The sequence below is a fragment of the Dama dama genome, chromosome 23 (genome assembly GCF_033118175.1).
Source record: "Dama dama isolate Ldn47 chromosome 23, ASM3311817v1, whole genome shotgun sequence".
NCBI lineage: Eukaryota > Metazoa > Chordata > Mammalia > Artiodactyla > Cervidae > Dama > Dama dama.
In genome coordinates this window covers 13,280,799-13,352,887 of record NC_083703.1, presented here as the reverse complement: position 1 = coordinate 13,352,887, position 72,089 = coordinate 13,280,799, and the positions used below count along the sequence as shown (strand labels likewise).

The following is a 72,089-nucleotide window of genomic DNA, read 5'->3' as shown; positions in this document are numbered from 1 at the left end:
AAAGAGTACAGGCAAGCCCAGGGACGGGCTACAGGGGATGGGGGTAGGGGGCAGCACAGAGACGAGAAGAACAGCTTGTGAAAGCCCAAGAAAAAGGCAAACACAGGATTATCCAATGCACAGACTTGCCAGAAGGAAAACGACTGCCCAGAACAAGCAGATCTCCTCTGTACCCACACATAAATATGGAAAATGGAATCCACTGGCATAGAGTTTGGTACCAAAGAGACCTTATCATTTAAAGTTTATGCAGGAATTTGAGTAAGTCCTCCATCTGTTACCTGCCTCCGTTTCCCTACAAGGTCACGCTCTTGCTCCCTAGCAACAGCAAAGATTTTGCCTTTAACTAACGTTGACAAGGACTTCCCTGGTGGCTTAGCGATAAAGAGTCCACCTGCCAATGCAGGAAACACAAGAGACCCGGGTTTGATCCCTGGGTCAGAAAGATCCCCTGGAGGAGGGCATGGCAACCTTGGAGAATCCCCGTGGACAGAGGAGCCTGGCGGGCTGCAGTCCATGGGACATGACTGAAGTGAGTGAGCAGACATGCATGCAACCTTGGCAAAAAAAAAAAGAGTAAAATTCTGTATTTTTTATTCTTACTACTAACACTGTGACCATAATGGCTGAAAACTGTCTCTAGGCTATCAGATCTATGGGTACTTTTTATCAGAAAGTTTGTCTTTTGGTTTTTTTCCTTGTGTCTGTAACCTAGTATCTTCTGTCTTTTCTTCATATGTACCTTTATGTCTGATTTCTCACCATAAAGAAAAGAAAATCATGAAGACTTTCCTCAAAACCCTTCATACCACACGCATCTGTTGGCCTAGAAACTGTACTCAGAAAAAAATTAATATATGTGCCTTTTTTTCCAACACCCTTTCCAGCTTTTGTTATTTGTAGACTTTTTAATGATGGCCATTCTGACGAGTATGAGGTGATAACCTCATTGTAGTTTTCATTTGCATTTATCTAATAATTAATGATGTTGAGTATCTTTCCATGTGCCTACCAGCTATCTGTATATCGTCTTCAAAGAGATGTCTATTTAGATCTTCTGCCCATTTTTTGATTAGGCTGTTTGATACTGAAATGTATGAGTTGTTTGGAGATTTTGGAAATTAAGCCTCTATTGGTTTTATCGTTTGAAAATATTTTCTCCCAGTTCATAGGCTGTGTTTTCAGTTTGTTTATGGTTTCCTTTGCTGTGCAAAAGCTTTTAAGTTTAATTAGGGCCCATTTGTTTATTTTTCCTTTATTTTCCATTACTCTAGGAGATGAGACAGATCCCAAAAATATTGCTGCAATTTATGTCAAAGTTCTCCCTGTTTTCCTCCTGGAGTTTTATAGTACGTCCATTCATTCTTGATATAAGCAATTATTGAGCACGAACCATGCCCCAGGCATAGGGGACACAAAAATAAATTCACATAATTCAGCCGTGGTTATAGAGAGAAACACTAATGGCAGTCCAGTGCCCTTGGGTACAATCCTAAGAGGTACACAGATAAAAATCACCCTGCATTCTATATGAAACATTCATATGGTAGCTTCCCCAAGTTCCCTCAAGTCCCTGGCATGGGGAGCAGCACTGTTTCTCTAGCTCTCAAACACCTCGTCTGAAATCCACCAGTGTCAGCCGTAAGCTGGGAGAGACCCAGGAACTCTTGGTCCAGTGACACTGAGTGGCTCTGGGCAACAACACAGCAGTGATGGAAACCTGGATGCTAAGCTAGACTCTGGGTAGAAGATCGTAGGTCGAGCTACTTCCATCTTGGTGTAAAATGAACATGCTAGAACCCCTGCCCTCCTTTCCTGATTTCTGAGTGGCAGGCATCACCAAGACTGAGTCTGAGCATGTTTGGCTGGTAGCAAATTCCTCAGTGTTTATTTGATGACAGTATCATTGAGACGTCTGACTGCCGCCCTACCCTGCCTCTGAGTGTTTACCATCTGCAAATTGCTGGAAACAAAATGTTCTAGCCCAGAGGTGAGTGATCTCTGTAGGCGAGAGCGCAACCCTCAGGGGTGAGCCGGCTTGATGGCGTCCCTGGCTGGGCAGATAAAACAAGAAATACAAAAGCAGTAGTGAGAGATTAGAGAGAGGAGGGGAAGGAGCTGGAGGGAGGAGGAAGGGAAGGGTGAATGTGGTCAGGATATAATGCTGTTGTTGTTGTTCCCTTGCTCAGTCGTGTCCAATTCTTTGTGACCCCATGAACTGCAGCACGCCAGGCTTCCCTGTGCTTCACCATCTCCCGGAGTTTGCTCAAACTCATGTCCACTGAATCAGTCATGCTATCTATATACAGATAGATACAGACAATGTGCAGAAACCCAGCAAAAAGTTGCTCAGCTCCTTTATGGAGTCTCAAGTGCAAAATCACTCATAACTCTATATGAGAAAGATCAGAAATGGAGAGTGATTACTTCCACTCTGCCTTTGATTTTTTTTTTTCTTTTTTGCCACACCACAAGGCATGCGACATCTTAATTCCCCTGCCACTGCAGGGCGTGAGGGTTCAATCCTCGCCCCCTGCAGTGAACGCGCAGAGTCCTATTCACTGGACCACCAGGGAATTCCAATTCCTTTGAAATTTTACTTTCACTCTTCCTTTGAAATTCTAAATCCTCTTTTTGTTGTTGCTGCTGTTGTTTTGGTTTGGGGTTTGATTTTTGCTTTTTTTTCTTCCCTTTGGTACAAAGGGGTTACCTGAGTGTCCTAAGTGGGAAAAAAGAACACAGAGGTAGAAACCTGAGGCAGGCTATTATCTTTGTGTCCTTGGAGGTTACTATAGTGTTTCACTTTATTAGGCATGAATGAGAAAAGGAGGGAAGGAGACAAGACTTGGCTTTTTTTTTTTGTAGTTTGTGTTCTTGCAATAACTTCCTACTGCAAAAAGTGTGTGTGTGTGAATGCGTGTGTGTACATATATTTACTTTACTGTTTTATTTATATATGTACAATATATAGTACATATTACTAATTTAGTCACTAAGTCATGTCTGACTCTTTGCAACTCCATGAATTCTAGCCCACCAGACTCCTCTGTCCATAGGATTCTCTAGGCAAGAATACTAGAGTGGGTTACCATTTCTTCCTCCAGGGGATCTTCCCAACCCAGGGGTCAAACCCACATTTCCTGCATTGGCAGGTGGGTTCTTTACCACTGAGCCACCAGGGAAGCCCTTACCACTGACACTGGTATATAGAATATAATACGTTTAGAATATAATGACACTGATATAAAGAATAACATAGATCGTAATTCTGGACTTGAATCTCTAGAGGGAGGCAGAGAAACACAAGAAAAGCTGCAGTTACTGCCATCACACACAGCGCTGTCAGACTTAATCAGGGAATGGATTTATTTCACAGACCAGGCAAGATTAGAAGTCAGAAGCGTCAGTTCTGCCTTCCCCTTAATTTGAAACGTGAATCCCACCTTTAGTCAGCACATGAGTGTTAGTTGCTCAGTCATGTCCGACTCTTTGCAACCCCATAGACTGTAGCCCACCAGGCTCCTGTCTATGGAATTTTCCAGACAAGAATACTGCAATGGGTAGTCATTTCCTTGTTCAGGGGATCTTTCTGACCCAGGGGTTGAAGTATAATCTATACATTTTTAAAGAATCAGTAAGAGAAAAGCTGCATACCACAGGGCAATACAGAATTACTGCATTCATGCCATGAAAGGGCTGTCAGGTCATCTGGTCAACCCTCTCAGCGGCTGCTGTGCAGGGACAGAACATATACAAACCAGAGTCTGGGGCCAGCTCTCTCTAGTTATGCAACCCTCACTGAGTTACTTGTCTTCTTAGAAATCCAATTTCTCATCATCAAAAGGGTAAGAGGCCTTGTTTCTGTCTTGGTTTTTTTTTTTTTTTGCTGTAAAACTGATAAAAGGAAAACTTCATTCATAAAACAACAAAGAACTACCTGGATATAGATCCAATTATTACTATGACCCATGTGTTCAAGCCATGAGTTGTCTACTTAATCCTGTTCTTAAAGGGCCCCGGTGAGAGTCCACAAACCCTAAGTTCTACAATAGTAGGGAAGGAACTAGGGCTGCTCCTCTTAACATCTAACATGGTACTTGGTAAACAGTACATAATTTTAATTTCTTATTTGAAAAAGCAAATACACTTATAGGCAGGTAAACTATACAATTTAACATCTAAGTCTTTTCTTCCTCTTCTTCTTATGAAAGGGAGCACTATTAGTAACTACTCCAGGAAACAGAACCAAGGCAGGTCTGTCCTGGGCTAAGTGGACATGGGACACATGGTCACTCTACTTATGTGACACTTACTACGAGGTGGGCACTGCCCTGAACATAATACAGTATGAACTCACTTAACTTAATAGTAATCCAGTTGAGGTTGGTACAATAATCAACCATATTCAACAAATATTTAATGAGTAGCTTCTACATGTCCCAAGTCTTCTAGAGTCTGAGAATACATCAAAAGACAACAACCACAAAAACAGTGATGTGTCCTTTATGTGTGCTCAATCACTCCAGTCGTGTCTGACTCTTTGCAACCCTAAGGACTGTAGCCCTCAAATCTCCTCTGCCCATGGAATCTTCCAGGCAAGAATACTGGAGTGGGTTGCCATTTCCTTCTTCAGGGGATCTTCCAGAGCCAGGGATCGAACCCGCGTCTCCTGTGGCTCCTGCATTGCAGCTGGATTCTTTCCCACTGAGCCCCTGGGGAAGCCCCCTGTCCTTTGTGGGTGAGAGTAAGCAATAAGTGTAATCAATAAATATATGACATGCATACCAAGAGGTGACAGTGCTGTAGATAAAAGAGAGAGATTTGGGGAGTGTTGAATGAGGACATTTGAGCACAGAAATACCATGCATGTGGCTGCAATTCCACCTAAGGTGATCTGTCTCCAGTTGTTGATTTTAACTTTGTCTCTGTTTTTGCTTCAGTCCTGATGTGCCCCTAACCTTGTACTACATTCAAATTCATTTCTTCCGTAAGTAGCAGAGAGGAGCACACAAAATCCAGCCACCCTTTCTGGACATCAACTCTGCAGCCTCCACCCACACCAGACATTGGCCACCTCTGATGACTTGCTTTGGGTCACAGCTGAGTTCACACTGCACATGGAAGTGAAAGTGAAGTCTCTCAGCCGTGTCCAACTCTCCACGACCCCGTGGACTGTAGCCCACCAGGCTCTTCCGTCCATGAGATTCTCCAGGCAAGGATACTGGAGTAGGTTGCCATTTCCCAGTGACCAGAATGTAAAAGTGAAAGTCACTCAGTCCTGTCCGACTCTTTGTGACCCCATGGACTGACCATGGAATTCTCCAGGCTAGAATACTGGAGTGGGTAGCCTTTCCCTTCTCCAGGGGATCTTCCCAACCCAGGAATGGAACCAGGGTCTCCTGCATTGCAGGTGGATTCTTTACCAACTGAGCTATGAGGGAAGCCCTCACACTGCACATGGGGCCCCTGTAATTGCCTGCTTGCCCTGTAGGAATGAAGGCTCTGCCTCAAGAGCTCTCTGTTTATAGGTTTGAGGAAATGGCCAGATAAACCCACCAGATAGGAGGAAACACATAACCCTGAGGAGAAGGGCTAGGCTTTTGGACCTCTCAACTGCTTAAACTAATTCTGGCCTCTGAGTAGCGCTGAGCCATGGAAACCACATGATGCTCAACTTCCTCTGCATGCCCTGCACCTCCCCACCCTGCTGTCTGTCTCCTGTTGAGTCCTTGCCCTTCCTCATCTTGTGACTCTGGCAGAACTCCAGGGTGCTTATTCAACCTGTCTCCAGACGCCCTGGGCCAAGAAAGAAAGAAAGGGTAAGGACAGGCTCCAGGGAAAAGCTAGCTGCCAAGAGTCCTGTCAATAGCCCTACCGAGGCCAGGCAGTGAGCACAAAGGAATCTTTAAAAGTGAGAGTCACCCCCAGAAGGAGCTTGAGCACTTTCTCAGCCTTCCATGGTGAGCTGTCCCCCCCACCAGGCTTCACACCATCTAGTAAGCAAATCAGAGCAAATGTTTTGAGGGCCTATGTGCAAGACACTGTGTTCACAGTTATTTACTTTTGTGGACCATAGCTTTCATGCAAATTTCTTCCTCTAGGCTTTTTCTTCACACCTACAAAGTGAAGGAGTTTAAGTTGACAGTCTCCAGAAAGGCAGCAATGATAGTCTAGCCACTTCTTTGCCAGACTGTGAGCAAAATGAATTCAGGTACTAAACCCCATTCCATTTATTTTTCTCTCCCCAGCTTCTAGCACATGCCATGATGTGTGGGAGATGCCAGGTAAATGTCTGTGGAACAAAGCAACCTCTGAAATAAGGTTCTTCAAGAAGATCTCCAAGACCAGCTAAAAGTTGACTCATGTGCTGTTGCAGATGCAGGAGAGAGCACATCCCTACTGTTGGACAGCTGGGCATGTAAAGCTGTGAACCTCTACTAAAGAACATCAACTGATATCTCCAAACCCTTCAAAATCTAAAGTACCTATGAATTCACAAACTATAAGGCATACAACCCTTCTTTAAAAAGAGGCCTCATTTTTTGAAGAATTACTAAGCTAGAGGAGTCATATTCCCTTATCTCAAAACTTACTACATAGCTACAATCATAAATCTGTGTGGTACTAGCATCCAGATAGATATAGAGATCAATAAAGCAGAATGGAGAATTCAGACATAAGCCTTTCATTAGTGGCCACTTATTTTCAACAAAGGAGTGAAGGTAATTCAATGAAGAAAGAACAGAGCTTTTCAATAATTGGAGTTGGGAACCACTGGATATCCCAACATGGAAAAGAATTAATCAGAACTCCCTACCTCACACCATACACAAAAATTAACTCAAAATGGATCAAGGATCTAAATGAAAGAAATTAAACTAGAAAATTTAAAAAGAAATATGGGAGTAAATCATCATGACCTTGAGTTAGGTAATTATTTCTTAAACACCAAAAACACACTGGCCTAAGACTAGGGATTAGGGAAATGTGGGGGGGGGGGGGGGGGGCAGGTGGTGACAGCAAGTGGATTTAGAGACTCTTTTCAGGGTTATGAAAATGCCCTAAAATTATATTACGGTGATGGTTGCACAACTCTGTAAATATACCCCCAAGTTTGAATTTTGCAATGTAGAAGAGTACATGGTGTGATTATATGAATTATAGCTCAATAAAGGTTGTTTAAAAAGTAACTTTTAGGGAGACTTCCCTGGTGGTCCCATGGCTAAGACTCCTCCCTCCCAATGCAGGAGGCCTGGGGTTTGATCCCTGGTCAGAGAACTAGATCCCACATGCTGCAACTATGACCCAGCACAGCCAAATAAACAATAAAATAAATATTTTTAAAAATAACTTTTAGGGGTAGAAAACTTGTTTTTAGCTAAGAAGTGGAACTGATTTGGGAGTTCTAGGGGTGACTTTTTAAAGGAACTATTCATTCAAGTGTGATATTAGCATTTAGATTCAAGAGCAGAAATAATATCACTATCAATAGCTATTTGATATGAGGCAGTTCTAATATCTGCTAAAAGTTTTGTCCCTTGATCTGGAAGGTCTTACTACATGGGGATTCCATTAACTCTGCATGTATCTTACTGATAGAGAGAATTAAGGAAACATCATGGTGGTTTATTTAAACCTGACATGATAGCTAAAAAAAAAAAGTGGGAATTGGGGAATCAAAAGGACAACTTCTGAAAACTATATTCAGCATAATGCACTGACAGCCAGCACCTCAAGGCTGCTGACAGCACTGACGTGGCACAGGGAAGATCTTAGGAGATATTCACAAGAAGAAATGAAAGCAGTAAAGACATGGAAGCAACCGATGCCCATCGACAGAGGAACGGATAAAGAAGATGTAGTACATATACACAGTGGAATATTACTCAGCCGTTAAAAAGAATGAAATAATGCCATTTGCAACAACACGGATGGATGGACCTAGAGATTATCATACTGAGCAGAGTAAGTCAGACGAGAAGGAGAAATATCATATGACATCCCTTATATGTGGAATCTAAAAAAGAAATGATACTAATGAACTTACATATAAAACACAAAGAGGCTCACAGGCTTAGAGAATGAATTTATTCATTACTAGGAGGGTAGGATGAGGGGAAGGGATGGTTAGGGAAGTTTGGGATCAACATGTACACACTGCTGTATTTAAAATGGATAGCTGACAAGGACCTACTGTATAGCACAGGAAACCGCTCAACATTGATGCATGTATATGTATGGCCAAGTCCCTTTGCTGGTCATCTGAAACTGTCACATTGTCAATTGACTATGTCCCAATACAAAATTAAAAGTTTTTTGAAAATGAAATGAAAGAGGTATTCCTGGAGAACAAGATTCAAGTATTTGTCCCATCCTATCATGATTTGTGTTTGAGAAAATAGATCATAATATTACCCATGTTCTTGAAAGCAACATAGATTCTCTTTCTCCTGTTAGGTTCTCAGCTGTAATTACCTCTTATCTGAATCAGCTATTGAGTGAAAGTCATTTAAGTCACTAATTCAACAGACTCTCCAGTGTGTATGCCTGTTGCATAATCTGGCACATGTATTTATAACACTGGTGTGAGGAAGCAGTTCCCCAGGTACAAACCACCACTGTCGCCAAGCCGTGTCCACAGTCAAAAAGAGGAACCACGCGGCTCATTGGAGCTGACAACCAGCAAGCAGATCTGAGGTAGGTTCCTCCTGCGTTTTTAGATCCGTGTGTCATCTTTCTTCCCCCTCTACTCCAGGAGACAAGCAGCAAGTTAGAAAAAATGACTAGTCTAGGTCAAGGCCCCAAGGCATCCAGGGCATTCTGTTTGCCCGAGGAATCAGCAATCGCGGTGTGGAGACACCGTGCGTCTAATCTGTATCAGGCCTCCAAACCTAAGACAAAGAGGCAGGCTTCCCTGGTGGCTCAGTGCTCAAGAGTTCGCCTGCCAATGCAGGAGACATGGGTTCGATTCCTGCTCCAGGAAGATTCCACATACCAAGGAGCAACTAAGCCTGTGTATCACGACGACTGAGCTTGGGCTCTAGAGCTTGTGAGCCAGGACTACGGAGCCCACGTGCTACCACTACTGAAGCCCAAGAGCCCATGCTCTGTAGCAAGAGAAGCCACTGGAGTGAGAAGCCCGTGTACCGCAATTGGGGAGTAGCCCCCGCTCTCTGTGACTAGAGAAAAACCCACCCAGCAGGAAACACCCAGCACAACCAAAAATAAACAGATAAATAAGACAAGGAGGCAGATGGGGAAAGGACTATTGTCAAAGTAAAGTTCACTCAGGTCTGTGCTAACCCCTACCTACCACCAAAGCTAAGGACCAGAGGGGAAAGAGCCTTCACAGATGAGCTAATCTGACTTAACAATCCTACGTAATAACTATTCTCTGTCATTATGTGTTCTAAGGCATGTATTCTAAGGTATCACTTCTAAGTATGCCTGTATTCTAAGGCATCACTTAGAATGTACTCTAATGTATTCTAAGGCATCACTTCTCCCTGCGCCTTAGTATGCAGGGGACCCCAGAGGTGTGAGTGAATGGGGATTCAGTGGATATAAATGCATGCTGGGAACCCCATGCCCACCCCAGTCCACATTTGGCTCTCAGAACTCATAGTCAAGCCTTAACCTCCACCTGCCCAGGCAAGAGATCTGCTGAGTTTTCTGTGGGCTCTGCTCCAGCTGAGGAGGCAGGATAGCAGGATGGCTGAGGGAGCCCCCCAAACTCAACAGCTCAGCCAGACCACCCTCCTCCAAAGCTCACTTAATACACTCCATCTACATGCACTCATCTCTCCCTATGGCACAGATGCCAACTCTAAGATACTAGGAAACAGTCACAGATTACCAGACAGCTGGGAAAAAACCTCTCATGAGACAAAGGCCAGATCAAATAAACAGGGAAAAGAAAGCAATTTTGAGGGCGGAAAAAAAAAGAGTCTATATATGAAGGGAAGATAAACTTCCAGAAGAGAAGCTATCCCTAGGGTCTTTAGAGAGCTAAAAGAAGAAACAGGAAAATGAACCGTGGAAAACACATTTAAATAATGACCCCCCAAAAATCCTTGAAAATTAAAAACATGAGTACAGAAATGAAAAAAAAGAGAAGAATTAGAATATAAAATTAAGGAAACATGCTACAAAGTAGAGCAAATAAAGAGATGGATAATAAGAAGCAAAACAAAATAATTAGAGGATCAGTTCAGGCGTCCCACACCTCAGTAGCAGGAATTCAGAAAGCAACCAAAGTAGATGAGGGAATCATCAGTGAAGTAACTCTAAGACAATTATCAGAACTGAAGAAGGCAATTTGAAGATTAAAAGGTATCACTGATTATCCAGAAAGATGAGGGAACATAGACTCAGACCAAGATATATTATCCCATCACTGCAAAACACCAGGAACAAGAGAAGTCATTAAAGCAGGGGTCCCCAACCCCTGGGCCACGGACGGTAACCTGTCCATGGTCTGTTAGGAACCGGGCCACACAGCAGGAGATGAAAGAAACAAAAGCCATCCCCACCCTCCCCAACCCTTGGAAAATTTGTCTTCCATGAAACCAGTCCCTGGTGCCAAAAAAGTTGGGGACCGCCTCCCTACAGGCTTCAAAACATGTTGTTTTCAAAGGTTTGGAAATCATGATGGCATCAGAGCTCTCAAGAACATCAGGGACGCTAGAAAGGCACAGAGCAGTATCTTCAAACTTCTGACGGGAAAGAATTCCCAACCAGACTAATCCATCCAGATAAAACATCATTCAAAATATTGGGATAGAATACAGACATTTTGGGACCCTCACAGTTACAAAAAGAAAAAAAAAAAACCCCATACCTCCCAATGCACCATTCTCAAGAAGGTATCTGAAGACACTCCACCAAACTGAAAGGAAAATCTGAGAAAGTGGAAATGAGGGAAAATAAGGAACAGATTATCCTACATCTGAGCAAGTAAGAGCATCCCCGGGTGATGGTGGAGCGAGATCTCAAGATGCCAGCTGGCCCCCGGGCATAGGGTTCAGCTGGGCAAGGGGGTGGAGCAGCTCATCAGAGGCCCCAGAAGAGACCTTATGAGGATGGAATAGATGGAACACCTGAAATCTCTCAACGTCCTAAGCGGAGATGTCAATAAAAGAACTTGGAGTTTCATTAGTGACAGGTGCCTAGAAAAACCAAGGAAATAACAAGCTTGATTTCCCTTTGAAGAAAACAAAAATTTGCATCAAAAAGAAGAAATAGCTAAGGTTGAATAGTAGGGGATGCGTATATGGAAGCTCTGTACTATTATCACAACTTTTCTACATGCCTAAAATCAATTTAGGAGAAAAAGGAATTATAGTGCATGCAGCAAACCGACTCCTCACTGAGGGCAGGCAACTATGGGCCGTGAGCTGCCCTGTAGAAAGGCCTGGCAGGGCAGGGAGTTGGTGTCTCCAGCCAACAGCCCTGTGAGTGAGCTTGGGAAGGAAATCCCCCACACCCTGAGTTGATCCTCAAGATGATCACAACGGCCTTCATGAGAGACATTGAGTCAAAGGACCCAGCTAAGCCGCACCTGGCCTCCTGACCATTGAAACGGTGAGATGTTTATCTTCTCAGCTGCTAAGTTAGCGGTGCTTGGTTAAGCAGAAATCAATAACTGATACAGTACACTACCTGGCCCTGTATGCACAGTTGCCCCTGAACAACTTGGATGTTGGGCACCGACAGTCCACGCAGCCGAAGATCCAAGGATGAGTTTACAGCCAGCCCTCCGCATCCGCGTTCCACGCCCTCGGATTCAACCAATCACAGGCCGTGTAGCACTGTCATGCGCCTTCAGTGAAAGAGATCTGAGCATAACTGGGTGCAGTTCAGACCTGTGTTATTTGAAGCCACCTGTATCAAACCTAGGGAAGACTAAAAATTAATCTGTCCAGCGCCTGAGAGGATACAGGATGAGAAGGTCGTGGGCAGGACAGCTAAAGGCTCAGCTTTAACGAAGTCAAAACAAAGAAGTAGAAATAAGCAGTAAAATCAATGAAAGTGACTGCCTCTTCAAAGAAGAGAAGGGTGGGATAGAGAAATGCTGGGTGTTTTATCAAGAATCTTGTGTAACTATTTGACTTTTTAACCTTGGTGCATGTATAACTTTGATAAAAATGTAAGCTTAACAATTTCCTCACCACACAATTCAGATGTGGTTCTTTTTTTTTTCTTTTTGTCTCATCTAAAACTCCTTTTTTTTTTTTTTTTTTTAATTTCACAGAGTGGAAAGGCTCAGGCAGTTTTCCTCCAATAATTAGTCCTTTAGACTATGTTCTGACCCTTGAGTTTTCTTTCAGTCTTTCCTAGTTTGTAGAGCCTCAAAGCTTTTCACTCTGTATCAAAGCTTCTTTTTCCCTAAATCACTAATCTTTTCCGTTTTCTTTTTCTTTTCTTTGACTGTGTGTATGTATGTGTATATATGTGTGTGCACATGTGTATGTACGTGTTGTGTGTATGTGTATATGTAGGCATGGTGTATGTATGCATGTGTGTAGGTGTGTATGTGTATATGTAGGCATGTGTGTAGGTATGTGTGTGTCTATGTGTATGTGTATATATGTGTATGTGTGTATGTACATGTGTGTGGGGAGGGATCCTTTCCATTTCTCCCTTCCATCCAATGAAACAGAAAGCCCCATAGATGGATTAGTAGTGCCCCAGGATCTGGCTAGTGCCTGGCACATAGAAGGCACCCGGGACCTGTTATGTAAATAAATGAGCCTCCAAACTGAGTTACAATCCACCAAAGAGGCTGGAAATGCAAGAACTGGTGAAGCTGAAAGAGAAGGGGTGAGGGAAGGCCCTCGGCTCACAAACTCACACCCGTGCAGGGCTGTGCCCGTGCGGGCGTGGCTCCAGGCCGGCTCCAGGCCGAGCAAGGTGACAGCAAGCTGATAGCCACAACGAGCAGGGGGGGCCGAGGCTGCCCCAGAGAGATGCAGTGTCTGTGCAGACCAGTAACCAGCTCCCAGTCTCACGGAGGGAGCAGAGCTCGTCCCTGGAGGTGGAATCCACTCCCCCGAGACAAACAGCTCACACCTGGACGAGCGAGGGCGGCCCAGGAGTGGAGGAAGGAGCCACCGTCAGGACCTGACTTCTGCCTGGGGCGGTGCTGTTGACCAAATGGGGTCAAGGAAAGCGCCCCAGTGAGCCAGGCGAATTCCGGTTAACTCAGGCCACCAGGAACCCGTGACTCTCTTCCTTATGAGTTACAAGGTGTGGAGACTGAAGAGAACTATTCAATTTTAGAAACCAGATTACTTGATTTATGTCTGCCTGTCCCTCTGAGCCCCCAGACCCAGGGGGATAGGCGCCTGTCTACTGTTGCTTCCCAATCAAATCCTGAACGTCCTGCTCCATGCCTGGAACATAGCAGGTGATCAGTAAATATTGGATGGATGGATGAGTGAATGAGTGAGTGAAGAAGAGAGTGAGTGAACAAGTGAGTGAATAAATGAGTAAGAGAATGAGTAAATAAATAAGTGAGTGAACAAACGACTGAGTGAATAAGCGAACAAATGAATGATATCTCTGAGAGCTTGTGATGGAGAGTTCATTTTTTAAATTTATTTATTTTTAATTGAAGGATAATTGCTTTACAGAATTTTGCTGTTTTCTGTCAAACCTCAACACGAATCGGCCATAGGTATACATATATCCCCTCCCCTCTGAGCCTCCCTCCCAGCTCCCTCCCCGTCCCACCCCTCTAGGTTGACACAGAGCCCCTGTTTGAGTTTCCTGAGCCTACAGCAAATTTCCATTGACTATCTATTTTACATATGGTAATGTAAGTTTCCGTGTTACTCTTTCCCTACATCTCACCCTCTCCTCCCCTCTCCCCATGTCCATAAGTCTATTCTCTATGTCTCTTTCTCCATTGCTTCCCTGGAAATAAATGCTTCAGTGAGAGTTCATGTTCAATGGGGACAGAGTTTCAGCTGAAGAAGGTGAAAAATTCAGGAGGTGATGATGGTGAGAGCTGCACGACAATGTGAACGTACTTAGTGTCACTGAGCCGCACGGCGAATATGGTTAAAATAGTACATTGCATGCCTTTTACCACAATAAAAACAAAAATAAAAAAGAATAAATCTCATCGCATGCAAGGTTTCCCCTTCGTTTTATAAAGGATGAAACAGGTTCACTGGAGTTGAGTGAGTGACTCAAGTCTCAGTCCGAAGGTGGCAGGGCTGGAATTCAAACCGGGGGAAGACGTGACACTCCAGACAGATGCTCTGGGTTTGATTCCTGGATGCTACGTCCTGGTGATGTGCCTAAAGCTGGCACTCACCCTTCCTGACTCCTACTCCCCTGCCTGGAAGGAGGTGATCAGGACACCTCTGCAGACAGTCAATCCTGGGAGGAGGCGATCTGGTACAGGAGAAGCAGGTAGATGAATAGCTCAGGTACAAAGTAATTGCTCCTTGAATGTTCACTCTCTTAAAACAGTGCTACCTGAGTGGGAAGGGAGTTTGGAGGAGAGTGGATACATGTGTATGTATGGCTGAGTACCTTTGCGGCTCAACTGAAGCTATCACAACATTGCTAATCGGCTATACCCCAAAACAAAATAAAAAGTTTAAAAAATAAAGTAAAAACACATACAAATTTTAAAGGAAATTAACTGTAAAAGCCCTTTGGTATTTAATGCTTGGTAAAATTTGTTACTTTGGACTCAACTGGAAAACACTCTGATGCTGGGAAGGACTGAAGGCAAGAGGAGGAGAGAGTGGCCCAGGATGAGATGGTTGGAACACCAGTTCAGTGGACATGAACTTGGGCAACCTCCTGGGGACAGCAAGGAACAGGGAGGCCTGGTGTGCTGCGGTCCATGGGGTCGCGAAGAGTCGAACACGACTTAGCAATTGAATAACAATAACAACAAAATTTGTTAACTGATAAAATTAGGTAAATTTTTGATAATGGTTGCATGCTCTATAAAAATGTCTATAGATAAATAAAATAAAATAGTGCTGCCTCTTTCTGCATACACACTTAACACCATCCTTGGCTCACCCTCAAAACACAGTCAGGCCTCAATGAACGCAAAGGCTGAGCTAACCTAATCATTACCCATGACCAAGCTCGGCGGGTAAACAAATGAACGCTTTCTACCTTCCATAAGATGCACAATCAAGACTGCCACTCTTAGAAATGACACTGAAAATAACGAAACCCACCATTTATTGGAGACACAGAGTCTTTCCCACACACCCTTCCTTGACTTTCTAGAGTTGACGATTCTGTGCTGGTGCCTCCTGCCCCAGAAATATGTCTTGCTTCCCCTGAGCAGGGTTCTGGTTATTTGCCCAGGACTTGCTTTCTCTCCAGAGCAGTGCTGTTCAATAGAAACACTGGGTTGCCCAATAAGTTCATTCCATTACATCTTACAGAAAAACCCCAATGAAATGAACTTTTGGGTCGACACAATATAACGCAAGCCACATTTATAATCCTAAATTCTCTAGTAGCCACATTTTAAAAAGTAAAAAGAGCAAATAAGGTCCATTTCCATAATATATTCTGTGTAGCTCATTATGTCCACTCTATGACTGGTCCAACATGTAGTCAAGATAAAAACGATTGGTGAGCTATTTACCTTTTATTTTAGTACCAAGTCTGAAATTGGTGTATAATTTATGCGCGGGTACATCTCAATAGGGACTCACCACACATCAAGCCCTACTAGCCGTGAGTGGCCTGTGGCCCCCAGGGCACATCTCTAAGGACTCCTAAGGGTAGGAGTCTTGTCTGTCCTGTCCACCCTTGTAACCTCAGGGCCCAGCACAAGGCTGTCATAGAAGCCAGTATACAGAAGGAGCTCAATAAGCACACTCTAGATGATTGGACGGATGAATGAAGGGGATTCCAAATGCGTCATTAATTAAAAAAAAAAAAAAAAGAAAAAAAACAATACTTAACCTTGGTCCTACCTGTGAAATGGGCTGCATGGCCCAGCAGGTCCACAGAGATCTGGGAAGTGGGTTGTGGTCATGACTGTGACCCACGTTCCTAGACAGAAAGATAACAGGCTTCAGCAGAGAGGAAACGATAAAAGTGCCAGAAAGATATTCAAGCCTGACCTGGGTTCTTTTCAACAGCAGTCGAATTTTCCCATCTCTGGCGGTTTGGGAAGGGAGAGTGGGGGTGCGCCTGAGAACGTTTGAACCCTAACCCTGCCTTCCTCCAGCTGTGGGGCCTTAGGCAAATGACCTCACCTTTTTATAGGCCAGTGTCCTCACCTGTAAAACCTCATTCGGTTGCTCTGATATCACCTATATGTGGAGTCTAAAATATGGCACACATAGGGACCTCCCTGGTGGTCTAGTGGCTAAGGCTCTGGGCTCCCAAGGCTGGGGGTCCAGGTTCAATCTCTGGCCAGGGAATTAGACCTCACAGGCCCCAGCTAAGGGTTCACAACTGCAACTAAAGAACCTGATCCAGTGTGGCCAAATAGATATTTAAAAAAATAAAATAAAATACACAAATGAACTTATTCAAAAACAGAAAGAGACTCACAGACACAGAGAACAAATGTATGGTTACCAAATGGGAAAGGGGGTGAAGGAAGGATAAATGAGCAGTTTGGGATTAACAGATACACACTATTATATGCAGAATAGATCACCAATAAGGTCCTAGTGTATAGTACAGGGAACTATATCAGGCAGTAAACTATAGTGTAAAATAACCTGAAAAAGGTTATTTTACACACACACACACACACACACACACATACATATATATATACACGTCTGCATAACTGAGGGCTTCCCAGGTGGTACTAGGGGTAAAGAACCCACCTACCAATGCAGGAGACATAAGAGACACAGGCTCGATCCCTGGGTCAGAAGATCCCCTGGGGCAAGGCATGGCAACCCAGTCCAGTATTCTTGCCTGGAGAATCCCATGTTCAGGGGAGCCTGGCGGATTATGGTCCATAAGGCCACACAGAGTCGGACACGACTGAGCAGCTTAGCATGCATGCACACACATGCATAACTGAATCACTGTGCTATACACCTGAAACTAACACAGCATTGTAAATTAACTATACTTCAATTTAAAAAGAAAGAATCCAAATGAAGTGCTTAGGGCAAGGTCTGATGAAGAGAAGCACTAAGTGGGAGCAGCTTTTGTTCTTCTTTCACGTCCTCCAAGCCCCCTATCAGCTCTCCCCTTCCTGATGTTGCCAATTAGAACCCCTGTGACACAGCCATGGGGCTCTTGCTAAACCAGTTTCCTCGGCATTCGCTTCCTCTTTTCTTCACCTCCTTTGTTGCTCAACCTGCCACTATCTGATCTGTTCCACTTTGCTTTTCCACTTTGCTTCTTAGCTCTGGGACATCTTCTCCTCCATGAGCCAGGTAACCGCCCTCCAAACTGCCTCCATATCATCATCTTCCTTAAGACATCCTGGTTCAGAGTCTGGAGAGTATAAGTTCACTGGAGATGTTCTATGGGATTCTTGAAGAAGAGCACAGATGACATCATCACCTGCATCCTCATTCTCCTCTGCACAACAGCACACCTTAGCTATCACCGGTGCATCACCCACCACAGCCCAAGAGCCTAAATGGCCCCTGGGTATGGAGGCGTGGACCACACACACAGGATAATAGCATTCAGGAGTTAAGTGAGAGGCCAGGTAGCTAAGGACACACACCACCATCTTATGAAAGGCACCCAGAGAGTCCATCCGCAACAACTGAGGTCGTGCCTTTGTCCTCAGTGGAATTTCTACTGAACAAGCCAGGCCAACCTCTCCTTCCCTCTGACTCTGTTCTTCCAATGGACTCTAGTTATTTTTAATGCATTTTTAATTGACATAGTTGAGGGCTTCCCTGGTGGCTCAAATGGTAGAGAGTCTGCCCGCAATATAGGAGATCCAGGTTCAATCCCTGGGTCAGGAAGATTCCCTTGGAGAAGGGAATGGCAACCCACTCCAGTATTCTTGCCTGGAGAATTCCATGGACAGAGGAGCCTGGTAGGCTACAGTCTATGAAGTTGCAAAGAGCTGGACACAACTGAGCTACTAACACACACATAGTTGCCGTACATGAGTATATAAGTTACAGGTGTACTATACAGTGATTCACAATTTTTAAAGGTTATACTCTATAGTCATTATGAAACATGGGCTCTATTCCCTATGTTGTCCAATATATCCTTGTACCTTGCATGATGCATGCTCAGTTGCTCAGTTGTGTCTGACTACTTGTGACCCCATGGACTGTAGCCCACCAGACTCCTGTGTCCATGGAATTTCCCAGGTAAGCATACCGGAGTGGGTTGTCATTTCCTCCTCCAAGGAATCTTCCCAACCCAGGAATCAAACCCGCATCTCCTGCATTGATAGGTGGATTCTTTATCACTGAGCCACCTAGGAAGCCCTATCCTTGTAGCTCATTCCATACATAATAGTTTGCACCTCCATTAACAGTTTGTACCTCTTACTCTATTACCCCTCTATTGCTCCTCTGCCCGAGTAACCACTAGTTTTTCTCTAAACCTGTGAGTCTAGTTTAAGGAGCAGGACCAGCTGTCATCTTGCCCGAGAGAGCTGCAAACCCAAGGATCATCCTGCTGTCCCCTGGCCAGCAACCAGGGAAGTGACTTGACTCCATACAAAATATTTATCCAAGAAGAGTGATAGCCATTGGCTAAACCCATTAGCCTGGCTCTTTAGGAGATCCAGAATGAAGAACATGGGAATAATTGACTAGTCGGGGAAGAAGATATAGCCAAACCAAACACAGATGGAGAAGCAGAGACACCCGTTAAGGAAACACAGAGTGTTCACCCTCTAGGTCGCTTCAGATGTTCATGAGCAAACTGAGTTAGACAGAGAAATCGGGTGTGATGTGAGCATCGCTTCCTGGTTACACTTACAAACTGGAGCAACTTTACAGTCAACGCCCATCTGGCCTGTGCTGCCTCAAAAACAACCAGCTGAGTCAGATCTTACCTGGGACACTTGATGGACAGGTAGGTGCCATCCCAGGGCAGCAAGAGGGAGGGGAAGGGCAGTGACAGGGCGGGAGAAGCAGATCCACACAAGCGGTGTGCTATTCAGCGTCAGCGCCTCCAAAGAAAACACAGCTGGTGGTTCCTTCACGTGGGACCTATCAGGAAGGTCAGAGGGCATCACCGCCCCCAGGACACCTCAAGGGCAGGGAAGGAGGGGGCAGGGGAGGGAGGGAGAGGAATTCATGCTGCAGCTGTGGCACGTCCCCCGTCTCAAGGGTCAGGGCTCATTACACGGGGCATCAAGCCTCCCCCTCTCCGCCCCACACCTTGGGCTGTCTTCACCCCCTGGAGCATGAACTCACCTGCACTTCTGGTTGATCCACCCCTCCCCCCCCCTCCACCGTTAGCACCTGGGAACCCACACCACACACTGCAGCCCTTCATCTGAGCTGGATGTGGTGGGAGCAGCCAGGGCCATCATGAGCCCCATGAACTGGGGAGGGGGATTAGGAGCCAGAGAGGCTGCAGCGCCCACCAGCTGAGAGCCCGGGGAAGGCAGGTGGGACCCGCGAGACTGGGGGGTGCATGCCTGCATTCAGCCCAGGGCAGTCCTTTGGAGTCACGAGTTTCCCTTTTTACAGTTCAAACAGCAGAACTCAAAATGCACACTGTGTCATTATCACCCTGCTTGAGCTTTAGCGTCACTATAATCCCTTCCCAGATCAGCTCAAGCAGAATCTGTTCCAGCTTTGCACCTTCTGGACGCAAATCACCTTACTACAACCCCACCTCCCCGATAAACCCTCCATACTTCCCTTAATCCAACATGTGTAGATTCAAAGACTGAATATTCCATCCAGAGGCAAAGCACCCATGATCAGACTATGGGCCCTGATAATCTTATATGGAAACTAGAATGGTGAGCATCATCTCTCTCCCCAAGCCCAGAACCTCTACATTCCTGTTGGGGTTGTTTACAAAAGCCATATGATGCTTTTTTTAAAATAAGTACTTCAAAGGACATGGCTTAGGCAATGAGAACCTCTATATTCCTGTTGGGGGTATTTACAAAAGCCATTTGATGCTTTTTTTTTTTTTTTTTAATAAATAATTCAAAGGACATGGCTTAGGCAATGACATGTAAAATTCAAAACACTTCATTATATCAAGTGGCCTGAGAATGTGGATATGGGGTGGGGGCTGTGCAGAGTAGTGGGGAAATTCACACGTGAAGGCAGAGTGGTGGGTTTCTAGTCCTGCTCAGGCACTGACAGCTGTGTGCCGTGGGTGGTACCCGGCAGCATCCTCCTCCGTAAAGAAGGGAGTGAGAACAGATTCCCACAGCGCTGGCATCCTGTGATTCTATTTTACCGTGACTGAGCCAAAGAAAGCACTTCGTTTCATTTCAAAGTCCGTTACTCCAATTTTCAAAAATTAAGAACTCCTCGGGTTCAAAATTGAGAGGCATAGAGCTTACCACTGCTCTTCTTTCAGATAGAGTAAAACGCTTTCTAACCAGGGTCCGTATAGTTTGGCAATCACAATGCAGAGTTTCCTTTGATTCTAATGACTCTCATGACTGTATGGCTAGAGTCTGAAAGTCTGGTTACCTGGGCTGGCTTCTCCCACAGAAAGGTGGAGAGCTGCCTCCCTTCTAGACGACAGGTTGTCTGTCTATCAACAGACTGAACGGTGCTGTGGAAACCCTCCAGGGGGACTCTGGTGCTTTAACTGGGCTACCCCTCAAATGTGTATCCATGAAGGCTTCATCTTAAAATAACTGGGATTCTGCTAGTTCTGGCCACCAGCTCACTATGAGGAAAATACCACAACCAAAATGAATGAACTGAAGATCAAAGAAAACAGGAAGGAGACGTTTGGGCTGCCTGGACCAAGCTTGTAAACCATGTGGGAGGGACAGGGCAGGATGTGATACACAGTGCAGAGAGTGTGGAGAGGAGCCCACCCTGCTCTGAGGTTCAGGAGTAGTCAGAGAGGGTCAGAACGCTAAAGTCCAGGAGGCGCAAGTCCATCCCATCTGGGAAATGTAGACTCAGGGTGCTGGCCACCAAAATGTCATTTGCTTCCATGTAAGGTATGTCCCATTTTTCAGGTATTAAATATAGTACCAGCTATAAATGGCATAGCCAAACTGGAAGGAAAGTGACCCTCACCCTGGATAAAACTTAAGATTTCCTTACAGGTGAACAAGGAAAACTTTTGCATCATTCTCAGTAGATCTCCAGATCAAAAGAACACTCAACAGTCTCTGTAGATATCATAAGAGTTAAGAATTTCTGTTATAGGGGGCTTCCCTGGTGGTCCAGTGGATAAGACTCTCCACTCCCAATGGGGAGGGGTCCGGATTCAATCCCTGGTCAGGGAACAAGATCCCCCATGCTGCAACTAAAGATTCCTCATGTTGCAACTAAGACCCTGCACAGCCAAACAGAAAATTTTGTTAAAAAGAGTTTGTTATAAATTAATATGAGACACGGGTCTCATTAAACAATGCTAGGTTCTTAGTGATGTCGCTGCAGAAGTACCTATGCACTGTTTTGTGTTAAACAATATTTTTTTAAAGGTGCTCTCTATTTGCAGAGCTGACACGCTGGCAATGAACCATCTAAATGTTTAATGAATGACAACACATGGCACGCATGACCCGGAGCAGAGCCTGAGGCCACAGGAGAAGGAAGAGGCAAGGACTGACCAGGGCAGTAGGTGGGGCTGGTGGAGGCAGTCTGGCTGGCAGGGGTGTGGGCCACAGACCCTGAAAGGGGGCAGGAGGCCCTGGGAGCAGGCCTTGAGGGCCACAGGAAAAATCCTTGTAACTGTCCAGAGCGGTGCCTGGGGGCTCCATCCCCTAGTGGCAGTCCAGCTCCCCCAACAGTCACCCTGCAGAATGAATGGGTTTTGTTTGGCTTCTCTGACATGCATCTCAATACAAGAGCTTTTGCCTGGAGTGAGTCAGAAGCAGGAAAGTCTCCAGCCTCACCCCAGCTGGTACTTTTCCATCCCTTCCCCTGGATTACATAACATGCCACATTTTTAGAAACTTAGTTCTAGCTTCAGAGATGCCTGTGCAAAAATTCCAGCTCTCCAGTCCTCAGACTCTCAAAGGTTTAAGAGAGGAGATGCTGGTGTTTATTGAGCTCCGAAGAATAGGGAGTGGAGAATAACGTATCTTCTTATAGGGTCTAACCTGGTCACCTGTAAATAGCTCCTTCCTACCTTTTGTGTTTAGGTAGGGACATGGTCAGAGAACCTACATACAGCTGGGCTTTTACTTGTTTCCAGAGAAGCACTTGGGAAAGTGCCCAGCTTGGATGTAGTGTTACATATGGAGGTATGACATTAGCTGCAATTCATACAAGCATGTAGATGATTGACTGAAATTCATCCTAGCATGTGGATGATTGATTGTAATTCACACTAGCATGTGGATGATTGATTATAATTCACACTAGCATGTAGATGGTTGGCTGAAATTCATACTAGCATGTAGACGATTGATTGCAATTCATACTAACAAGTAGATAAATGACAGTAGTTCATACTAGCATGTAAAATGGTTAATAAAGGAAATTTCTTGGGACCATCTGGAGAAGACTGGGCTCCTGAAATAAGGAGAGACTGAAGCCAGAGGAGAAAAACATATCGGCAGAGATGGAGGGAAAGGGGCTCGGGGTAAAAGGAAAACAGAGGCAGATACAGCCTCAATGACTATCAGGTTCATTTTGCCTGATGACAAGTTACAAGGACCTAATTCCAGGTCTCTCTCTTCTCACCTCACCTGCTAGAATGTCAGCCTCATCCTCTTGGAGCCATTTGTCCAAAGCAGCCCCTTGTCCCTGGTGACAAATTCTGACCAAGTCCTCACCAATCTAAGTGCCTGGGAAGGAAAAAACAACAGCCCAAGGCCACCTTGCCCTCAATGGAGCTTCAGGCAAAGCCATGTGCATGGGAAGAAGCATCTCCTTGTTTAACATCTGCTCGGCCACCAAGGATCATGAAACCATAGTCCCAGCTCCAAACCCTGAGCCGGAGCCAAGCAGGAATGGAAAGAAATGAAGGAGCAGGCAGGAACGTGGGCTGCAGCTGTGCAGACGTCCCTGTGGGCCAGGCCACTGCCCTTCCTCCTCGTGCCCGCGAGTGCTGACATCTGGCATGCGTGCCATTCTCCGGGAGCTTCCCGTGAAAAGTTGCACTGCAGGTAATAGTGTCACATCAACTTCTGGGAGAGCTAAAGCTTAGTTGTGGCCTAATGTGTTTTTAGGCCACTCATTTCTGCAGCAGTGGCCACTGCCTTCTGGTCCCCTCATGTTGCACAACTTTCCAAAGTGCCAATGGACCTCCCTACACCCTCGGTGTCAGGTGAAACTACGTTTCAGATGGATGTGCAGCTAAGACCCTGAGAGGCAAACTAGGGGAGAGGGGGAGGGTCCTGATATACTGATGGAAGTCTGCAGACCCCTGTCCTTGCTTCGAAACAAAGACAAGCACATGTAGCATAGTTGTCCTGCACCCCGCAGGGCAGGCGGCTTTCCTTCGGGAGCCCTCTCTACATGACAACTGCTACAGGGCAATTGCAGCAGTTGAGCTCCCCCTCCAAAGATTCAGCCATCCAGCCAGTCCACGGAGAGATATGGTGACCCCTAGTTTTTCACCTAATAAATATCTAGTAGCAGATACACATTGAGCGCCAATTTTATGCTGAACACGGGACCAGACACAAGTGACCAAAGAGAAAAAGATGTGCTCCCCACCTCCATATCCTAAAAGAGTCTGACAGTCTAGGTAACAATGGTTACACCTCTTCCCAACTCTGCGTTCAGAAGATGTCACGGGGGCAGCTTGAAATCAGTCATGTGGGAGAATTTACCATACAGAAATGGGCAACCACTTCAGGTCCGGGTTTTGTTATTGCTGCTTTGGTTTCTGTGGTGTGCTTTTGTACGTGTGTATGTTTGAGGTGATTTGCCAGCACATCACTATATAACAACGGTGCGACTGAATATCTAGGACAGAAAAGCACAGTCTTCTGCCTTAAGGGATGGGGTAAGGCTTTTACACAGGAGAGGGCATACTGTGTGTGCATTTCAAACTGAGTAAGATTTCACCAGGCAGCAAAAGAGGAACAAAGAATTCCAGAAAGAATAACCTGAGTCAAGGCACAGACATTTCTAATTCAAAAGGCTCTAGAGATTCAGGGAAGGAAATCAATAGAGTCTGATGTGCTGCCCAGGGAAGGTTGCTGCTGCTAAGTCGCATCAGTCGTGTCTGACTCTGTGCGACCCCATAGACGGCAGCCTACCAGGCTCCTTTGTTCCTGGGATTCTCCAGGCGAGAGTACTGGAGTGGACTGCCTTGCCTGCTCCACCAGGGAAGGGAATTGAGCTTTAAAGAATAGATAGGATGGGTCTTTGGCAGATGTGGTGTGGGGATGGGTAGGGAGGAAGGACATGAGGATGGAGCAGATGTTGCAGGTGAGGTAAGAAAAGGGAGATCTGGAATTAGGTCCTTGCAGTCAGGAAAAATTAAGTCCTTGTCATCAGGAAAAATGACTTTGACAGTCATTTTTCTGTATCTGCCTCCATTTTCCTTTTTTCCTTGAGCCCATTTCAGTCCATCTCTGTTAACACATGTCTGCCTTCAATCCCTCTTTATTTCAGGAGCCCATCCTCTCTAGATGTTCCCATGAAACTCCTTTTCTCTATCAACCATCGACATACTAGTATGAATTGCAATCAGTCATCCACATGCTCTGATAAATTGCAGGTAACATTCTGCCTCTATGTGTGACACATACATTTAAATCTCCAACTGGGCACTTTCTTAGGTGCTTCCCTGCAAGTGACAAGATAAAACCCAGTCTGATCAGCATGGAGCTGGGTAGCTCAGCTTAGGAAGGAAAGACTGATGCCTCTCTCTTCTATCCTTCCAATCCTTGGAGTCCCCATGGTAGACGTTACACGTAAAGGAGAACAGTGAGTGAAGCTGCACAGAAAAACCATAGCTTCCATGTGTCTGCACATCATAAAGACAGCAAGGATCTGTCTCCAGTTCAGACTCCGATGTTATCAGGATCGTCCCCAGGTGAGAAACTCCTTACTTAAAAAGCACTACTTATCCCCTTCCTTTTCCCCAATAACACAAATAGTGAGCAGAGAAATTCTGTTTTTATGGTTTAAAAATTAGCACAAAAGACCGTCACATTAAAATGGCCAAAATCCAGAACACTGGCAACATGAAATGCGGGTGAGGATGTGGAGTGACAGGAATTCTCATTTGTGGCTGGTGGGGATGCAAAATGACACAGCCACTTTGGAAGACAGTCTGGCAGTTTCTTACAAAGCTAAACATACCCCTACCACACAATCCAGTAAGTATATCCCTTGGTATTTACTCAAATAAGCTGAAAACTTCTGTCCGCACAAAAACCAGCACACAGATGTTTATAGCAGCTTTATCCATGACTGCCAAAACTTGGAAGCCACTAGGATGCCCTTCAGTGAGTGATGGATAAATAAACTGCGGTGCATCCAGACAATGGTGTATTATTCGGCGTTAAAAAGAAAGGAGCCATCAGCCAAGAGAAGACATGGAGGAAACTAAGAAGCCAATCTGAAAAGGATGCACACTATATGATTACAACCACGTGACATTCTGGAAAAGGCAAAACTGTACAGACAGGAAGAGGATCAGTGGTTGCCAGGGGCTGGTGGGGAGAGGGATGCAGTGGAGCAGAGAGGGTTTTTTAGGGCAGTGAATACAATGTTACAATGATAGATGCTATTATGATACATTTGTCCAAACCTACAGAACGTGCAACATCAAGAGTGAGTCCTAACGTCCACTGCAGCCGTCGGGGGATGGTGACCCAGGTTCCTCAGTTATAACAGGTGCCCGGCCAGGTTGAGGATGTTGATCAGGGCGAGGCTGTGCCTGAGTTGGGGCAGAGGGCGTATGGGAAATCTCTGTACTTTCCCCTCAATTTTGAAACCAAACTCCTCTAAAAAATAAAATGCATTTTTCCAAAAAGATTTTAAAACTTAAGGGAAACAGCCTGAGCTTTCAAGGGGTCTCTGCTCCCCCCACGACCCCCAGCCCCTGAAGAGGGTTTCCTCCACTATATTCCTGGGAGCCACCAGATGGCGCTGCTGCAGCCGTCAGCGCGCCCGTGACTCGAGGCCAAATTGGTGAGGAGCCTGGTTCCAGCAGCAAACGCCTGGCAAGGATTCGTGTCAACATGGGGACTAACAGATCCCTCAGGAGGGCTGAGATGAAGCTGGGAGAGTGAGGAGCAAGTAGAGAAAGGAGAAAAGAGAAGTCTGACAGGGAAAGGAAAGTGATGATCAGCTAAAGGTTGGCTCAGAAGGCATCCCGGTGTTTCATCACTAAGACTTCCCCATGGACAGTTTCATTTAAAAGGGCAGAAAAGAAGAGCAAATTAGAGGGATGCGATGCCATCTAGTTTGTGCTTGGCTTTGGAAGACGGTCTAAGAACCTGCCCTGGACCGTGAGGAGACGGTGAGCACCCGAGGTTCAGCTCCAGGGCAGACAGCGCGCTTGCCCCGCGTATCACTCCCCGGCTGCAGTCTCCTGCCTTGCTCCTCAGAGCCCCGGCGTCTGGCTCCTGCCTCTGCCATACACTGCTGGGCCTTGCCAAGCCTCCGGGGATAATATTACAACCGCCTTCTCATAGCCATTCTGAGATCATTTGTGTGAAAAGTATCCTGTAATCGGAAACCTTTGCAATCATTATTTTTACCATCATCACACGCTGCACAGCCCCACTTCCAACAGCTGTTCCCACACACAGAGGCATCACACTTACCATAGCTGTGCTTCCAGGGTTTTTTTTGTTTTTTTTTAATTTTAAAAATTGACGTATAAATATCGACTTCGGCTTTATTGACTATGCCAAAGCCTTTGACTGTGTGGATCACAACAAACTGTGGAAAAGTCTTCAAGAGATGAGAATAGCAGACCACCTAACCTACCTCCTGAGAAATCTGTATGCAGGTCAAGAAGCAACAGTTAGAACTGGACATGGAACAACAGACTGGTTCCAAATAGGAAAAGGAGTACATCAAGGCTGTATATTGTCACCCTGCTTATTTAACTTATATGCAGAGTACATCATGAGAAATGCTGGACAGGATGAAGCACAAGCTGGAATCAAGATTGCTGGGAGAAATATCAATAACCTCAGATATGCAGATGACACCACCATTATGGCAGAAAGTGAAGAGGAACTAAAAGCCTCTTGATGAAAGTGAAAGAGAAGAGTGAAAAAGTTGGCTTAAAGCTCATCATTCAGAAAACTAAGATCATGATGGCATCTGGTCCCATCACTTCATGGCAAATAGATGGGGAAGCAATGGAAACAGTGACAGACTTTATTTTTGGGGGGCTCCAAAATCACTGCAGATGGTGACTGCAGCCATGAAATTAAAAGACACTCGCTCCTTGGAAGAAAAGTTATGACCAAACTAGACAGCATATTAAAAAGCAGAGACATTACTTTACCAACAAAGGTCCGTCTAGTCAAAACTATGGTTTTTCCAGTAGTCATGTATGGATGTGAGAGTTGGACTATAAAGAAAGCTGAGCACTGAAGAATTGATGCTTTTGAACAGTGGTGTTGGAGAAGACTCTTGAGAGTCCCTTGGACAGCAAGGAGATCCAACCACTCCATCCTAAAGAAGATCAGTCCTGAGTATTCATTGGAAGGACTGATGCTGAAGCTGAAACCAATACTCTGGCCACGTGATGTGAAGAACTGACTCATTGGGAAAGACCCTAATGCTGGGAAAGATTGAAGGTGGGAGGAGAAGGGGACAACAGAGGATGAGATGGTTGGATGGCATCACTGACTCAATGGACATGAGTCTGAGTAAACTGCGGGAGTTGGTGATGGACAGGGAGGCCTGGCATGCTGCAGTCCATGGGGTTGCAAAGAGTCAGACATGACTGAGTGACTGAACTGAACTGATTGACATATAGTGGATTGACAATGTTGTTAGTTTCTTGGCATCTGGCTTGGCATGCATGCTCATTCCTGTCTGACTCTTGTGACCACATGGGCTGTAGCCCACCAGGCTCCTCTGTCCAAGGGATTCTCCAGGCAAGCATACTGGAGTGGGTTGCCATTTCCTTGTCCAGGGGACCTTCCCAACCCAGAGATCAAACCTGCGTCTCCTACATTGCTGGCGGATTCTTTACCCCTTGAGCCATCAGGGAGGTTTTGCTGGACAGCAAAGTGGCTCAGTTACATGTATATATATTTTCCATATTCTTTTCCATTACGGTTTATCACAGGATATTGAATATAGTTCCTTGTGCTACACAATAGGACCTTGTTTTGCATCCATCCTATATCTAATATATAATATATATAATTGTTTGCATCTGCTAACCCCAAATGGAGGGGAGTCTGGGGTCTAGGGGGATGTTAAAACCCTCATTGTTGCCCTGTGTGAATCACTGCAATAGCCCTCAGACCAGTCTCCCACTTGGCATCTCTCAAAAGCCACCCTACCAAAGGTCACCAGATCTCTAAAGCAGGGCTCAAGGCATGCTGTCCATTGCTCTGACACTTCCAATAGTTCTCCCATCATCTTCCACATGGAAGAAGGGCTCCTTACCTTGGCACCTGGGGCCCTGCAGTTCATCAGAGCATCCTCCCCTTCCACGCATCTCCCTCTAGTCCCAACATGTGCCCTGTATCCCTGGACCATTCACTGTCATATTTGCCTGCTCTTCCACCTCTTGCTCAGGTTCCCATGTAAGTCCATTTCCCGCCCATCAGCCTCTCCTGGCAAAATCTTAATGCATCCCCTAACTCTTCTAAAAGGGCCCTTTTGATTTATTTCTTATCTTTTGGCCACATTGCATGGCATGTGGAATCTTAGTTTCCTAACCATGGATCAAACTGTCAACCCCAGCACTGGAAGTGCAGAGTTTTAACCACGGGACCACCAGGGAAGTCCCTAAAAGGACCCTTTTTTAATAGAGGACTTTCATGATCCTTGTTCCCTGATTCTATCTATCACTGAATTCCTCCCAAATCATACAGGTTTCATTTCTATCTCTGAATTACCAAGTAAGCCTTGCAATACTAAACCCTGAATGAACTGATTTAGGGTTTTCAAAGCATAAAGCTCTGAAGAGTGAGTGCCGGCTGAGTTTTCCCAATATGCCCACCATCTCCAGTACAGCTCTTTGCCCTTAATGAGAGATCAATACATTTTTGCTGAATTGACTTGAAGGAGTAGAAGAGGACCAGGGTCTGAAGGGACTTCAGTGAGATTGGTGGAAATGGTAGGGCTAATTGTTAAGAATTTTAATTGAATGTGCGATGAGTATAAACCGCTTTTTAAAATATGCTCAGTATCTGTGCAAGCTTTTTTCCACCTGACAGCTACATTTTCTTCATGTAGGTTGCCAGCGGTGACTGAAGTTTCTATGTTGTGGTGTCTCATAAGTATAATCTGTAGAAATCAAGGTGGCTGCATTTCTGAGCCCCTGTTTCTAACAGCTATTTCTGCCTCCCTCCAGATGTTTTCAGGGTCTGATGAGAACATTTTTCTATAGCAGTGGTTCTCCAAGAGCAAGCCTCAAACCCACAGCATGAGAGTCACCTGGAAACATATTAGAAATGCAAATCATCAGGGCCCCCCACCCCAGACCTACTTAATCAGAAACCCATGGCGGGGGTGGCAGGCAAGGAAGAGAGCAATCTGTGTTTCAACAGATTTTCAGGGACCTCTGATGAAAATTAAACCTAAGGACATCGGCTCTTGACACTTGCAGCTCAGATGTGTGGTCCATGGACCTGCAGCACCCACAATGCCTGGGAGCTTGTGAGAAACACGAAATCTCAAGCCTCACCTCCAGCCCCACTGAGTCAACATCTGCATATTAACAAGACTACTGAGGAGCACTTGGCAGGCTCAGAACTGAGAAGTGCCTTTCTAGAGCACTTTGGGAAAAAGGTGCCTTCCATTAGGAAACTCATTAAGGGCTGTGAATGATGGAAATGGTCCCACATTTCTACCACTTCTTCCACCAAGGGATGGTGTCTATGTCCCATTCCCTTGAAGGCATTGGCCAGTGACACAGTTCCATTGATAGATATGGCTGTGTTGATGCTGTCTATGCTCCCAGGCTATTGTAATTAGCCTCCAACTAATAAAAATAAATGGAAAAAAAAAGACCTGAGGTTTCTGCCTTCATCACTGAGAATAGTGTCCTGTGGAACTCAGTCAACACACTGTCAGAAGCCCCTGGAGATGCCGGGATGAGGAGGGGAACTAAGACTGTCTGATTTCCACTCGCGCTGGCTCTCTTCTGACAGCCCATCGGCAGCCATGGGAGTAAGCCATGGAGCACGTCCCAACCCTGATGGACCCACAGGAGCAGAAGACACCCCACTGAAGTCGGTCACCCCCACAGACTTGCAGCAGCTAAGAAAGGTTGTTGTTCTAAGACACTACATTTTGGGATGCTTTATACAGCAGTATAAATCTGCAACAGGAAGCCAATGAGTGAACTAACCACATGTCTTCTGAAGTCATCTCTGTCTAAAATCATTTGCTGAATTATAAAACTATGAGCAATGTCCACAGCAGTACTATTCACAATAGCCAAGATCTGGAAGCAACCTGAATGTCCAACAGTAGAAGAATAAAGAAGATGTATGTACAAGGGAATATTATTGAACCACAAAAATGAATGAAATAATGCCATTTGCAGCAACATCGTGGACCTCGGGGGCCTCCCAGGTGGTGCAACTGGTAAAAAATCTGCCTGCCAATTCAGGAGATGTGGGTTCAATCCCTGGGATGGGAAGATCCCCTGGAGTAGGAAATAGCAACTCACTTCAGTGCTCTTGCCTGGAAAATTACATGGAAAGAGGAGCCTGGTAGGCTACAGTTCATGGTGTCACAAAGAGTGAGACATGACTGAACACACACATATGTACACACAGCCCTAGAGATCATCACACTTAGTGAAGTGAGTCAGGGGAAGACAAATACCATATGCTGTCACTTAAATCGGTGCAATCTGTAAGGTTGGGGTTAGCAGATATAGGTTATTACACTGGAATGGACAAACAGCAAGGTCCTACTGTATATAATAGCATGGATAATATATTCAAGATCCTATGCTAAACCATAAAGAAAAAGAATATTTTTAAAAAGGATGAATATAAATATATGCATAATTGAATCACTTTGCTGTATAGCAGAAATGAACACAAACTGTAAATCAAGTGTATGTCAATAAAAAAGTTAAATACAATTTTATAATAAATAAATAAAATTATAAGAATTATGACTTCCATGAATTTTCCCTGAAACTCTCAAAAGTAGATAGAGGTAGCTATCTGCAAGATGAATAGCCTGTGAGTGGAAGACTCTGCTCAGAAAAACTGAATCTATCATACAGCACAGGATAAAATTCAAATCATTCAATGAGGGCCACTCATGGACCAGGAAGGGTGAGCCAGAAGAGAGGTCTCTTTCTTTGGCCAGAAGCACCTACAACATAGCCAACAATTTCCTCTAAAACAGAAATCATTCACTTCATTTTTAAATTTTTGTACTTCTAGCCAGGAAAAATTCATATTCTAGAAAAATAAATTCAGGAAGAACACTGTGTCATTACTCTGTGTCGATAAACTGCATGTGTCAATTGGTATCGATTTGTGCTGATCGATCTGTATGGGGCTCCAGCTGAATGCAGAGCTGAGCCCAGGTGTTTTCAGGACCACCTGCAGAAATCTGGGCACAGCAGCAGGACTGTGTACCAGGACTGGGTACCCAGGTACCCATACTCCTTGGACCACTTGCCTCTAGGACTAGATGACTTCAGTTATACCAGAGTGGGGTGGGGGGGTGTTGGTTATGGGCATCAGTGTGAAAATGGTGACAGAAACTCAGGGTCCCCAGCTCCCCGGTTCTGCACCCCTCTTGTCCCTGAACCACGGCCTTCCCTCACAGGGCTCCCAGCCCAGAGCCTGCATATATTAGGAACTCAATAGCTAACAAATCACTTTTCTGGTCTTTCCGTTTCTTAATGCCCCCTTCTGCCATTGATAACTATCGGTCAAAAACTAGAAACTGGGACCTCCTGGTGGTCCAGGGGTTAAGAGTCAGCCTGCCCAGGCAGGGGACATGGGTTCGATCCCTGGTCTGGGAAGACTCCACATGCTGTATAGCAACTGGGCTATGCGCCACAATTGCTGAGACCTCATGTCCTAGAACCTGCGCTCTGCAACAAGGGAAGCCATGCGGTGAGGCGCCCATGCACCTCAGCAAAGAGTAGCCCCCTCTCATCGCAACTGGAGAAAGCCCGAGCATAGCAACAAGACCCAGCATGACCAAAAATAAATAATAATAAAATGTTAAAAAAAAACAGAATCTGAAACATATCACTTACGTTTTAACATGAATTTAAATCAATGTATCACATCTCCCAGGATCTCAGCATTTTGCCCCACTTACAAAAAGAAAGTTGTTAATTTTAGGCAGGTAGGTAAGTAAGTAGTAAAGAATTCTTTGCCTTCCTTTTTTTACTTAAATTTTTCTCTTCAATGAAAAGGGTCTTTCTTACTGGCATCACTACAGAGGCTAGTGGGTCTACACCCCCCACTCTGTGCTAAACACTCGAGGGTATATGATGTGGAAGTGCAGACAGCACATGATCAACAAACAAAGGAGTACACTGGCCATGTGTCTGCCACCTGGTTACCCTATGCAGAAGTCCCCCAGTGGGGGAGCATCTCCACGGTATGCGTGTGGCACCAGGAGAGAAAGCGCAGGTGTAGAGTCACAGGAAAAGCCATGAAGTCTGGTGAGACGTCTGTTCCAGCCACTTGCCGAACCCAGTGTGGCCAGAGGAATGCCCCTCAAGGCCACCCACCCGGCTCTGTTCAGCTTCTATGGTCAACCACCAACAGCTACTTAGGAGTCGACTTAGGAGTGTGAAATAAATGATGATTATTACAAAGCCTCCAAGACTTTAGAACTATTTGTTATATAGCAGAATCCCAGCAAAGGCCTAGCACAGTCAAGAAATTAAACATTTCTGCAATGAATTCAGAGTGTTAAGGATGCCAGGAACTAAAAAGGACTGAATGTGAAGCAGCTGAACCGAGGTGGACGAACCTGGAGCCTATTATACAGAATAAAGTAAGTCAGAAAGAGAAAAAAGTATCATATATTAACATATATATATGTGGAGTCTAGAAAAATGGTACAGATGAACCTATTTGGAGGGGAGCAGTAGAGATGCAGATGTAGAGAACGGACTTGAGGACACAGCAGGAGGGTGGGGTGAATTAAGAGAGTAACACTGACATATACACACTTACCATGTATAAGACAGAGAGCCAGCGGGAAGCTCAGCTCCCTGCTCTGTGATGACCTAGAGGGGTGGGATGTTGGGGGGGAGGGACGGGATAAACAGGAGAAGGGGACAGCAGAGGATGAGATGGTTAGATAGCATCACCAACTCAATGGACGTGAATTTGAGCAAACTCTGGGAAACGGTGGAGGACCAAGGAGCCTCACATGCTGCAGTTGATGGGGTTACAAAGAGTCAGACACAACTTAGTGACTAAACAACAAATATACATAGTTACAGCTGATTCACCTTATTACATGGCAGAAACCAACACAACACTGTAAAGCAATTAGCCTCCAATTTAAAAAGATAAATTAAAAAGAAAGGGATGCTGGGGCACACACCGACTCCAATGCAAAGGCAGGCTTTGTCAGGGAAACAGTCCCTGCAGGGCTGTCTGTGGGTCTCAGGATTGCATAGCCCACTGAGGGCAGAGAGATCATATCAGCAGCAAGCCCCTGGGGTGGCCGCTACATCTGAAGGGCGACCGCAGCTCTTCACATCCCCGGCAAGACAAACTCTGTCCTGCTCGGAGCCCGTCAGAGTCCACAACCAGAGGCGCACAGCAGAGGGGGTGCTGACCAGCATCAAACACCCTGGTTCTCCATTCGGGCCATTTCAATAAACCACCACATCGTATGAGGAAACTCCAGCATGAGTATTTCCATGACCACTAAGTTAAAGGCTTTGTAGCGACTCGACAATGCAAATTGATTTTTTTTTCTTTTACTTTGGAAAACAATTTGTCAATTTCTCTTTTTTATCCAATCATGATAAAATGCACATGACTTAAAGTTTAATGTCTGTTATGGACTGAATATTTGTACCACCCCTGCCCCAAATTTATGTCACAGCCTCAGCCCCTAGTGTGGCTGTATCTGGAGATGAGGCCTCAAAGGAGTGGATTAAGGTTAAATGAGGTCGTGAGGGTGGGACTCTGTCTCACAGGATTAGTGCCCTTAAAGGAGACACCAGAGAGCTCTGTCTCTCTCCATACACTCAGAGGCAAGGCCACATGAGGACATGGCAGCAGACTGTCCAACAGCCAAGAAGAGGGCCTTCGTCAGAAACCAAACTTGCCAGCACCTTGATCATGGGCTACCAGACTCCAGAACTACAAGGAAATACAGTGTCTGTCATGTAAACCCTGCTGACACGGACTTGTTACGCAGCCCAAACAGACAAACACACCTTTTCAACTATGCTTACATGTATAGTTCAGTGACATTAAGTACTTTTGCATTATTATGCAAAACTGATTTTCTAATGTTGTTCAATTAGGAATGAGACAACGGTAAAAAAAAAAATTTTTTTTTGCAGATGAAATCATAAAAGTCTAGAACTGTGCATTCAGATTACTTTTCAAATACCTTTAAACTCTCATTCCTTTGTAAGGACCCAAACTGGAAAACAAAACTTTGTGACTGTGTTTTGTAACGAAAATCAGTGGAAAACTTTGACCAGTGAAACCATCTCACCCAAGGGTCAACAAATGAATGTTCTTGACATGGTTAAGTGAGAATGGTTTGGTAGATGGGTTTTATTTTTTAGAATTTCCTTCTTTGACTCTTTTGGTTGACCAGTCATTCCCGGTGTTGGTAAGTTAGATAATGGGGTTTGTACGGATTCCATTCCATGTGGCTGCACCTTCAAGGATGAATTGGTTTCCACCAGACAAAGAGGGAGAGGGTCAGAGCCCAGGTGGATGAAGTCACAGGAGCAAAACTGTACCTGACATACCAGGGAACTAGGGAGGTGTCAAGTGTGACGGGACGCTGGATCACAAGGGCATCCCAGGAGGAAAAGTCAGCAAAGTGCACTGGTCCCAGGTCACGTAAGGCTTTGAAAATCATGCTAAGATATTTGGACCTGACCCTGTGTGTGGGCCCTGAAGGTTTTCCTTGGGGTTCTGTCTGAGTACAACTTATGGTCCAATTCAGCACAGGGACTGAAGGAAGGGCTGACTGGAATCAGGTGTTTACTGCAAGAGTCCCTGTAAGAGAGACAAAGGTCTGAAATAAACAGTAAGCAAAATGGAAATGTGGGAGCAGACACATTTGTAGGGGCAGGTGTTTTTTTCAAATAAAATTGGCACTTTGTGGAGAGAAAGAAGAGGTTTTTCAAGACTAATGAAAACGTTTCTAGCTTGTTTCAAATAATGGTTAAGATTGGAAATTTCCTTCCCGGCAGGAAATTGTCCTGGAGCTTTCTCCTAGGCAAATATCTTTTTGACATGGATAAATTAATTTTAACTGATTGCTGCTTATTCCTATTGCCACTTGGAGCAGGAAGTGAGAAGGGGGATTAAAGGGGGAGAATTCAACACCCCTCTGGTTCACTGTGACCTGAACCATCGAACAGGATAACAGCCAAAAAATGGAACTCTCCTAGAATCAGCTGCAGAGCCAGATAAGAGTGGAAAAACACTGGGTATGGTGCCTATAGCAGGATTTATTGAGCACATAGAATATGTACCAAAAGAAAATATCTTCCAGGGCTTCCCTGGTGGCTCAGTGGTAAAGAATCTACCTGCCAAAGCAAGAGACAAGAGTTCGATCCCTTATCTGGGAAGATCCCACATGCTTGGAGCAGCTAAGCCTGTGAGCCACAACTGTTGAGCCTGTGAGCCACAACTCCTGAGCCCACGTGTCACAACTACTGAAGCCTGTGTGCCCTAGAGCCGGGGCCGCAATAGCAGAAGCCACGGCAATGAGAAGCCCACACACCACAACTAGAGAGTAGCCCCCCTTGCCACAACTAGAGAAAAGCTCGTGCAGCAATGAAGACCCAGCACATCTAAAAATAAAACAAAGAAATAAAATTATTTTTTAAAAGATGTCTTCCAAAACCCTCTTCCAATAGAGTTGGACAAAAGTCTTCCCTTGTAACATAACAGGATTGTTAAGTCAAAATCAGTTGAACAGCATTAGTCATGTTCTCCAAGGTAAATCTCATCCCTTTCCATTTCTTTCTCATACAGGAGTCCTTTGAGACACTTTCAGGAGAGTCTGTGGCTCAGTTGGTAAAAGAATACGCTTCCAATGCAGGAGACCTGGGTTCGATCCTTGGGTTGGGAAGATCCCCTGAAGAAGGGAAAGGCTACCCACTCCAGTATCCTGGCCTGGAGAATTCCATGAACTGTATAGCCCATGGGGTCGCAAAAAATCAGACACGACTGAGCGACTTTCACTAGGAAAGTCTGAGTCTTAAGACCTCCTCTGTGACTCAGAGTACTAAGCCATGGTAACCTGACCATGCATATCAACAGCTGTGACAAACACTCCGGCTACATCTTTTGTGTGTATATTTTATCACTGGGGCCTCCCAGGTAGCTCAAGTGGTAAAGAATCCACCTCCCAGAGCAGGAGAGGCAGGAGACGTGGGTTCGATCCCTGGGTCAGGAAGAGTCCCCCGTGGTAGGAAATGGCAACCCGCTCCAGAATTCTTGCGTGAAAAATTCCATGGGTAGAGGAGCCTAGTAGGCTGCAGTTCATGAGGTCATAATGAATAGGACACAACTGAGAGGCTGAGCAAAAATCACTGAAAGCCATGGATACATGAATTTGAGTTAACACTATGATTGTGTTGATCTTGCTTAGAATCTAATAAGAGAAATAGGCTGATATAGAAAGGCCTATAACACAAATTAAAAAATCAAAAGTAGCAAGGGAAAATGTTCCTGTAGCTCAGAGAAGCCAAATTTTATCCTCTCAATGCTATGAAATTATCTACCCTCCCTGGACCCCATGGGTCCTCCTCTTTTATTTCTAACTCATCTGGTTCCACTCTTGGGCCACTCCTCATGGTGTTTCCTAAAATGCACACTGTGTTTTGTATAAAGTTCTTCCACTCTCTCTCACACTATTGCCCAGTCTGAGACGAGCCATGTCTGAAGGCCCAGGAGGGCTGTGTGCATGAGGACTGGCTTATTCCATTCGGGGAGGTCAGACCTCATTCAAGTCACACTCCAGACTGGGCTTTATTGGACCCAGTCCATGCTGTCTTGAGTGCTAGCTTCCTGAAGGTGGCTGGGAACAGGACACGCTACGGGAAAATCCAGGAATGTCTAGATGTGGTAAAAATACCAGTGTTTCTCCGGTATGCACACCAGACTCTGGCCCTAAAATAGGATGTTGATCTGTTTACCCTGAAGGCAATTAAGCCTGAGTTCCTCATTTTACATTCCTTACATCCTTCCGGAAAGCTTCCATTACAAGTGTCTTTGTTAACTTTTCATGATAGCATCTCAGGCTGCCAGCAGTAAAATGAACTGAAGGAAGAGCAGTGAGATTAAATTCTAGGTCAAGAAAGTCTTCTAAAATGGGGCCTAGAGATTCAATACACTAGGTTAGCTTAGATGCAATTTTTGTGTACAACCAGCCTCTTATGATCTCTTCTAATCCTAGAATCCTGTAATCCTAAACTCACTGGAAAAAATATAAAGATCAGTGGAAAGGCTACCTTCTATTAAGTAATATATGCCAAGCTCTTCACAGTGTTGGTGGGTTCTTTTTTGGTGGCATAAAGGATCTTAGGTTCTGAGCATACATTCAGTTTTACAGTTTGATGTCTTCACTTAACATATTGTAAATTTTCTTCATGTTATTCAATATTCTTTTGTTATTTATTTATTTATTTATTTTTGGCTGTGCCATGAGGCATGTAGGATCTTAGTTCCCACATGGATCGAACCCATGCACCCTGCAGTGGAAGCGTGGAGACTTAACCACTGGAGCACCAGGGAAGTACCCAGACAGTCTTTTATTTAGTCCCCACAGCACCCCTAAGATTAAGCATGAATAACTGCCTTCTAAGAGACAGAGAATCTAAGACTCAGAAAAGTCAAATGACTCTGTGAAAGTCACAAAGCTAGAAAGTATCAGATCAAAAATGAAAACCCAGATCCATGATGCCAAAACCTCTGCCCTTCTTTTAGAGACAAGCTCAGTTGTTGGTGTGGGGCCAACAAATCAAACTGATAAAAATCTAGGAGCATAATGGAACTGATATCCCAGAAAGCACTTTGCATAACAAAAGAAAAGGATCTCTATGACCTGGGAATATCTAGTCTATAAAGAAACAGAGCAGCCACACGATGAGAAGGAGCTGATTAAATGGTCTTATCCAGCCCCTTCCTGGTCCCACCCTGGGCTTCTGGGTACCTCTCAGCTTTTTGTCACTAGGTTGTTCTTAAGCAACTGCTCTAAAGTGGTAATACAGTTCCAGTTCTCAGCTGTATGGAGCACTGGATATCCTTACAATTCTCCCAATGACGATGAGCAGAAGTGTTGACAAAGATCTCTTTAAAAGCATTGATAAGATGGCCAAAAAGCAAAGGACAACTTAGAGGCCAAATAATCAGAAACTCCAGGAGGTAAATCTGTTCTCACTTTGATATTAATATTTTTCCCTTTTGTAAAATTGCCAAATGTGTTCATTAGTGGTTTGTTTGTTTGTTTTTCTACCTCATCGCACAGCATATGGGTTCTTAGCTCCCCCACCAGGGATCAAATCATGGTCTCTGCAGTGGAGGCATGAGTCTTAACCACTGGACCACCAAAGAAGTTCCACGCCGTTTTCTGTACCAAATGGATTCTAGCTTAGCTATTCAAGGTTCCCATGGTACGGGGGATGGGGAGAAAGCCCAAGGTGACAAGGAGTCCATAGAAAACAGCCCAATCACATTCACTGTAAGATGAAAAGGAAATAAGCTCAGACCTAGGTGACTCTAAGGAAAGGTGCCTGTCTCAAACCTGGCGCTAAGTGGAAACCAAGAAATACTCCTCTGAGACTTGATAGCCGCAAACCAGCCTCCATGTGAGTTTGCAAGTCAAGGAGTTAGTAGTTAAACTCATTGGAACTGGTCAGTCTATTTCTCCTTCTTCCTGAAGACATGTGAAATCTCAACAAAGAGATACTGGGTGACCTTAAACCACTGTTTTACTTTACACCATGTCAACAAGCTTTCTTAATAGCCAGAAGCACCCTCTGAGTCTCCTAGCAGTGAAAAAGAATCCTGTATTAGTCAGGGTTCCCCAGAGAAAGAGAACTAGGAAATCTGTTATATATGCATGTTACCTATGCATGTTATATATAAACATGTATAAGTGTTTGTAAGATTTGTTAGAAGAAATTGGCTAACCTCATTAGGAGGGCTGACAAGTCCAAAGATGTGTGCCAGTGAGTCAGCAGCTGGTGGCTTAGGAAGGATGAGGATCTTTTATCCAAAGACCAGTAAACTTGTGATCAAGAAAGAGGCAACGCTTCTCTTCAAGTCTGAAAGCAAGAAAAAACCCACATCCCAGTTCAAAAGTGACCAGGCAACAGGAATTCTCCCGTACCCTGTGGAGGGGCAGCCTTTTTTTCTAGTCAGGCCTTCAACTGATTGAACAAGGCCCACCACATTATGGAGGGCAATCTGCTTTTTTCCAATCTATTTATTTAAATGTTAATCACATCCAAAAACATCTATTTATTTAAATGTTAATCACATCCAAAAACACAAGATACTATTAGACCAAATACCTGAGCACCATGTGACCCAGTCAGGCTGACACTTGAAATTAACCATCACAAATGCCACATGTAGTATTACCTCAATCCTTTGCCCACAGACTTCTTCACCAGGGAACTCCTCTTGGGATTAGAGAAATGCTGCTGTGATGGACAGCAGCTGGAGCTCTGAGAGCCTGATACCCCAATGCCCATCATGACCAGGATCAAAGCACACCTCCATCTGACAGAGCAGATCCATTCTAACCAGTTCCTGCCCAGAAGGACCACACAGCAGCCCCCTCCCACTACCCCTCTTAGCACATCCTTCCAACACATTGGTCAGGTTAGAGCAGTGCTTCTAAGACCAGAATGTGCATAGCAATCGTTTGGAGCTCTTGTTAACATGCAGATTCTGGTTCAGTCGGTCTGGGGTAGATTCTGAAGCTCAGCATTTCTTACAAAGTCCTGAGAGCTGCTGATGCTGCTCCACAGCCCACACTCTGAGCAGCAAGTTCTAGAACAGACATAGCTTCTTCACAGCATCACCATGGACAGAAAAGGGCCAGCTTTTCTCATTCATCCTGTTCACTTTTGACCAGGGCTCAACCTCTGTCATATACCTGCTTCCCAACACCAGCCCCTTGGCTTAGCCTTTATAACAAATAAGATGCAGTCTGACACGTTGGCTTATCTATAAGGGCCCACACCTGGAAGGCCTATAGAAGACATTATGCTCCATTACACCTCGTCAATGTTCGGGAGATGCTGTCTGATTTTCTGCCATGGTTCCTCTAACACCCCGTAGTCTCTGATGCACAGCTTTAAACAGCTTGGATTTGTCCTGCTGTTGTTTCTGTGGCATTTTCTAGGTGTAATTGCCATGCCCCTCCGCCCCCGCCAATACTATAAACCCTCAAAGGCAAGGACAACAGTACCACCACCACCACATTTATTTCATAATAAACATACTGCAGAACAGCTTTGTAGTATGTATGAGTACACACTGTCCCATCTGCCCCTGACACATATCCTTAAAAGCAAAGTTCACCTGCTCTGAAAATTCTTCTTCGGGCCCATAAGGAGAGCATTTATCACAGCTTGAAGTTCTGCTTAGTTATTTATGTACTTGGCCATACCACATGGCATGCAGGATCTTAATTCAACCAGGATGGTTCAGCCAGGGATGAAACCCTGCTCCCTGCAGTGGAAACTCAGAGCCTTAACCACTGGACTGACATGGAAGTCCCTGGTATGCTTATTTATAGATCATATTTCCCACTGTAAACTCCTCAAAGATAGAAACTCTCTCACATACCTACAGGTTTTTGCCACTCAGAACACCATCCAGAATGAATGAGTGAACTGACTGTACATTTATAATGTACAACCACCCTGACAAGTAGGTCACTTTTTCTTATCTCCATTTTGCTGATGAGGAAGCTAAAGGGGAGAAAATAAGTGACCTGCCCAAGGTCACACTGGTATCGAAATTCCGATAGAGTGGGAACTCTGCCACGTGACCACCCTCCCAACTGCTTATGTCTTGACGAGATCTCCCAAGAGGTTTTGCTGAATTTGCCCCTCGAAGGAAGGAGAGTGATGTGCCCTGCTCTGCAGGTCATGACTTCGTCACACACAGAGATGTTGTGATTTACTTGTGCCCCCAGAGCTGGCCACCAGCAGGGAGTGAACTGAATCCGAGTTCCCGTGTGTCCCACGTGTCACTGGCCCTGACTTCACATGTCCATCCCTACTGGGGACCAGCCTCTGCTCAGGGTCCAGACCTGGGTGCAATTATAGCGCTTAACCCTCGGGATGATGACCCAGGGTAACTGTCAATTTTTAGACTTGAACTTTTCAAAAGCAACTCCTTCAAGTGGTTTGAGTTTAGCATTTTAAAATGTGTACTATGTAATATTTTCCCCCTCCTTTGGCATTTAAATTTTTCCATGTGTCTAAGTGAAATCCAATATGTGAATAAACACAAATTAACTCATCAAAATGAAAGCAGTAAGAGAAGCCAGTTATTTCCAAGACTTCTTGCCAAAACCTCCCCTGACTGTCTCCTGAAAGGCAGAGCCAGCTGTCTGCTGTTATTAGGTGACATTTGACAAACCCGGCATCCATTTTTAATAATTATTGTACATAAAACCCCCAAAGAGAAGTGGGGGGATGCAGCCCTGTCTAAAAAATAAGAGACACATAATACACTTTAATTAGTAGGAATAGAAGTTGGGCTCATGAGATGCTTTATATTCTTCCTTAATGCTTCATTTTTTCAAAAACACGTATTGGTTTAATAATTTTTTAAAAACTCAGTAAAAGAGTTTTAAAAACAAAATTTACGGTTTATATGCCAGGTGACCTGAATCAACTCAGTCATTCAAAATTATCAGACTGTTTGCACATCCCATAACTAAAGGTAAATAAGAACTACAGTTCTCATCATCCATTACCATGCTCCAAGGAGATGTGTGATTCAGACAGCAAAGGCCAGACCAAATTCTGCCACGCACAAAAATATTTATTAGCGAGTGGGCACCAAATCAGCCATTCCTGTAAGCTCTATGGAGGATCAGGGCTTGGACCTTTCCGTGAAATGTTAACTCAAAACAGACGCAACAACATTCTAACAGTAGTGTTCAGCTACCACACTAGTGGGATCCATGTGCTAGAACCCTCTGTTAATAACAGACATAAGACAAATTAATGTGTCTGGCTTAGACAACACCCCAAAGGTTGCAATTTGCTAGCATTACCGGATTTCTACATCCCATTCATGTTTTCTTTTTTAAAAAATATTTATTTGGCTGCACTGGGTCTTGGTTGTGGCATGCAGGATTTTTAGTTGCAGCAGGCAAGCTCTAATTTACAGCATGTGGGATCTAGTTCCCTGACCAGGGATTGAACCCAGGCCCCCTGCACTGGGAGTGCAAAGTCTTAGCCACTGGACCACCAAGAAAGCCCTGGCAAGGGTGTTGTTAAATAGTTCTTTCAAACTCACACATCTTGGACACCACTTAATTCTCCATTGAAAAATAGCTTCATAAATTTATTAGGGAATAATAATTCCCTATTTATTATTAGGGAACTCTCTAGGACTGATCAGAGATTGTTGTTTAGTCACTCAGTCATGTCCGACTCCTTGCAACCCCATGGACTGCAGCATTCCAGGACTGGAGAAGGGAATGGCAAACCACTTCAGTATTCTTGCCTCGAGAAACCCATGAATAGTATGAAAAGGCAAAAAGATCAGAGATTAATATCACTAAAGTCTGATTGTACTAACATAATAACATCCATTCCCAAAGAGTATGAACAGTTTGAGTATTTCAAATGTTAACTCACAACCCCACAGAGGATTAGGGACACACATACAATTTCCATACTGAAATATTTTAAAGTAAACTGTAAAATATTAAAAAGTAAATTTTATGTACATGAAAAAGCTAGATAAATCAAAAGAATACAACAGTGATAAGTGGACTTTATGAAGACATATAAAAGGATGATGAAGGCTCGTTCCATTAAAATGAGCATTTCTAACCTTAGTCTGGTTCTTAGTTACACAAAAACTCACAGCTTAGTTTCTTCATTTTGAATCCAAACAGAGCCCCAGGTCAGTGACAAGCCTTGCCCAAGGTTGTCCTGAGAATTAACGGCAAAGCCAAAACTGGCACTAATCTTTAACCTTTCCATGGTTGCTTTGGAGCTTCTGGGGGGGAAAAAAACTTTTCAAATACAAAAATGATCCATCACTTTTTGTAGAAAATGTGTATGAGAAAATAAAATATGAAGATATAATAAAAGGTTATCCACAGTACCTGCCCTCAGATAGAATCCTTACAGGTGCATCTCCATCTAGACATTAACATAGCCTTAATCTATCCCTTGTTACTTTAATTTACAGAGTTACATGATGTTTCATATGTAGTTTTGTGGGCAACTTTTATTTAATTTGGTTTTATATAGGAAACAATCCCCCCATGCTATGAAATAGCCTTCAGAAACATGATGTCTCTAATGGTTGCAGGACGGGTTATCATATTTTCATTCATTTATTCATCCTTCTATTTTTGGACATAAAGGTTACCTCAAGGGGTTTGTTATGATCACTTTAAGCTGAACTTTTGCCCCTAGAATGTAACACTGTGAAGGCAGGGGGTTTGTTTGTCTTATTGATTATAGTACTCTCAGCCCCCAGAGTGTCCAGTACATAGTAGCAGCTCAGGATGACTGTGTAGAAGGATGGATAACTGGATGGATGGATGGATGAATGGTCGGACATGAATGAATGGATGTCAGTGGATGGGTTGACATGGATGGATATTTGTTTGCATCTCTGTTAACGTCCTAAAACTCTTTTTAGCTTGAGCACTAATGTTGATATTCCAGTCAAAGTTGCCACATAAAATACAGGACATCAATTTATCTGAAGTGACTCATTCCATATTATATAAAAATGTATTCATTTTTTATCTGACATTTATCCAAAATTACTTAGCTGAAATTCAAATTTAGCTTGAGTAGACCATATTTAAATTTGCTAAATCTGACAAACATAAGTCTTGATGTCCCTTCACAAAGCAGGCTGCCTAGAATAACTCATTGGTCCCTGAGAAAAACCTCAATCCTCTTAAAGGATCTGAACCTACTGGTCTATGGCAACAGTGAGTGAGGTAAACAGCCACTCTCTCTTGAGCCCTTGATCTTCTTAATTAGTCAAGACAAAAAAACAATAGGAGAGAGGGTGCCCAATCATGACAACACCCACAGCCAGAGTGTGATCTTTCCAAACACAAATCACATGTAGGCAGACATGGAGTAAAAATTAAGGTCTCCAGCCTTTCAAGCTAACTTGTCATCCAGCTGAAACTTCCAAACTCACATGTGGGGATCATCACTGCTCAGTGGCATTGTTTTATGCTGGTTTTCCTCCTGACTTATCCCCTGCACTGCATCCTCCTCCTTCATCAGGCCTAACCCTCTTTCCCCTCAATCAAAATGACTACAGAAATGTTCAGACACATGCAAAAGTAGGAATACCAACACGCATCATTAAGCTTCAACTATCAACTCATGGCCAATCTTCTTCCATCTTATACCCCCACCACCACTGCGCTTCTCCATGCCACTTGATCATTTGAAGCAAATTTTATAATAATATCACACATCCTATTATTTCATCCATTAATATTTCAGTGTGTATTGCAAAAAACATAAAGATTGCCCTATGTGTCCTAGAGATTTTTTAAAACAACTGACTTGTTCAAATTAAGACTCAAATAAGGGCTACATGTCAATTTGATGGTTGTGTCTTTTAAATCTTTAACCTATAGGTTTACTCTTTCTGTTCTCCTTGAATTTCATTTATTGAAGAAGTAGGGTCATTTGCCCTAGCTAATTTCCCACACTATAGGTTTTTTTTTAAGTGCATCCCCCCTAGGTGTGGTCCATTGTGGACCATTTAACATGGTCCACTGTCCCCTGTAGTTCCTGACTATAAACTGGTAGTTAGATCTAGAGGCTTGATTGGATTTGAATTTCGCTTTGCAGCAAGTATATTTCATGGTGGTTCTGTGTACTTCCTATTACATCACACCAGTAAGCTCATGGTATCGGTTTTGAATGTTAAATATTAATCAGTGAGTCCAGGAAGTGCCAGCTTGATTTCATACATTAAAACATCCCCCATCAGCTTTTTCACCCATTGGTTTTAGCATTCCCCTCCTGATGACAATCAGTCAATCCTAAGGAAATCAACCATGAATATTCTTTGGAAGGACTGGTGCTAAAGCTGAAACTCTAATACTTCGGTCACCTGATGCAAAGAGCTGACTCACTGGAAAAGACTCTGATGTTGGGAAGGAAGGGGGCAAAGGGGATGAGATGGTTGGATGGCATCACTGATTCAATGGATATGAATTTGAGCAAACTCTGGGAGACGGTGAAGGACAGGGAAGCCTGGTATGCTGCAATTCACTGGGTTGCAAAGAGTCAGACACGACTTAATGACTGAACAAACAAATGGTTTCATTAAAAGTTTCAAAATGGTGACATTCTAACTCCATCTTTCCTTCTAAATTTAGTAGCTGGATTTTTCCATAAAGAAGACAATGCCCTGGTCCTCTCTTTGTAACTGTGAGTATGGTTCATACAGGAAAAACAGAATAAAGGCTTGACTTTTATCACTCTTTTTAACTAGTTTTCAGAATCAAAGTTGACACACTCCTAAAAAGGAAACAAATGAGTTTAGTTTCATTTGTTTTGAATATCGTTATGAATTCACGGATTTCTACACATGTATGTAGAAACACTTTATTATGCCCTTCATCAGTAATTGGGTATCAGGACTGAGAATCAGGTCAGAGCAAAATGTTGCTATAAAGACATGGACTTCATCCACACCCTCAGGAATTGGTCCTCAGCCTGTTCTGCCCGAACCAGCCTTCTGGCCGTACAGCCTGATCCTGGGCTTGGCAACATTCATGAGATGTCTCAGGATTCTGAACCATGCTGCGGACTCTCCACCAGCCACATCCCTTAATTTGCATGAGATGGTGTGAAAATAACCTTTGAAGAAGTGTGGCTGTCTGAGCAGGCCAGTGTCGAACTTGGAGAGGACAGGGCTTCCTGGAGCACGAAGCTGGGTCTGAGCATCTCTTGACAGAGTCCTGGGAAGAAGACACTCATTCATAAAAGACCAGATGGCTCTAAGGCACCCCTCTGGAGAAGCTGGAGTAGAAGAGAGAAAAGCATTAGAAAGTACAGAGCTTCTCAGGGGAACACAGCACCAGCATCAGCCTGGGGGCAAGAAGGCACCTCGGGAAGCAGACGAAAGCTATGGAGAGCAGAGCAGAAGGATGGCAGGAAGTTTGATGAGAAAGACAAGCCCACATGGGGAGCCCGACCTGTGCTCACAGCAGCACTACTCTCAATAGCCAAGACGTGGAAGCAACCTCAGTGTCCATTGACAGAGGCATGGATAAAGAAGAAGATGTACATAGATACAATGCAGTAGCCCTCAGCCATAAAAAGAACAAAATAATGCCAACTGCAGCAACATAGATGGACCTAGACATGATGTAAGAAAAGTAAGTCAGAGAAAGACAAATACCATATGATATCACTCATATGTGGAATCTTCAATATGACACAAATGAACTTATTTATAAAAGAGAAAGAGACTCACAGACATAGAAAACAAGCATAAGGTTACCAAGGGTAAAAGAGGGTAGGGAGGGATGAATTAGGAGTTTGGGATTAATAGACAAAAACTACTACAGAGGATGGATAAACAATAAGGTCCTACTGTAGAGCCCAGGGAGCGATATCCAATATCCTGTGATAAGCCATAATAGAAAAGCAGATGAAAAAGAATATATATGTATACAGCTGAATGACTTTTCTGTACAGCAGAAATTAAAACAACATTGTAAATAACTATACTATGATGAAATAAAGAGAGACAGGTGACTGAGAAGGGAAAGGACTGGACATCCTGCCAAGCAGTCAGATGGGGCCTCAGAGCACTGGGATTTTGAAACAGGTGAACTTGGGCAGACTGGGAACAAAAGCAAACCCGGCCCCCACAGTCCAAGCCAAAACCCTGCCACAGCACCTCCACTCCCAGACCCCACATCCATCTATCCCCAGCTCTAAGGAGTCCTTCTCTCCTACCGTGAGGGTCTCTGCCTTACTTAATGGTCTCCCTCTTAGATTACTCATTGCTCTGCCTCTTGGCCACTCTTGTGGAACTCATTCTCTCTCCCCCTCAAGCCCTCCTCTGCTGCACAGTACTCCAAACATTTTATTTGCCCCCACTAAACATAAAGCACAAAAATTGGAGCCCACCCCCCAAACAGATTTATATTTATGTACAAGTTGAAACTGCCCTCCTGAACCAAAATGTAGGTATACTTTAGAACAGGGACCAAAGAGAAATTAAAAGGAGAAAAATAAATGGGTAAGATGTATTAACATTTTCTGGCATTTCCCCCAATTAGCTATCATACCAGCCTCACCCGTAAACTCCCTGCCAAATTACTGATTTGCAGCTGAAGTCTTAGACAGGACTAGACCATGAAACCCCAAATGTCTTAATCATTTAAAAAAAAACACAAAAAAAAGACTATTCTTGGGGCTGAAAGTGACAGGAAAGGGATGAATTAAGGAATCCATCCAAGATGTCACCTTTGACAGCAGAGAGTGAAGATAGATTCATTTCCTGTTCCCAACTCTACTAAATTTAGTCTGTTTGATACCTGCCTGCTGCTGCTGCTGCTAAGTCGCTTCAGTTGTGTCTGACTCTCTGCGACTCCATAGATGGCAGCCCATCAGGCTCCTCCTTCCCTGGGACTCTCCAGGCAAGAACACTGGAGTGGGTTGCCATTTCCTTCTCCAATGCATGCATGCATGCTAAGTCACTTCAGTCGTGTCCAAGTCTGTGTGACCCCATGGACAGCAGCCCACCAGGCTCCTCTGTCCACAGGATTCTCTAGGCAAGAATACTGGAGTGGGTTGCCATTTCCTTCTCCATGATACCTGCTTGGCCCACAGCTAATCTGAATCTTTCTGGCTGAATTTTAAATTTTGTATTAGCTCTGGAATAAAACTTGGTCTTGGGAGGGTTGCTCAGCTCTTCAAATCAAACAAAGGGTACAGGAGTGAAGGATGGGGGCCACTTCTTATATCAGGGTTCCTGAGAGTCCTCTTGCCTGGAGAATTCCATGGACAGAAGGGCCTGGTGGGCTGCAGTCCATAGGATCACACGGTGTCGGACACGACTGAAACAACTTAGCCGGCACGCTGCTGCCTGGCAGCTGTTCCCCCAGCCTGCAGCTGTGGAGAGGCCAAACAGTTCTTGCAAGATCAAAGACCAGTTTAGTCTGGCCCCAAAATAGATCTTCAGGCATAATTAAGACTCAGGTTTGCTTTTCCCGTTTTCTCATCAAAGCAAATCAGCCTAAAGAAAATGGCATTCCCAGTGACCAAAGGTTAGAAAAATCGTCCCACAAGTGTTGTGACTTCTTTGTCACCCCCAATTTCTTTCACCAGAGAGGTTCCTGGCATGGGGGTGACAGCCTCAATGGCAAAACAGGATGTGCCCTCACCAGCGCCCTAGCTTGGCTGCAGTCGACTAGAATTAATTGGTCTTGGGGTTTTTCTGTTGACGGTAATGGTGGTTTTTTTCTTTTCTTCTCTTTCTGTTCTACTTGAGAGCCTCAGATGGGCAGACATGGAAACAGCTTCTCATTTGCATAGGGCTTGGTGGCCAGGGGTTAGTTGAGGACACAGGACTGCCTTCTTGGCCAAGGCAGGAAGTCAGCTGTAAGAAGCAACCACTTTTCAACCCTGGGTGGCTTTTTTTTTTTTTCCTCCTCTCTCCATCATTCGTCTTGGAAGAAAACAGAAGTCTAATTTCAAACAGAGCACAGACCTGGGAAGAGAGGGGAAAAGAAGGCAGTCCAAGGCTTCAGGCTGGCCCTATCATTCTTGCCTGTCCTCTTCTTTCCTTACTTAATTAGGATGCTGAGACATCAAACTGAAAGCAGCTCGTGGTCCTCAGCCAGCCCAGAGGAGGCTATGATGAAGAACAGTGGCAGACGATCCACAAGGGCCTCCCTTCCACATGTGGGGAGTTGGCATTAAGAGGTAGTCTCTCTCCAGCCACCTGGGCCCAGCCAAGTGTGAGGGTTTTTTCGCCTTCCACCTGAGAGAAGCCTCTGTTTCAAGGAACATTTCTGCACGAGCGGGTGAGAAGTTCTAGCAGAATGAACCAACCCTGCGGGAAATGGCAACGTCATTTCCAAGCAAATTGGTTCTTTCTCACCAGTCTTCAGATGCAAAGACCCCGTTTTTTCTCTTGATTTGACTCTTTTTCACAGATCTGTGGTTTGCAGCTCTGCTCTAGGCTCCGTGTGAGATGTGCCCAGAGGCACAAGGCAGTAGCCTCACTCTGCTCTGGGCATGAAAAGGGCAGTAGGCACATCTCAAAGGAAACTCAGTTTCTGTGAGTGGCACCTGACCACAATTCATGTCATCCATCGCTCTCAGATAAAACAACTCTGCCCTGACAGAAGAAGCAAAGGTGCCTGATGGTGTATTTATATGTCAGCTTGTCACAAGGAACCAAAAATAGGAAGTTACCACACAGTAATAAGATATGTGGTAACATCTAGACATGCACGTAAATGTCACGTTTATGAGAGCATGTCACCATTTTTGTAATAATCCTGCATTATCTTGTTCCCATACCAGGGTACAATGGACTGTGTACATTGGTAAAAGATGTACTTCCAGACCCTTAGAATACTCCCTATTATTGAACCAAAATAATATGACTTCCTTGACCATTATTTGCCCCACTGAGTCACAGTTCCAGAAATATCTTCATCCCACAAGTTGTCTTTTCTACTGTCATCAATATTTTCTCTCATACCACATTGCCAACTATATTTCTAACAACAGCAAAAAAATATCCTTTATCACCTGAAAAGCCGGACAAGGTTTTCTGGGCCTCTCACTAGCTTCAAGTGTAACCCCAGAAATCCACAGGATAGAGCAGCTCTGTGCGCAAAATCATGTCAAACTGGACCTCTGATGAGCCGGGATCAAACCCGCATCTCCTGCATTGGCAAGTGGATTCTTTACCACTGAGCCACCAGGGAAGCCCATACCACCTCACGCTGGTCATTAAAAAGTCTACAAATAACAAATGCTGGAGAGGGTGTTGAGAAAAGGAATGCTACACTGTTGCTGGGAATGCAAAGTGGTGCAACCACTATGGAAACCAATAAAGAGTTTCCTCAGAAAGCTAAGAATAGAACTATCATACGATCCAGCAATCCCACTCCTGGGCACACACCCAGACCAAACTATAATTCAAAAGGATACGTGCACCCCTATGTTCATAGCAGCACTATTCACAATAGCCAAGATATGGAAACAAGTGAAGTGTCCACGGGCAGATGAATGGATAAAGATGTGGTACATGTATACAATGGAATAGTACTCAGCCATAAAAAAGAATAAAATATTACCATTTGTAGCAACATGGATGCAGCTAGAGATTACCATGCTAAGTGAAGTAAGTCAGAAAAAGAAAGACAAATACCATATGATACCACTTATATGTGGAATCCAAAATATGGCACAGATGAAATTATCTACAAAACAGAAACAAACTCACAGACATGGAGAACAGACTTGTGATCTCAGGGGGAGGCTGGGAAGGGAGAAGAATGGACTGGGACTTTGTGGTTGGTAGACGCAAGCTATTGCATCTAGAATGGATAAACAACAAGGTCCTACTGTATAGCACAGGGAACGAAATCCAACCTCCTTGGATAAGCCATCATGGAAAGCAATATTAAAAAAAAGAATCTCTATATGTTTAATACTGAGTCACTTTCCTGTGCAATGACTGGCAGAGATTGGCACAACCTTGTAAATCAGTGATCCTTCAGTAAAAAATTAAATTAAATTTAAAAAAAAAACTGCACCCATGCAAAACTGAAATAACTATTCTACATGTTATGGACCTTCAAGGTTGATTTGAAGCTAAACACCAAAATACGATAATATGTTTGTAAAACCTGCTTGCATCCATGCCATCAGTGGGCTTCGGCTGCTGTGAATTCTCTTTGAGCTTGTCGTGCAGACGTGTAAGCCATGGCAAGCCAACCCTGAAGAATGGCTCAGTGTGTAGGGTTTAGAACCAGACAGATGCATCCAAATCGTATTCTGCTTTTAGCTCTTTGACCTTAGGCAAATGCTTAACTATTTTTAGTCTCACTTCTTAATTTGCAGTGTGGAGGCTGATTATACTGCACAAGGTTCTTGTGGGGATTATGTCTATAAAGGGTTTAGCACAGTACCTGAAATACTCAATAAGTAGACAGACAGATATTCAAATATTTTGAAGGAAAAAGTGAGTTCATTTTTCAGAAACTCTTCCTGGGGCAAATCATTCAATTACCCAAGTGATAAAATAAATAGTTTTCAGTGTTTCACACTGTGGAGTATTATGAATTCTCAGCTCCAATTTGATCATCTATTTCTTTATAAGAATTCCACTCATAAGTCTTTCTCATAACTCTTGATCATAATTCAATTCTGTTTGGAGAGAGAACACTCAGAGGTGATGACAGGGGGACCTAAAATTTATTCTTCTCCTTGACACCCAAGTTCACAGTGCCATCAGGTATCCAAATCCTAGTCAAAGCTATGTTTTTTCCAGTAGTCATGTATGGATGTGAGAGCTGGACCATAAAGAAGGCTAAGTTCAAAAAAATTGATGCTTTCAAGTTATGGTGCTGGAGAAGACTCTTGAGAGTCCCTTGGACAGCAAGGAGATCAAACCAATCAATCCTAATGGAAATCAACCCTGAATATTCTTTGGAAGGACTGATGCTGAAGCTCCAATACTTTGGCCACCTGATGCAAAGAGCTGACTCATTGGAAAGGACCATGAGGCTGGGAAAGATTGCCCTCCTGCTAAGGACAGGAGGAGAAGATGGGGGCAACAGAGGATGAGATGGTTGGATGACATCCCCAACTCAATGGACAATAGTTTGAGCAAACTCCAGGAGATAGTGAAGGACAGGGAAGCCGGATGTACTACAGTCCTTCGGATCACAGAGTCAGACACAGCTTAGCAACTGAGCAACAACAACCATTTAGTCACTATCCATAAAATGATGTTTTCTAATTCATTGGGGCAATGGTAGAAATAAATTAGATCATTTTTGCACAGAGCTATTAGCTCCTTAAAACAAAGGAATATATTCATTTTAATGCCATCAATTATATTGCTAATTTATGTCATCAATTAACCTTCATATCATGACACTGCGCATATGCCTGCACAAGTCTGTCTTCCGCTAGTCTTCTCCCCCGCCCTCTCCACCCCCACTCCTTATATTCATCATTAAACCAAACTCCTCCCACCTTTGCTTTCACTGGCAGCAGCAATCCAAATTCTGGGCTCTGATGATCTGGAATCTGGGATGAATGATCTGATCTGGAATGAATGATCTGGGATGAATCTCTTGATCTCCTGCCAGTTTCACAGAGCCCTATGGTGATGAGTAAGGAAAAGAAGGGAGATGACATTTAAGGTCATTTTCGACACCCTGATTGTGAGGTAAGAATGGATATTGAATAAGCAAATACAGGTCCTTCCCCCCCACGAAGCCTGCTGAGAGCCAGATGCCCATGCTGGGTTCCCCATCCTCCTCCACAGGCACCCATATCCCTTCCCACATTCACTTCCCTTTTCTCCTCTCTGGTCCCCAGAGGCCTCCGCATCTCCTTGGAGACAGTTTTCCAGCAAGGTTCTGTTTCTAAGTGTGCCTTTCGATCTGGCTGGGCTGTGCTTCACCTGAGTGAGGTATGGCCTCCAGAGTCTCCAAACTCATCTTCCCATGCCCACGGGGGTGAATGGGTGAAGTGGGGGGCAGGGGAACTGGGCAAGGAAGGGCAATGGCAACCCTGGACTCTGTGCCCAGGCTGGTATCTCTACCACTGATTTTTTTTCTCACCATTGATTGGTGAGAAGTCTATGGGGTTGCAGAGAGTCAGACATGACTGAGCGAGCACACCACACCACACTACAGGGCATGTAGGATCCTAGTTCCCCAAGCAGGGGTGGAACCCATGCCCTTGCCTTGGAAGTTCAGAGTCCTAACCAATGGGCCACCCTGGAAGTCCTCTACTGTTGACATTTTTTGTTTGTTGTTTTTAAATCAAGCCTTCTGGTAGCAATTTCCATTTCTTAGACTGACATAGGAACACGGTATGCTCCACAGTCCCCTCACATTTAGGAGGAAAAGACAACATCATCATGAATGAGGAAGAAACGTCCTCCCCTCCATCACCCACTGGCGGGCTCAGCCCTGAGATCAGAATAAGATCAGAGAAAAGCCTGCCGGGTGACCAGCCAGACTGTCTCCTGCTCCTTCATTTATCACAGATTCAAATGAGCCCACTAGTAGCTGAGTTCTCCCGCACAGAGGCCCAGAGCCCACACTGATCTGACGGAACTGGGCGGGGCGGGTACCCAGTGCCGACCCCGAGGGGCCGGCCCGGGGACCTGGTGCTTCCCAGCTGAGGTTCGGGTCCCTCATTCTTCCACCCACAGCCCCTTGGCCCCCGGGGCACTCCGCAGCAGAGATGCGTTATCATCAAAGCTTCCAGCACCGAGAGGCCACCTGGCGGGGCTCCTGCCTGCACGTGATCCTGCGCCAGGTGGACAGACAGCGTGTGAGAGCGACGTGACACAGGCCGGCATGCGCTATGCACCCACAACCTCTTGCTTCACTCCTCCCGGTGCAACCTGCTCATCCTCATCCCGCTCTGGCCCTGCCTACATCCCGGCCTCAGATGCAGTGCTCGCGGGAACCGGTGTGGCATAGGGCCAGCACCGCGACAATCTGCATCCCCACTCCGGTTCTCAGGCCCAGGAGGCCCAGTGTTGGGCGCCTCCCTCCATCACCACCCGTAACCACTTTCCAGGGACCTTGGTCCTGGTGGTCAGCTCTCCTGCCTCCACCGTCCACTTCTTCCTCCCCCATCCTTTCCACTAAGGTCCTGGGACCTTCTCTGCCCTCCCACCTGTCCTGATGCCCAGCTCCAAAGTCTGGTCTCAAGCCCTGGGCTTTACAGTCTGTCCACCCTGTTTGCAACCCTGCCCGCCTCTCAACTCCTGCCTCTGAGCCCTTTCTCCATCCCGTGTCTCCACCACCATCACTGCCCCCTGCGGACACCCATTCTTCAGTCAGAAACGGGTGGAGATTATTGTAGCCTCTGCACTGATCCCAGACCAGAAGTGCTCAATTCTCCCCAACAGAAATAGCAATTTTTAGTAGCATTTGCTCTCAGAGCTTGTTACGTATTCAGGAAAATCGTGATTATTATTTTTTGCTTCACTTTTTTTTTTAATTGAAGTATAGTTGATGTACAATGTTTTAGGTATACAACAAAGTGAGGAAAGCTAAGATTATTTATTCCCAAACTCGCTCCTCATTGATATTCACTTCTGGGCCAACTGGAGCATGGCCAGGAAATGCAAACTAGTTGAAAGCTCAGAAAGAAGTCTCTCATAATGAGAGACAGAGAGAGGAGGAGGAGAAGGAAAGAGGCAGACACTAGTTTGATCCCTGGTCCGGAAAGATCCCACATGCCATGGAGCAACTAGGCCTGAGTGCCACAACTAACTACTGAAGCCCATGCCCCCTAGAGCCCATGCTCTGCAACGAGAGAGGCCCACTGCGATGAGAAGCCAGAGTACAACTGGAGACTAGCCCCTACTCACCACAATTAAAGCAAGCCTGAACATCAATGAAGACCAAGCACAGCCAAATATAAAACAAATAAATAAAACATAAAATAATTTTTTTAATTTCTAAAAAAAAAAAAATCTTGACAGAGGACCTGTTCCAGGAGGGAACTCTCTCACAGGTCTCTGTATTAGGAAGTAGGTGTGCAGGTAGAAAGGAACCAGCAGCGTCTGCTTAGTAAAATTCCTCTCTGTACCACACTGTCCCTGCCTGGCTCAGCAAACATTTATCTACCAAACATTTGCTTTCCCTTTGAAATCCCAAGCCACCATCCCAACATCTTCGTTTTCAGCTGCAGATGGTATTTAAGGGGAGTGTTTGGGCCATTCTGGTGACTTACTCTGTTTTCCTGGGTCTCTCACATGTACACACGTTATAAAACTTCAGTGCAGTTTTCTCCTGTTAATCTGTCTCATGTGAGTTTAAGAAGGATCTAACCAGCCAGAAGAATCTAGAAGGGTAGAGGGAAATGTCTTCCTCTACAGATCAGTGGAGGCTGAGGTCCGCGTTCAGAACTCAAGCTGGTGGCATCCTCTATGAGAAACCCTGTCTGTCTTCAGACAGAAGGAAAAGTGGGGGGATGGTGAACACCTAGAAAGACTTCTTTGGCCAAAGTTTCATGGTCAAGCCTGATGACAGTGGACAGGAATTGCAATACTTAGCCAGAAAGGAAGAACTACTACTTGGAACAATATTACAGCCTATCATAGAATTCTTTTCTTCTGTAGAAGAAACAAATTATTGCAATCTGGTAGGAACATTTTTGTTCTTTATTCCACAAATCCACAACAATTCTTGCCAGAACACTATGGTAATTACTTTTTTCTTTAATTTAAAAAGATATCATTTCATCTAAGAACTTAGAATTCAGTACATACTTTAAGGAGTATGGAACAGAGGCCTTTTAAGTAAACACTACCATATGAATATAATAAAACTAATTTTCCAAAATTCAAACTCTTCCATATATGTGTACATTATATTTCCTGGGCTTCTCATGTGGTGCAGTGGAAAAGAATCTGCCTGCAAATGCAGGAGACGCAAGAGACAACAGTTCCAACTTCTGGGTCAGAAGCTGCCCTGGAGAAGGAAATGGCAACCCACTCCAGTATTCTTGCCTGGAGAATCCCATGGACAGAGGAGCCTGGCAGGCTGTAGTCCATGGAGTTGCAAAGAGTTGGACTCAACTGAACAGCTAACACTTTTACTTTTTTTTCATAGTGTGTATATAATGTTTCTTATAATTAGTATATATCCCTTATGAAATAAAGGGACAGTGAAAATGTTAGTTACTCAGTCGTGTCCGACACTTTTGCGACCCCATGGACTGTAGCCTGTCAGGCTCCTCTGTCTATGGGACTCTCCAGGGAAGAATACTCGAGTGCGTAGCAGCTTCCCAAGTGGCACTAGTAGTAAAAGAACCTGCCTGCCAATGCAGGAGATGTAAGAGACTGTGGATTCAATCCCTGGGTCAAGAAGATCCTTTGGAGTAAGAAATGGCAACACACTCTAGTATTATTGACCCTTCTCCAGGGGATTCCTCTATTCTTCGTAAAAGTAACAGTGTTAGCTTCTCAGTTGTGTCCAGCTCTTTGCGATCCCATGGACTGTAGCCCAGTCAGGCTCCTCTGTCCATGGGATTCTCCAGGCAAGAATACTGGAGTGGACAGCCATTCCCTTCTCCAGCGGATCTTCCCAACCCAGGAATCGAACCTAGGTCTCCCTTGTTGCAGGCAGATTCTTTACCATCTGAGCCACCAGGGAAATCACCTGAATTATGTATATATTTATGTATGGAAATGTGGCTATATAGTGTGTGTATATATATAGTGTGCGCATGTATATGCAGCATGTATGTATGTATATATACATACATCTACACACGGTGTGTGCATATGTGTATAAGTGTATATATTCATGTGTGCATACATGTGTGTATGTATATGTGTGTGTATATATATATATATATAACAGTGTGTGCTTGTGTGTGCATATATATATATATACACACACAGTGTACATGTATGTGAATATATATACAGTGTATGTGCATGTATATATATGTGTGTGTGTGTGTATACACAGTGTGTGTGTGTATGTATTGTGTGTGTGTGTATCTGTTAATAGCTCTGTTTCTCCAGAGAACTTTGACTAACACAAGCATATTAGAAAAATCCTCCTTCTACATGGATGGGAAAACTGGTTTAAACTGACAAGACTTTTCATGGGTTAGACCACAAACAGCCTTTCTCGACTCCAGACTCCAGATTCCCAGCTAGGGCTGAGCCAGGAGGAGAGCTGAAGGCTGGTCTCTTTTACCTCAGAGTGACCAGCACCCCCCTCCCTTCAACCCCAAGGCTGGGGCAGCCCAGGCTAGGGCGGGCTTTGTTGCCTGCGGCTGCCGCCATGAACCCGGCTCTGGGAACCCATCAGTGGCCTGCCTCACCCACACCAAATGTGTGGAGGGCCTCCGCCTCTATTAGGTCCAGCAGGCAGGAGGAGCTGTCAGATGGCTTGGCTCTTAGGAGGGGGTTTTCAAGGCCAAGGTCAGAGACTAGTCTGGTTGGCTTTCTCTGTGCCAGCCAAAATATTCTTAACTATAATTAAAACAAAAATGAAAACAGTCAAATAAAATGTGCAGGGACCAAACTTCCCGTACCTTAAATCTGATAATCTGATTCCTATCAAGGAATCAAATGAAGTCAAGAGAATTCTTTTGTTTGGCCAAAGTGACCCCACACAACTTGCTGCTTCGTGGAGGGGCTCTGATCCAAGCAGACACACATGGCAAATTCTCCACAGTGGTTCTACACAAAGCTAGCCTGCAGTTAAATGGGCTCAGTGTAACGCATACACACAGCCAACAGGTACATGGAAAGATGCTCAACATCATTAGTCATCAGGGAAATGCAAGTCCAAACCGTTACAGTAGGTCATACGGTTTTCCAAACATGAAGAAATTGTGTGTCCTGTATCAATGTTAGTCCACTTCTGTTTGTTTCTGAAGGCACTGTATGTTCCTATTAACAAAGCTATCGGAAGTGATTTATTTGTATAAATTTGTTATTGAATTTAAACTTTTCTGGACTTCCCCCTGGTGGCCAAGTGATTAAGGATCCACACTTGCCAGTTCAGGGGACATAGGTTCAGTCCTTGGCCTGGGAAGATTCCACATGCCTCCGGGCAACTAGACCCATGTGCCACAACTGCGGAGCCCATGTGCCGCAACTCCTGAAGCCTGTGCGTCCTAGAGCCTGTGCTCTGTAACAAGAGAAGCCACTGCAATGAGAAGCCTGTGCAGCACAACTAGAGAAGGCCCACATCCAGCAAAGGTGACCCAGCATAGCAAAAATATAAACAAATAATTTGCACCTTTCTGCACGTATAAGAAACACATAGTGAAATGTCACCTGACTTCTGTTAGGAAGGCTTTTATCAAAGAGACAAGAGATAACAAGCATCGGTGAAGATGTGATGAAAAAGGAACCCTTGCTGCATAGCTCCCAAATCTCTCCTCCGAGAACCCGGACCTTTCTTCATCTTTGTACACTCAGCAACTCTCTTGGTCCATCTGTCCTGCTATCACAAAAATACTATATACTTAAACAATTTACATGTATTTCTGTCAGTTCTGGAAGCTGGGAATCCAAGATGAAGGCATCTCAGATTCAGTCTCTGGTGAGAACCTGCAACCTGGTCTGCCCATGGCCATCTTCGCTCTGTGTTCTCACAGCGGGGAGAGCAGAGAAGAAGCAAGCTCCCTGCTCTCTCTCCTTCTAAGGACACTAGTCCCATCATGAGGGCTCCACCATCGTGACCTCGTCACCTCCCAACCACCACATGGGGGTAAGGACTTCAACACATGAATTGAACATGGACAACAACCTTTGGTCCTTAACAGCTCCTGACACATGGAAGGCACTTAATAACTTATACATTTGCCAACAAAGGTCTGTCTAGTCAAAGCTATTGTTTTTCCAGTAGTCATGTACAGGTGTCCTAGCACCAGGTAGAAACCTATTTCTGGAAAATGGTGGTTCTCTGGGAAGAGCAATACAAGATATGAATAGAAATAAACTACATAAGGACTATCAAGAGAGACAGAAGTAAAGGAGGAAAGATGCCAGAACCGCATGTGAGGACTTATGCCTCCAGGTCAGCAAAGAGAAACAGGTGATGAACAGAAGGAAGAAGACATCACAATTACCAAGAAATTTTCAGAAAAGAAGAATTCAGAGCACTAAAATTGTGGACTATAAAGAAAGCTAAGCAATGAAGAATTGATGCTTTTGAACTGTGGTGTTGGAGAAGACTCTTGAGAGTCCCTTGGACTGCAAGCAGATCCAACCAGTCCATCCTAAAGGAAATCAGTCTTGAATACTCATTTGAAGGACTGATGCTGAAGCTCCAATACTTTGGCCACCTGATGTGAACAGCTGACTCATTGGAAAAGACCCTGACGTTGGGAAAGACTGAAGGCAGAAGGAGAAGAGGGCGGCAGAGGATGGGATGGTTGGATGGCATCACTGACTCAAAGGACATGAGTTTGAACAAACTCTGGGAGATAGTAAAGGACAGGGAACCCTGTGTGCTGTAGTCCATGGGGTCACAAAGAGTCAGACATGACTTAGCAACTAAACAACAACAACATTTGCCTCAAACAATAGTTCTCGACCTTGATGGCATATCGGAGTTGTCTGGACAGCTTAAAATATACAGTTGAGCTTTGGACAACACAGGTTTGAGCTGTGCAGGTCCACTTCTATGCAGATTTTTTTCAATAAATACACACTACAGTACATCACAGTCTGAGGTTGGCTGAATCTGTGGATGGGAAATTGCAAATATGCAGGACAGGCTATAAAGTTGTCGAGAGATTTTTCCACTGCATAGAGGGTCAGCAGTGGAATCCTCATGTTGTTCAAGGGTCAAATGTAAATACTGATACACAAGTGCTTCCACGGATTCTGTGTGGGGCATGCTCTGGGCATCATAGGCTCCACCGACGATTCTCACATGTGGCCAAAGTGGTCCACTGGCATGGAGAGAAGATAATGGAGCTACTGCCCTTCACTGCACAGGAGGGCACTCGCCTGGACAGCCACTTCCCTCTTGTGCAATGTCAAGGCCATCAGTGGTACCTGCCAGCCTACCTAGGTCATCATCTCTTGATGTGGTGCACCTTCCTCCTCTTCTGGTTTTTTTTTTTTTTTTTCTCATTCTTGCCTCAGCCCCTGGAAGATACCATTCTACTTTTTTACAAATTAATTTTAATTGGAATATAGTTGCTTTATACTGTTGTGTCAGTTTCTACTTTTCAGCAGAGTGAATCTGCTATATGTTTACATATGTCCCCTCTTTTTTGGATTTCCTCCCCATTTAGGTCACCACAGAGCACTGAGTAGAGATCCCTGTGTTACACCGTAGGTTCTCCTGAATTATCTATTTTATACAGAATATCAATAGTGCATATGTGTCAATCCCAATCTCACAATTCATTTCATTCCCCACTTTCCATGGTATCCATACATCTGTTCTCTATTTCTGTTTTGCAAATAAGACCATTTACACCATTTTTCTAGATTCCACATATATGCATTAATATATGATATTTGCTTTTCTCTTTTGTAGAGACGTGGATGGGCCTAGAGACTGTCACACAGAGTGAAGTCAGTCAGAAAGAGGAAAACAAATATCCTGCCCTGGGTTAAATTCCCCTGAATGCACACTCTATCTCTTCAAGTGTCTCTTGTGCAATGTCAAGGCCATCAGTGGTACCTGCCAGCCTACTTAGGTCATCATCTCTTGATGTGGTGCACCTTCCTCCTCTTCTGTTTTGTTTTTGTTTTTTTTTTTTTCAGCACTCAGCCTTACACCAAACGTCCTTCCTGGAGAAGTTCCAGAACCTTCATACAAAGATGACACGATGCAGAGGAAAAAGGGAAGGACAGCGTGGGGGAACTAGGGGCACGGGGGGACTCAGAGGCTTGGTGAGAGGCTAAATGACTAACTAGCTCCCATGTGCATGTGTGACTCTCTGGGAGAAGAGAGCTTCGAGAATATCAGGGGATTGGGGCCTGGGGGAACTTTCTCAGCATCCTTCAAAGACCAAGGATGATGGGCCTTCTCATCTATCTGTGTGTGGAGCTCTTGTCAACTCTCTTGGAGCAGAAGGAGTAAGGGAGAGAAAGTAGAAAACTGCAGGAGGAAAAGTGGAAGAAAACATACGGTTTCATTCCCTGGTTTGGCTCTGCTGTGATAGAGAGAATTAGAACCCAGAGAACCAGCAGACTGCCCGACTCAGACCATTTCTTAGTCCTGCACCCTGGGCAACTGCCAATTTAGGAGAAAATACACAGCCTGTGATATTGAAGCTGCTGATTTTGTGGATGTTTCTCTTCATGCTGATTTCTCATGGCATTGGGCATGCAAATAAGGGCAACATCCACCATAATTTCCTTAAAGAAAAATTGAAAGCAGAATCAAGCTCTTCCTAGATTCTTACTGCTACTCCAGAGACAAGGATCAACTAGTATTTATGCTCTTAGTTTTGTGAAACCTCTCAGCATATATAAGTCATGAACTGCATTTTTCAGCCTTCAGATTACTTAACATTTGATGACAAGCAGCCTGACTAGATACATTCACTTAAGTTATCACGTATGTAGGTATAGGATCTGCTTTGCATGGGCCTTAGGAAGCATCCAGAGAAGGCAATGGCACCCCACTCCAGTACTCTTGCCTGGAAAATCCCATGGATGGAGGAGCCTGGTAGGCTGAAGTCCATGGGGTCGCTAAGAGTCGGACATGACTAAGCAACTTCACTTTCACTTTTCACTTTCATGCATTGGAGAAGGAAATGGCAGCCCACTCCAGTGTTCTTGCCTGGAGAATCCCAGGGACGGGGGAGCCTGGTGGGCTGCTGTCTGTGGGGCTGCGCAGAGCTGGACACGACTGAAGCAACTTAGCAGCAGCAGTAGGAAGCATCACTACAAACAAAGTTAGTGGAGGTGATGGAAGTCCAGTTGAGCTATTTCAAATCCTAAAAGATGATGCCATTAAAGTGCTGCAGTCAATATGCCAGCAAATTTGGAAAACTCAGCAGTGGCCACAGGACTGGAAAATGTCAGTTTTCATCCCAAAGAAAGGCAATGCCAAAAAATGTTCAAACTACTGCACAGTTGCACTCATTTCACATGCTAGCAAAGTAATGCTCAAAATTCTCCAAGCTAGGCTTCAACAGTATGTGAACAGAGAACTTCCAGATGTTCAAGCTGGATTTAGAAAAAGCAGAGGAACCAGAGATCAAATTACAAACATCCACTGGATCATAGAAAAAGAAAGAGAGTTCCAGAAAAACATCTACTTCTGCTTTATTGATTATGCCACAGCCTTCGACTGTGTGGATCACAATAAACTGTGGAAAATTCTTCAAGAGATGGAATACCCAACCACCTTACCTGCCTCCTGAGAAACCTGTATGCAAGTCAAGAAGCAACAGTTAGAACCAGACATGGAATAATGGGCTGGTTCCAAATTGGGAAAGGAGTACATCAAGGCTGTATCTTGCCACCCTGCTTATATAACTTAAGTGCAGAGTATATCATGCTAAATGCCAGGATGGATGAAGCACAAGCCAGAATCAAGATTGTCGGGAGAAATATCAATAACCTCAGATATGCAGATGACACCACCGTTAAGGGAGAAAACAAAGAGGAACTAAAGAGCCTCTTGATGAAGGTGAAAGAGGAGAGTGAAACAGCCTGCTTAAAATTCAACATTCAAGATATGAAGATCATGGCATCTGGTCCCATCACTTCATGGCAAATAGATGGGGAAACAACGACAGACTTTATTTTCTTGGGCTCCAAAATCACTGCAGATGGTGACTGCAGCATGAAATTAAAAGATGCTTGCTCCTTGGAAGAAAAGCTATGACAAACCTAGACAGTGTATTAAAAAGCAGAGACATCAGTTTGCTGACAAAAGTCCATCTAGTCAAAGCTGTGGTTATTTTAGTAGTCAGGTATGGATGTGAGAGTTGGACCATAGAGAAGGCTGAACACTGAAGAATTGATGCTTTCAAACTATGGTGTTGGAGAAGACTCTTGAGAGTCCCTTGGACCGCAAGGAGATCAAAACAGTTAATCCTAAAGGAAATCAATCCTGAATATTCATTGGAAGGACTGATGCTAAAGGTCCAGTACTTTGGTCACCTAATGCAAAGAGATAACTCATTAGAAAAGACCCTGAAGCTGGGAAAGATTGAAAGAGGAGGAGAAGAGAAAGACAGAGGACTAGATGATTGGATGTCATCACTGACTCAATAGACATGAGTTTGAGCAAGCTCCAGGGATGGTGAAGGACAGAGAAGTCTGACATGCTGTTGTCCATGGGGTTGCAAAGAGTCGGGCATGACTGAGTGACTGAATATTAACAGTAACATTTCAATTAGTTCAGACAGTAAAGAATCTGCCTGCAATACAGGAGACCCAGGTTTGATCCCTGGGTTTGGAAGATCTCCTGGAGAAGGGAAGGGCAACCTACTCCAATATTCTTACCTGGAGAATTCCATGGATAGAGGAGCCTGGTCTGCTACAGCCCATAGGATCGCAAAGAGTCCAGCGTGACTGAGTGACTAACATGCACACACATGCACACATACACCTGAATTAATGCCTTTCAGGAAAATCAGTAGCAAGATATAATTTTATCAAATTATGTCAAAGATACTTCCCAATTCATTTGGGGAAGGATTTTTTCATCCCTTTTACTTTCATGAATATGTTGTAGGTTTAAGCCAAGTGTAGAAGAACAGACATGAGTGAATAGGTTGGTAAAAAATGTTACCCAGCACACAGAGCTTTGTTGAACCCATTGGCAAGAGAGCAGTCAAATACCACATTCTTGGTGAAAAGGCTCTTTCAGAGAGAGAGTGCATTCAAGAAGAAAATACCACTTCAATTGCTATTTATAAAGCAGAGCTTGAAAGACGGATGGAAGGAGTAGGTTCCATGGGAAAGGAAAGAGAGAAAGAAAGGCAATGAAGGACTTGCCAAGTACCACTGGTGGTGGCCAGGAGCCCTTTCAAAAATGCTGGAGCCTTGGGAGTCAAACGTTTTTCTCTCCTGGAGACCCTGGGCGAAGTGACAGTTCAGTAACTGGAAATGGCCTTCTCGAAGGCAGAGCCCCACTTGCAAAACATGAGAAGAGTTAGCAAAAAGCTTTCTCTTCATGAGTGACTCAATGGTGGAACCAGTAAGAAGCACATAAAAGTCTTAGAGACATTTGAAGCCTGGACTCCAGGAATCTCTACAACAGTGGTCTTCAATGTTTTTGGCACCAGGGATCAGTTTCATGAAGACAGTTTTTCCACGGACTGGGAGGGAATGGTTTCAGAATGATTCAAGAGTGTTAACATTTATTGTGCACTTTAATTCTATTATTAGGACATCAGCTCCATCTCAGATCATTATTAGATTTTGGAGGTTGGGGACCCCTACTCTAGAAGGTACAAAAATGAGTTCCTGGCTACCCTCTTGGTCCAGTGGTTAAGAAGCTACCATGCAATGCAGGGGACATTGGTTCAATCCCTGGTCTGCAAAGATTCCACATGCCACAGGGCAACTAAGACTGTGCACCACAACTACTGAGGCTGCGTGCTCACCACCACAGTGAAATATCCACACACGGCAACTAGAGAGTAGCCCCTGCTTGCCACAACTAGAGAAAAATCCATGCACAGCAATGAAGACCCAATGCAGCCAAAAATATAAATTAAAAAAAAATGAGATCCAGGGGAGTCTATGGAAGCCCCAGATTCAGGCAGGCCAGGCAGAGTCCAGAAGAGATCTATGCCAGTTTAGCCATATTGAGAAGACTTTTTCATATGATAACCATGGTCCCATGTGCATTTTATTCTTCACTGATGCGTAGATTGTTGATCACGATGACTTTTTTGAGAAGGCTACTTTTTCTTGATGTCCTCAACTGCCTGATAAATATAGAGGGGAAAATGGGTGTAGGGAAAAAAATGTAGAGATAAAAGTAGAGGAAAGAAAGTAACATGCCTCGTAAATGTCTTTTCATGAAAATCCATAAGAAGTATCATCTTTTGGAAAGGGCATGGCCAAAGGGTCTCTTAGAACATGTTGCCTCTGTGCTCTGGTTTGGAAGGAGGGGGATGGGCAGGGGGCTCTGGGCCTGTGTGTCTCGGGTGGGGTGGGAGGAATTGGCCTTTGTCCCCTGAGTCTGCATTTAGTTTCACATTGCTGTGCATGTAGTGTATACCATGAAAAAGTAAGCCTTGATTTTATAGCGTCTAGTCTTCCTAGATGTTCAAGAGGTGGCCAGGACTTGATGAAAGTAGAGTTGGTAAGCTATTTTGTGTTAAAATTCATAGTAAAGACCGTCCTCTGAGAAAGGACTTGTGGAAACTGAAAGCTCCCTTGAAGTGTTGCAGATGCATAGTACTGCCCACAGGTCGAGAGCAGGGAGAGAAGAAAGGGTTCTGGGCTGGAGTGTTCCTACCCAGAAGGCTGTCTCCAGATATGGCCTGGGTTCTATTAAGTTGTCTCACAGTTTGTTCACCACTGCTCTGGTCTTCATCTGAACATCTGAAATATCTAGTCTTTTGAGATTTTTAGAATTGCACAACTCATGTTAAAAGTTCAGTTCGGTCATTCAGTCATGTCCGACTCTTCACAACCCCATGGACCACAGCACACCTGGCCTCCCTGTCCATCACCAACTCCAGGAATTTACTCAAACTCATGTCCATCGAGTCGGTGATGCCATCCAACCATCTCATCCTCTGTCGTCCCCTTCTCCTCTCGCCTTCAATCTTTCCCAGCATCAGGGTCTTTACAAATGAGTCAGTTCTTCACATCAGGTGACCAAAGTATTGGAGTTTCAGCTTCAGCATCAGTCCTTCCAATGAACACTCAGGACTGACCTCCTTTAGGATGGACTGGTTGGATCTCCTTGCAGTCCAAGTGACTCTCAAGAGTCTTCTCCAACACCACAGTTCAAAAGCATCAATTCTTCGGTGCTCAGCTTTCTTTATAGTCCAACTCTCATATCCACACATGACCACTGGAAAAACCATAACCTTGACAAGACAGACCTTTGTTGGCAAAGTAATGTCTCTGCTTTTTAATATGCTGTCTAGGTTGATCATAACTTTCCTTCCAATGAGTAAGCATCATGTTAAAAGTAGAAAATGTAAAATGACATACTGTGGGGCTTTTTTTCTGTGAATGCACAGACACAAGTATCTTCTGAGATGGAATTGTTTGACTTAATCTCTTGGCGTATACAAGGAGGAGGCATCACCTAAGTTATCAGATGAATTCAGGCTGCCCAGCTATTTTTCTGTATGTGAACTGCAGTTAGTATCTAAAGGACAAACAAGTTCTAAGTATCCCTAGTATATTCAGAGCAGAGGTGGTCCAATAACCCCTTTTTAAATGTCCTTTTGTCAGTTTATAGGAAGGACATTTGCTCAACCACCTCTCAGATGGTGTTCTTTTATTATAATTAGTAGCAAAGAAGCACTTTAGACATGGAATTTTAAGACACTTTTGAGAAGCATACATCGGGATTTGTTCATCAGGTTGGCAGTAGTAGGAGCCGAGGAAGTTCAAGGAAGAAATCACAAAGGTGTGTTCATATTCACACCTTGATAAGCCTTGAGTGTGTGCATCTCTGTTGGCTGTGCTGTGTGAATACATAAATAAGCCAGTGGAAACGTATCTTCTTGTTTATGTTTCAATATGATGATCCAATTACTTTCTCAGAAGGATTACACTTACTGTTGTCTTGCTTCACAGCTCACTTTAAACTGGTCATTAAAAGGAGGTCAGGGCTTGTTTTTAATTGTTTGTTTGTTTGGCTGTGTTCGGTCTGAGTTGCAGCATGAAGATCTCAGTTGTGGTGCTTGGGCTCCTCTAGTTGTGGCTCATGGGCTCAGCTGCCTCACAGCATGTGGGATCTTTGTTCCCCGAGTAGGGATCGAACCCATGTCCCCTACATTGGAAGACAGATCCTTAACAGCCAGGGAAGTCTCAGGGAGGCAGTGTTTTAACTCCATCAACATATTTATTCAGAGTCCTGTGGCCCTTTCTATCTTCTCAAAACTGTCTATATGAAAGCAAATTGACACTTCCCTGATTGAGTTGGTTTCATGTATTCTCAGTTATCAAAATACTCATGACTTTTCCTGGGCTCATACTTCTCGCTCTGGGAACTCTCCAGCCAAGCTACCCCTTCTGTTCACTGTGCTATCTGTATACAGGGATTTCTTCCCTTTTCAGGCCTATGTCAAACCCTCCCTGGGTTTTTCTAGAAAGATTTATGATCTTGCAGGTTACAGGGCAGCTGGCAAACCTTATTTAATGCTTCCTGGAGGGATGGCTTTCCACATGAGTCACACTGAGGTCCCTGGTGTCACATCCTAAGGTACTAGAAATCCTTTCAGGTTGCACACACGCACACAACTCATGACTGAGTGTGAGACTTCGGTAAATATTTGCGATGTCTGCAAAAGCGTGATACACACTATGTGATCTTAACCACTCAGCAATATGTGTTCAACTGTATTAAACATACACAAGAAGGCAGAAGGGTCACATCAGGTGAAAACTTCATGTGATGATGATTTGTGTGTTCTTTGCTCAGTGCTTTTCAGTTTCAATAATGTACACATTCAGTTTTAAAACTTTTAAAACAAAACATTTTAGAAAACCATATGCTGGGGCTTCCCTGGTGGCTCAGTGGTGAAGAATCCACCTACCAATGTGGGAGACATGGGTTTGATCCCTGGTCCGGGAATATTCCACGTGCCTCAGAGCAACTAGGCCAGGGTGCCACAAATACTGAGCCAGTGCTCTAGGGCCTGGGAGCCGCAACTGCTGAGGCCTGTGTGCCCTCGAACCCATGCTCTGCGGCTAACAAAGCCACTGCAATGAGAAACCCGTGCATCGCAACTAGAGAAGCCATTGCTCTCTGCAACTAAAGAAAAGCCGGCACAGCAACAAAGACCTAGCATAGCCAAAAGGAAATAAAGAAGTACAGTTATAAAGATCTGTTTAAAACATTATCGAAAACCATATGCTGAAGCTTTTATGCGTATGTATATGTGCATATTTATAGGAAGAGGATTCATTTTTATGAATTCAAAGTAATTGTAAACCAACCAAATTAACACCAACTGTGCTATCTTGATGTTCTTTTTTTCTTTTTTGTTTCCATGGTAAAATATATATAATATAAAATTCGCCATTTTGACCATATTTATACAGTTCAGTGGGGCTTCCCTGGTGACTCAAAGGTAAAGAATCTGCCTGCAATTCAGGAGCGGCAGGAGACATGGGTTCAGTCCCTGGGTTGGGAAGATCCCCTGGGGGAGGGTATGGCCATCCACTCCAGTCTTCTTACCTGGAGAATCCCACGGACAGAGGAACCTGGCAGGCTACAGTCCATGGGGTCACAAAGAGACATGACTGAAATGACTTGGCATGCACACACACATACAGTTCAGTGGCATTATATACATTCACATTTTGTGCAACTAAACAATAACTCCTTATTCCACCCCTTCCCCAGCCCCCAGCAACTACCATTCTACTTTCTGTCTGTATAAATTTGACTGCTTTAGGGAGCTGATATAAATAGAATCACACAATATTTGTCCACTTGTGTCTCACTTATTCATTGAGCACACTGTCCTCAAATGTCGTCCATGTTGTATCATGTGTCAGAATTTCATTCCATTTAAAGTCTGAACAACTTTGTATGGATCCACCACATTTTCTTTATCCATTCTTCTGTAGGTGGACAATTGGGTAGTCCCATCTTTTTGCTGTTGGAAATAAGGCTGCTATCAGCATGGGTGGACAGTATCTGTTTGAGTCCTTGCTTTCAATTATTTGGAGTCTATAGTCAGAAGTTGAATTTCTGAATAATTCTATGCTTAATTAAAAAAAAGAAAAGAAAAAAACCACTGTACTGTTTTCCACAGCAGCTGCACCATTTTACATTCACAACAGCAGTGCTCAAGGGTTCAATTTCTCCACGTCTTTGCTACCACTAGTCACTTTCTGGTTTTCTGGGTTTGCTTTGATGACAGCCACCCCAATGGTATGAAGTGGTACCGAAGCTCTTCACTGACTTGGAGAATCATGGAGTTAACAATCCTGGGCTCCAGTCCTCACCTGTCCTAGTGTGCAGCTCGAAGCAAGTTTTTTAAAATCTGTATTGAAACTGCTCCCTCATTTCTAAAATGGGAAGTTTAAATCGTTTACTTAGCAAGTACATACAACGTGCAAACACTGGGCTATGTCCCTGCCAGGTGAGAAGAGGAGAAAAGGGCATGAGAGAATGAACAGGACAGAAGACACGCACGGTTCCCCAGCTGTCCTGCTCTCAAAGGCCTTCACAGCCTGCTCAGGAGCCAGGCCTGGAGTCACGTGAGACGGGGAGGCGAGGAGGGAATTGCAGACCGGAGCACTGTCACGCCACACACCAGCCCAGGGTGCTCACACGCCTCCTTCTCCAGATCCAGGCCAGGGAACAAACACCCCACTCCTCCCTGTGCAACGACACCTAAACTGGTCCAGTTTCCCCTCTTCCACTCAGGACTCTGAAATCGCTTCCCTGACACCCAGCATCGCAATCTGATTTTTGTTCTAGAAGACAACGGATGTTATGAAACTTGGCTGCCGTGTCACAACAAGGCATCAGGAGAGTTTCCCCTGGAGGAGGGAATGGCCCCCCACTCCAGTATTCTTGCCTGGAAATCCCATGGACAGAGGAGCCTGGCGGACTCCATGGGGTCCCAAAAGAATCAGACACGACTTAGCAACTATACGACAGCAACAAAACTTTCTGAATCTTAGTTTCCTTTCATGTAAGTTGGGATGATAATACCTTCAGTATTAATTGGCTAGGGGCAAATGCATAAGGGAGCAGGAATCAGGGGTAATTTATTCAAGGACTTCACTGCCATGAAAGAATTTGGGGCCAGTAAATTTTTATCTACTCCTTCACCTGAAGAAAATAAAGTGCCTCTAAGAGGGCGGCAGAGGATGAGATGGTTAGATAGTACCACCAACTCAGTGGACATGAATTTGAGCAAACTCTGGGAGACAAAGGACAGGGAGGCCTGGTGTGCTGCAGTCCTTGGGGTCGCAGAGTCGGACATGACTGAGCGACTGAATAACAACATTCTATGATTCTGAAAAAGAACTGCAAGAAAAATAGAACTTTGTTAACTAGCCTTTTCTGAAAACTGCTACCTCTTTCTAAAGTCAGTTACTATTATCGCATATAGATTTTAGCAATTGAATATGTAGAGCTCTTTGATAGTAAATTCAAATATTTTTCCTTTAAAAAAATCTGTGTGTGTGTGTGATCTTATGTAATACATTATTGACCTTTCTTCTTGGAAGGTATGGAAAATAAATTTTCTTGCTGACAAACTGGAAAAATGAAAATTTTCCTCCTTAACAACACAGTGGACAGTGTACGAGAAAGTCCTTTGTCCCAGCACTGTCCTTCCTGTGTGGGCTCTGCCACGTGAGAACGGAATGCACATGTCAGGACCTGTGACCGGAGAGGCAGCACGAGGACAGCGGAGTGGAACCAGGGAGTGTCTGCTCCTACGTGGCTTCAGTGAGGCAGCAATCAACCCCGGAATCCCATCCGTCCACATCAGGTCTCTTGTTAAATGATAGCAACAGACCCTTTGGGCTTCCCAGGTGGCGCGAGTGGCAAAGAACCCGCCGGCCAATGTAGGGGACATAAGAGATGTGGGTTCGATCCCTGGGTTGGGAAGATCCCCCTGGAGGAGGGCATGGCAACCCACTCCAGTGTTCTTGCCTGGAGAATCCTACGGACAGAGGAGCCTGGAGGTCTACAGTCCACAGGGTCCCAAAGAGTTGGACATGACTGATGCGACTTAGCATACATGCACAACAGACCCACATGAACACTTCTAGTTAGGCCGCTGATTACTCAAATTTTTTTGAAATAATTTTTTGATGTGGACCATTTTTAAAGTCTTTATTGAATTTATTACAACACTGTTGTTGCTTCATGTGTTAGTTGTTTGACCGAGAGGCATGTGGGATCTGAGCTCCTTAACCAGGGATTGAACCTGCACCCCTTGCATCGGAAGGTGAAGTTGGCTACAGGGAAGTCTGACATCTTAGCAATTCTTAACCTGTTATCCAGCAATTTCACTTCCGGGAATCTGTCTTAAGGATGTGATGAAGTATTTGCTCAGTGATTCATCAACAGCATAGGTGCTGTTCTTAATAGTACAATCAAGCGTAAAACAAACTTCAGTATTGCTTAACAGAATGCAGGCTAAATAATTTATAATTGTACAGGCCGATACTAGTCAAGTTATGAAATATACTGTAAAGAGTATGTGACACCACAAAAATGCTGGTGACACACAATTACATGGGGGAAAATCAGGTCACAAAGCAGGATTCTTGTTTCCTTTGTGGAGAACAGACATGCTCGCACAGAAACGTAGAGAAGAAAGAGACCAATAAAGCTGTAAGGCTGAAATCCTAATGGCAGTTCTCTGCGGATCACGAGATTTCGGGCATTTTTTTATTATCTTAGTTCCATCTCTTTGGATTGCTTCATTTTTCTACAGTGAACATATGCTTCTTTCTCTGTACTTTCCGCCTAGCCTAGAATGGGCTTGGAGCACAGCAGGTATTCAGCTAATATGAGGTTCATGGGATGGGGTTGACAGAGGGGAGTCATTCTGCCCTTTACCTTTTGGATCATTCCTACTGTTCCACTCACAAACTCTTC

The 72,089-nt window shown here is 44.4% G+C and overlaps 1 long non-coding RNA gene across 1 annotated transcript; it reads right to left on the bottom strand.

Annotated features, from left to right (window-relative positions):
* Positions 1 to 13,852: 13,852 nt before the first annotated feature.
* LOC133044594 (uncharacterized) lies at positions 13,853 to 49,949 on the bottom strand. Its single transcript, XR_009689997.1, has 4 exons — positions 48,180 to 49,949; positions 46,489 to 46,650; positions 39,563 to 39,696; positions 13,853 to 16,044 (listed from the first exon to the last, which is right to left on the bottom strand). It is a non-coding gene; the product is annotated as an uncharacterized LOC133044594 (long non-coding RNA).
* Between the last annotated feature and the right edge of the window lie 22,140 nt (positions 49,950 to 72,089).